Source organism: Phoenix dactylifera, chromosome 2 (assembly GCF_009389715.1).
Source record: "Phoenix dactylifera cultivar Barhee BC4 chromosome 2, palm_55x_up_171113_PBpolish2nd_filt_p, whole genome shotgun sequence".
Taxonomy (NCBI): Eukaryota; Viridiplantae; Streptophyta; class Magnoliopsida; order Arecales; family Arecaceae; genus Phoenix; species Phoenix dactylifera.
Window position 1 is genome coordinate 13306748 of NC_052393.1, and position 70732 is coordinate 13377479.

The following is a 70732-nucleotide window of genomic DNA, read 5'->3' on the forward strand; positions in this document are numbered from 1 at the left end:
TCAACGAGTGCTGCAGGCTAACTCTATCATTATGGAGGATAACTCGGTCACAGTGATAGATTAGATTCAGGGATGCTCGAGTGGCCTGGACGAGACTACCTCTTGCTTCGAAATATTTAGTTGATGGGCAAAAACGGGGTGGCTTTTTAGGCCAAGCACGTTCAGGAAAGCCAACAGTGCCGCGGAATAGATAGCCGCTTATGCGGTCAATTATTTCGGTAGCATCCTATGGATTCGAAAAGTGGGTTTGTATAGGATATTCCGTGATATTTTATTTATTTGATTTTATTTGGTATGTTCATACTCGTATAGTTTGATTCGTCTGTTTTGGCAGCGCAAAAAAAAAAAAAAAATAATCATCCAGTCCTCTCTCTTTCTCCCACGGCAGGTTTGTGGGGTCCAACGTGTCGTTGTCGTGGAGCTGGCCGTCCGCCAGACGTCTTGCTCACCGCATGCTCCGGGAACGAGCAAAGCTTGTGAGATCGGCAAAACGCGCGGCATGGGGTGCGGACTCAAACATGGTTCCATATCCTACACATGCCATCGTGCAACGTGCTGCAGTGTTCTGTTCAGCTAACAAAAACCCAAAATTAATATGCTCATTTTACCAGATTTATTGACAAGTTATTGTCATTTCTACACAAGCATCAAAGGTAAAAGAAACATGGTCAAGAGTCATTGTAGTCTAACTAAAGGCCAAGAAGTAATTTTATGAAGATATGTCTAGTGATATGTGATCCACTTCAGTCAACACCTCAGGTTATATCCATCAATTTTGTTGGCCCCATATTTCAGACTGTTCTTTTTAACTAGCATTTTAAATCTAATTTGGTCATTGGATCCAGTCGAGATATTTATTTTACTATCGTTATGAAATACTGGTAAAATTTTTAAAATTTAAGATATGAACAATCTTGGTGGGCGACTAGGGCTAATAGAATGAGTTTTTGGTTTATTTTGGCCAGGATGAAAAGTGGAGAAATTAGGGTTAAGATTTTTCATGATCTGAGTAGAGCTCTCAGGGCCATGATATCAAAATCTCAGTTGATGATACCATAAATCAAGGTTAGCAAGTAATCCTAGGCATTAATTTCAAAATTATTAATTTATAAAATCTATTAAAGTAAAAAAACAATCGTCAAGATACTGGCTCATATTTCATGTCAATATCTTATTGGTTGTTGTCCTAGAGTATATTTATTTGTATTGGCCGAGATAGTAAGGAATAAAATTTATATAAAAATCTTAATGGTGAGTACCTGATAGCAATGAAAAATGAGATGAAAACCTCTGATAATTGCTTAGTTCCGTAACATTACTAAATTTGTTCGCATGACTATCGAACCACGCAAATAAAGTTTTCCGAGCTTCTAGATTCTTTGTTTTGGGTAAATATAGAGTGCCAGTTACGTATAGATATTTGAGTACTCTATGAGCTCATTTGGTTCGCAGAGAAAAAAAGAGACAAAGTGTAGTCAATGAAAAAGTAAATAAATGCCTCTTATTTGATTGGAGTTTTCAAAGAAGAAAGACGGAAAAGTTGTATTTCCGTGGGAATCATCCCACGTTTCATGGAAAAGTCTTTTCCAGAAGAAATATGGAAAAGTTACTTTTCCGTGATCCGGAAATCGAAATATTTTTTTTATTTTTTTAAAAAGATCCTTCAGCTATTCTTATTTGATCCAGAGCATTAAAGACCTAATTTTTATTCAGGATATAATAAAAATTACACATAACTTTTCCAGAAAAGTAGATGGTCAACCAAAAATAAGCACTCTGGAAATCTGTCACTTTCTCATGGTTAACCAAACATGCCAAAAGTACTTTTTTAGGCATGCTTTTTGAAGAATCTGCTTCCTAGAAATCATATTTATATGAGGAAAAAATGCTTCCTGCGAACTAAATGAACCCTATGAGAAAACTTTGAAGATAGTGTGGTATTTTTCTTGAAATGGTTAACTATGTTGTATTGCCCTAGGAGTGGTTGACAACTTACTTCTGACCATAGTTTAAATACAATCAACTACTCGACAGCTGAGGCTTGGCTTAGTGCCTAACCGTATTGACATTGAGATTAGATTCAAGGAATTTCTGAGCATTTTTTTTCGTGTGTGTGTTGTTTTTTTTTCTTTTCAGAGAGAGAAAACGAAAAAGAAATCCACATTTAAGCCCTGACATCCTCATTAGGCCAAAGATTCAAATACCATTTAAATCTAATTACAATCACTACAATCAGCTCGTAGTCCACCTTCATGAATCCATACTCCAGTGTCCTCTAGTCCACATAGGCTATGTGCTAAGTTTGCTCTGATACCATTTGTTATAATTCAGGATCTTATTCAAAAAGACTAGTCGGAAAGTATTCTTTAGGTTTCTTAGTTCTGTATAAGTATCCAAGATCTCTTCGGTAAATAATTAATGTGGGACTAAACACACGCTCGCATGGATATAAAAGTGAGATAACTCACTCCCAATATTTGTTCTAATATAATGAGATAGGCTAGGAGGAAAATCTTCAAACCAAATCCTTTCGCTTGTTTTGAGCTTGCAATGCTGGCCAGACAGTCTGTTACTTGATTAGCTTCCCAAAGCATTGGATAATTGTCTTCACTGCACTGGATGAAAGGGATGCCTAAGATATAATTGTTGTAAGTCCAGCATTGGATGTTAGCCCAAGACGTGCCCAAAGAACCCCCAGGACCAAGCCTGTTAAGCCCAGTTGCAGTGCTCCAGGCCTACGGGAACGGTTCATGGGAGTGGCACCATGGCAGGTGCAGGCCGGCACCAGAAATTCGAACGGGCAAAAGTCCGCCCTCCCCTCGGATCTCATTCCTCCCTCCTACCCTCCGGCCCTACCTCCATGACCACAGCAAAACCCTCTCAAGAAAAACCAGTAAGTTCCGTTCCTCCCTTCTCCTTCCTCTCCCCTCCCCTCCTCTCCACCCTCTTCGGACTTCCACGATCTCGAACACTAACCCTTTTCCCCAAAATCCAGAAAGAGCCCTGGAGCCTGGCGGACTTCGAGATCGGCCGCCTCCTTGGCGAAGGCAAGTTCGGCAAAGTCTATCTCGCAAGAGAGAAGCAGGTACCCATCTCCCTCTCTCTCTCTCTCTGTGCCTCTCTCGACGAAAAAGAAAAAAAAAATCGCAACCAAAATTTGTTATCTTTCAGAGTGGGTATGTTGTTGCCCTGAAAGTGATATTTAAAGCAAAGATGGAGAAGTATCGTTACCACGCCCACCTCCGGCGAGAGATCGAGATCCAGCACAGCCTCTCCCACCCCAACGTTCTCCGTCTCTATGCCTGGTTCCATGACGAGACTCGAATTTTCTTGGTCCTCGAATACGCCGCCGGCCGCGAGCTCTATAAGTTGCTCAAGGACCTCAAGCACTTCTCCGAGAGGCGTGCCGCCACGGTAGCCCTCCCTTATCTTGCGTTCCTCTCCATGGTTCTTGGGATTATAATGATGGTTTGCTGTCTTAATTAATTATCAATTTAAATTTTCTGAATTGTGTACTGTGTGATCGTGAGTTATTTATGAAGTTATTATGGGGACGACTGTCGCTCTTGCTGCTCTCCTATTCTTCTTGTTGTTTCTGCTTATTGTTTCTTTGTTTTGCTAATTATTTTCATGATTTCTTTCTGATCTTTTGGCAAATTGCCCAAAAAAATTCAAGTCTTTGTTGTCGGAGATGGGTCATTGATGGCCTGTTCTTTTCATCTTGGCATTGTGCAGTATATTGCAAGTCTCGCCAGGGCACTGGCGTACTGCCATGAGAAGCATGTAATTCACAGGGATATCAAGCCTGAGAACTTATTGCTGGACATGGAGGTATGGCCGCATCTTTGTAGATGACTTTATCTGTTCTCTTGACTTTTGGGATAAAATTGTGGTTTTCTGTTTGCCATTCGGATTTAGTATTTAATGTTTACTGATCATATACGGATGTAGCTAAAGTTTAACAATTCAGTTTGCCGCATGGTCATAAATTTAATTTTCTATGGTTGGTGAAATGAATTTGGAAGGTGATAATTTTCAAAAAGTACTACATTCATATGGCTATGACTTTAATAGGATGCCGAAACTTTTGAACATTTAGATAAAATTATGTAACGCCTTCAAGCTTGATGCCTTCCTTCATTTCTTGATATTTTTCTCTAACTTTTATGGCCTATTTTCTCACTTCCTGGTGCATGGTCGTGCTATCACTTTTCTGAAGCATTCATGTGAAAAAAATGAGGAAAAGGGAAAGTAGGCATTCGTGTTATTAGTTATAATAGGATTCAGAAAGTGGACAAGATATATGAAGAAGCTTTTGAATTACACAATTACTAAGAATATAGAGTTACAGGAAAATCCATATGTTGGTGATGGAAATAAAGTAAAGGTGGCTTGTGTGAGTATGAAATAAGTAGGAATTTTGGTGTTGATTGGATGAAGATGATTCTGTTACTCTGGTGGCGAGGTCTTAATAACTAGTAGAACTTCCCTTGAATGAATGTTGTTACTAATTGATATGAATAGAGAAGATGAAGAAAGATCTAGCTGCGTGAGTATCAAAGAATTGGAGGTATTTTTTTTTCATAAAAAAGATCATATCAGTTGTACTACATCTGTAGGCGTAAGTAGTAAGACAAAAAAGGTAAGGTCCATAGTAAAAGTTTTTCAAATTAATGTGGTTTAACGGCAAGATGGCCAAAAGCAACGAGAAAGGAGCCATGCTTGGTTTTATTGGTACTCTGATCGCTTTAGATACATGAACCAGGGAAAATTGGCTAAATTGCATTATTTTCGGTGAGAACAGTATGTTTAGCAATCATTGCTATATTGATTGAGGGATGGAGGTTTGAGAGAATGTGACCAAAATTTTCATGGTAGCTTACATACTTGGTATGCGAAGAGATATTCTTGAAACTTGCACAGGTTGTCTGCAACTTGAATACTTATCTTTGCTTGGCTGATAAATTTTAACTTGCTTCATTTTGAGGGGAACAATGAAGAACGTGGAGATGACTCCTACATTCTACCAACCAGATTAATTTGACAGGGTTTAGCACCATCAGCCTGCTGATTAGCATGCATGACGTCAAACTATTAATCAATAATAGTCCTTCCTCGACTGCATCTTTGGCAATATTTCCATCAATGTTCAGATAGTGTTCCAAAGTTCATGATAGTTGGATCAACATATTTTTTGACAATTGATGTGAAAGAGGTATATGGTATTTCACAATGAAACTGAAGGATCATACTTGTATTCGCTGGATAAGCGTACAAGGTCAGATTCTTTAGGTGTAGCAACCACTAGTTAAGCATAAAGAGGATGGCTATTGGATTTTGCTGAGTTGTTGAGAAGCTAGTTATTTTTAGTGGATGTGACAAACAGACACATATTTATATCAATAACCTCACTATTTAATGTCAGATTGGTGATGATAAACCAGCAAAGTCCCATTATGCTTTAAAACCAGTGCCGGTTTTGAAATTTGTTGAATGTGAACTATATTTTGGCTTTATGTGGCTAATGAAGCTTGCTAGATGCTGAATATAAAAAAAAAGTTGAAGCCTGGTAATGGAAATTTTAGTTATTAAGGAGTCGATCCACTGATTCTCGAGTAGAAAGGCCTCTAGGGCTCGTTTGGTTCGCGGGAAGCATTTTTCCTCCTAGGAATATGATTTCTGGAAAACAAATTTTTAGGAAGAGGATGCCTAGGAAAATACTTTTGGCATGTTTGGTTGACCATGGGAAAGTGACAAATTTCCAAAGTGCTTATGTTTGGTTGGCCATCCACTTTCCTAGGAAAGTTATGTATAATTCCTATTATGCCCTTAATAAAAATTAGGTTTTTAATGACTCTTTAATGCTTCTTTAATGCTGAAGGGACTTTTTGGAAAAAAGTAAAAATGGAGTGATTCCCATCTCATGGGAAAGTAACTTTTCCATGTTTCTCATGGGAAAGACTTTCCCATGAAATGTGGAAATCATATTCCTATGGGAATACAACTTTCCCTTCTCTCTCCTTTGAAAACTCCAACCAAACAAGAGGCATCTCATTACTTTCCCGTTGACCACACTTTCCTCCCTTCTTTTCCCGCGAACCAAACGAGCCCCTAAACTTTAGGTATCTCTACATTATAATATAAAGGGATAGCTGTTGTTGCAATTCTCTAAAGTGGTACAATATGAATGTTGATTGCTTTAAATTTAATGGTGTTGAATAGGGGCTAAATTAGGAGAAGAAAAAAGAACAGTAGCTAAAAGATGAGAAGAAACATATACAACCCAGCAGGGAATGATGTAGATGAATTAGAGTATGATACTGCTTTATTTGTTGTGGTTTGCTAGATTCTAATATATCTCAAGGAGGACTCAATAGAACCTGTCATCTTTCATACTCGTTTTTGGTAAAGAGAAGGGGTGCGTTCTCATATAGCTAACATGAACAGTCATGATCACTGTTTCATAGAAGATGATCGACAAGATGTAGTCTTTTGTCAGGAACCACTTGCACATCTACTGAACTCTATGTGTGGATGGCATTCTGATTATAAACTGGTGCTTAATCTTTTTGAAGGTTGGAGAGTGGGAATACTACTCACTATGGTTGATTATGTTCTTGAAAATATCATTTTTGGTCAGCAGTGACTGGACAATAGAAAGGTATGGTGGAAAATGCAATAATTATTTCTCGAGGTTAAAAAAAGCTGAGGCAAAAAATGAAGGTTGAAGTGGCCTGGGGAAACCAGTGGAGCTAAAATGACTTAAGTGGAGCCACTGGAATAGTATCTGAAATTCTAGCTTAATATTGATGTTGCTCTTTTGTTTGATATTCAATCCTAGCCAAATAGTCGAGCGAGGGTGGGATGGAACCTGTCTCTTGTACGCTGGGAATATAAATCCCTGAATGAATATCTGCATGATTTCTTGAAGACTACCTATTATATTGTATAGTGTAAGCATATATGTAATTTGACAGTCTGAACACCATTTTTGTAGGACATGGAATGTAGGAGTATTTAAATCAAGTTACTAAATGACCATGCAGGGCCGTCTAAAAATTGCAGACTTTGGATGGGCTGTGCAGTCAAATTCCAAGCGACGTACAATGTGTGGCACCATTGATTACCTTGCCCCAGAAATGATTGAGAACAGAGCTCATGATCATGCAGTTGATAACTGGACGCTAGGTGTTTTATGCTATGAGTTCCTTTATGGTGTTCCGCCATTCGAAGAAGATGACCAGAAAGCCACTTTCAGAAGGTAAGGAACCTTGCTTTATGCTGCAGGCAGTTTATGGCCTTGCGGACTGTTGACAACTGATTAAAACCTCGACCCAGGATCATGAAGGTCGACTTGAATTTCCCTTCCATACCTCTTGTGTCTGCTGAAGCAAAGGATCTCATTAGGAAGGTGAGTTTGTGAATATTTATTTTGTTTGATGAGAAGGTAGAAGCTCACACGCTCCCTCATCTGACTTCAACAACGTGCAGCTACTGGTGAAGGATTCATCTAAGAGGCTCTCCCTTCAGAAGATCTTAGAACATCCTTGGATAGTCAAAAATGCAGACCCGCCAGTACAGTAGCAGGCTGCAAGGTTAGAAGATAAAGGCATGTACGTTGAGATTCGTGCATTTAAAATAACGAGAGTGGTAAGGTGAAGGCAGCAGTCAATGGGCTAAGAATTCTTTGCGAACTTTGCAGGAATTGACCGTTCCCTTCCTGCAATTTCTGTACGCTGTATATTTAACATCGTTCAATTTGCTTTCTGTTTAATTGAATTATCTCTGGCCGCATGTTGCTTTGTATGTCAGGGGTGGCCAGCTCTTTGTACTGAGGTACATGCTCGTTCCTACTGTATTTCTCATTTAACTACTAACAGGGTTACCATATTTATATACAGGGTCGGCACTCCTGATGCTGAATTGGCAATTCAGACATTGTCCACCTATTTTTCCTACTAATCTTTCACCTGGTATTTGTTGTAATTAAATTAGTGGCAAGCCATGGTGATTTAATAGAAATTTAAATTCTTTGATTTTTATAGTATTTTGATTAGAATTCTTGTTACTCTACCTAAGCAATCTTTTGTTTAGCAAATTTGCAAGGATTGATGTGGTATGCACAAATCCCACTGAACTTCTTGAGCGTTAGAGACAGAAATGATCTGTATATGAAAATTGGGGTATGTTGAAGCCAAACCCTTAGCCCTTTGCCTTGGCTGTTCGAAAGCCACACTAACAAGTGGAGGAGGGGGTTCAAAAGCAACTGTGACTCATGCAGTAGACAAAGTAATTTCGACTCAAAGATAAAGGAAATCCCATTGAGTAGTTCCATATTGGGGATATCGGAAAAATGAAAGACATCCTTTCCATCTTTTCAGTCAGACAGAATTCTTGGTCAGTGAGATGGCAGGTGGCTAAGGGTGTAGAAGAAAACGGGCGGAACGTATCTCCCTTCCTTCTACTAGACTGAATATGTTGATCAAATTCAGACTCTTGGTTTGGGCTTGGGAACATGGAATATCCTTATTTAAAAGAAATTCTCGACTGGCTCCGAGCCCAGTCCCACGTACAAGGAGGGGAAAAGCGATCCCCTTCTTAGAGCAGCACGTTGCTCGGGGCCAAGCCCAGAATGTATGGGTGACAGATCGGTCATAGGAGTACTCCGGGATATACACCAGGGCAACTAATGTCGAGCATACGACGATGCCGCCCGTTTTCATTTCGTGGAAGTCCCCGGCAAGCATCATGTGGATTTTGGCTTCCATAAGTTGTGTAAAGGCTCGGTTATGTACAGAAAAGGTAGGGAAGAAGAAAAGGATGGACGGTGGGTTGGTTGTGTACTCAGCGAGTACTTGGCTTACAAAGAGAGGCAACAACCGCAATGGTGAAGAGATGGAGGGAGGAAGTGCCACCTGTCCATAGGAAATACTGCATGCCTATCGTTCTCCAGCCTAGTATCCGGTGGAGGGAGATCTGAAGAGACTGTCCTTAATCATCAATGGAGGGACTGGAAGATCCTTAATCTTGGACCGCACGTGGGAGATGCCCATGAGGTCAGCAGGCCTACAGAGAATAGACCAGTGATTAGACATACAAGGAGATCCCTGATGAAATACAAATCGAGGTAGAGCAGGCTTTGTTTAAGAAAATTTTGAAATTGCGAGCAGACTTTGTTTAAGAAAATTTTGAAATTGCGTCCCTTCACCCTTGTATATGGACCAACATATGGTAGCTGATGTTGCTCCCTGCATATCTATCAACACTGGATTTTTAAATACACTGCTTTGAGTGGAGTACGAAAATAATCCAGTGTTAGGTCAATTCTTCGAGTATTCTCATGCTCCAAACGGGTCTCCCTAGAAATTTTATGCGGTGGATGCTAAAAATTTTAAAATATTATCTAATAATGATTTTTTGGGTACAACAACGGGTACAATCATCAACAAAAACAGAAAATAGAAGGTAATATAAAAAGTAAGGTACAATACGTGGTTTTTTCAGATAAAAGCTTCTACAGGTAAAGCCTCCAAAAGTGATGAGGCCCAAAAGCCAGTCGCGAAGAAAGAAGAAGAACCGCATAAACATGAAGATCGGGAGGCGAACAGAGCTGCTGACTGGGTCGCCTCTTACGTAGCTAGGCATTTCGGAGAGTTTCTTTGGACTTCAGCAGCTGATAGTCCCACTTCGTTGTTATCTTTACTTTCTTTTGATATGGCTGGATGTACTCAAGTTAGAGTTATATGAATTGCCGTTTTTACCAAAAAAAAAAAGAAAAAAAAAAAAGAAAAAGAAAGAAGAAGAAGAAGAAGAAGAAAAAAGAAGTACCGCATAAACATGAGGATGTACTTGTCACATTTCTGTCAAGAAACGTGTACCCGTTTAACCACTTTTCTCCGGCTCCGGGGCTCACCGGATCCACGATCCTGCTTCCGTATTAATTGGCCACCGCCTCGTCTGCCCTCCCAGCAGCAGTAGGGGCTCGGCCCTTTTCGTTTCCGTTCTTGACCCACGCCGGAGTTACGGCTCGCGACAAGGAGGCCGCACAGCAGAATCGTCGCTACGAATCCAAAACCCCAACTCCAACTCCACCCTCCGCATGGGAGGTAGCTCCGAGCGCCACCAGTCTCTTCGGTTCTTCCACCCCCCCAAGCCTTCTCTTACGTGCTCCGACCACCTCTCATCCTCCTCCCCGGATCCCGAGGAGGCGAAGAAGACGGGGTACCAGAAGTCCAAGAAAGCGGAGCCCATGGGCCGACCCCTGAAACGATGACTGCAAGAGCAAGAAGAAGAAGAAGCACAAGAAGATAGAATGAGAGGATGGAGATATCACCTGATAAGGTTGGAGGGTATCCTGAACCCCAGAGCTCAGTCCCCACTGGGCTCAGACAGCGGAAGCGACCGCTTCTCTTTAGAGATATTGTCCGCTTTGGCTTCTACAGTTTGAGATACATGCTGGCTTTCGTAGCTTAGTCGGTAGAGCTCGTCTTCGCTTTGGTATTGTCCGCTTTGGAGGAGCACGCACGTGCTTCTAAAGAGAAAGGGATAGCCCTCATCCATTTAAGAAATAAACATTTTTCCTATCTAGTCGATGTAGGACTATGTTCGGATCTTTTATTCCCACAATATCACCGATGGCGAGGGGCAAGGAAAGAATAGAGCAGCAGCGAGAAGAAGAAGAGGAAGGCCTCTGATGAGCATAATAGCGACACCAGCTGTGATGCAGGAGAGCCGGTCGGTCACAAGGCAGTGGCAAATGGATCGGCTTTGAAGAAGCCGAGGCTGGTGTAGAAGAATGACGGGTGGCAAGGTGAGGGAGTACTGGGTGGTGGTGATGGGAATCCTAATGCAGTGTCCAAGTTCAGGATCCCCAAGGCGGGGACCTGCGAGAGATTGTAACTCCACTGTTGTAAGGGAGATGAAGAGTTCCATGGTCGCTTGTATGCAAAAAAGTACAGATTTATTTGATTAGATGAAGGCAGTACGGTTTCGATATGCACGGGGAACATAAACATAGTAGGATTCAATTTTTTTGAATGTTTAATTGGTCATTCTTGCACAGACTAAATAGTTGTGGCTTATGATTTTGATTTGACCTTAAGTTCAAGGTTTTCTATGTATATATGAAATTATAATGAAACTGGTGCATTCTTGTAGTTTGAGTAGGCTGCATGTAGCGCCCAAAGCAGGTTCGGATAGGTCTGGTTTTGGCATGATCCAAGTTTGATTTATACTTGAATTGGGTCAAAAATTAATTCCAAGCCTGTTCCACTTCCATTTGCACTGGATCGGATTAAGTTTAATTTTCATTTTTCTGATACAGCAGTTTTCATTTTGGCTAGATTAGGTCCATGATAACCCAAACACACTTTTATGAACATTTTCTAACTTTAGATTGCTTAATTGTATTCTAAACATATCATGCAAGAAGCCACCAATTATAAAGAGAATTGTAAACAGCCCATTCCACGTGAGACTAATTAAAAATGACATGCAATTTACTTGTGATAACCGCCCCACTCCCAAGAGAAACGGGGGGGGGAGCATTACACTGTCGTGCAGGCGTTCGTAACGCCTGTTGGTGGGCGGTTACAACCGCTCGCTTTCCCCAGCAATCGGAGGCTACAAGAAGCCTCGATCGGTGGAGAATTTCATCATCCTCTTCCCTCTTCTCCACTGTCTTTCTCTCACAAACCTTCACGGTTGGCAGGATCCGGTGTTAGACCCACGCTGCCGGAGCAGAGGGCTGCATCGTCGGAGTAGGAGACGAACGATCCCCTTCAAAGCAGGTAAAGCCCTTCTTCATAATTTATTTTTTAAGATCTAGCTTAGACATTAAAAAAAAAAAAGACGGGCGTCGGTCGGGGTGGCCGAGCAGCGTCGGTCACAGGCCACGGCAGCCGCAGGCCGTTGGCCGCGAGCACCAGTTGCGGCCGCAGGCGCAGCCGGTGTTGCTGACCGGCCGGGGAGCGCCGCCGGCTGTGGCTCAGGCCCTCCCCGAGTCCGATCTCCACTCCACGGGAGAAGAAAGAAGGGGAGGAAGAAAAAGAATAAGAGAGGAAGAGGAAGAATAGAAAAAAAAACATACCGGTGGTTGATCCACAGCCGCAACCGCGGGCGCCAGCCTTAGCCGTGGGCCGCGGGTCGTCGGCCGTGGGACGCGGGTCGCCGGCCGCGGGCCACCGATGCGCCCTCGAGCACGACCACGGGCACGGCCGCGGGTGTGGCCGTGGGCGCCGCAGGCCGGCCGCCGGGCGCCATCGGCCGCTGCCCGTTCCTCCCAAGCCTCCCGAGCTCGCCCTCCTCCCTCCATGGGAGAAGAAATGACAAGAAAGGGGGAAGGAGAAATCGGGAGAAGAGAAGAGGAGGAGAAGAAAAAGAAAGAATAAAGAATGGGAGAAGGTTCGGGAAGAAAAAGGAAGAAAAGAAAAAGAAGAAAAGAAGAAAAAGAAAAGAAAAGGAAAGAAAAAAAAAAAAAGAGAGACTCTTAATGGGTTCGATCTAACGGGTCTGATCCGAGTACGGGTTCGAACCTGTTAGGCCCAAATAAAAGAAAAGAAAAATGGGTTTAGCCAAATTTGACTAAAACCTAGCCCAGTCAGATTGGGTTAAGTCCGGACGAACCCAAACTATAAATTGGATTAAATCCGAACCAAATTAAGCCCAATTGAGTTGGGTCTGAACCTAATTAAGCTGAGTTAGTCTCAGCAGACCCAAATTGAATATGAATCAAGCCCAATTCAAAACCAGTTTAACTAAATTGAGACCGAATTAACTTTGGGCTGACCCTGACTCAAGCCTAGATGAGCCACATTGACCCTGGACCAAAATTAAACCTAATTGGACTTGACATTGAGCCCAATAACATAATTAGAAGACCAAATTGATCCGATAGGGCTAGACCCAATCAGGAACCGAGCCCAATTCTTTAATTAAAAACCCAATTGACCTACGTGAACCCAATCTGGTTCTAAATCGAGGCCAAGGGCTCTAAATTAAATAAATTGGACTTGAGATCCAAGCAAGTAAATTCATGTTATGATAAATTAGAAAATTATGAAATAAATAGAGAATAATGTGACCCCTATGTGATTTATTTAGGTGATCAAGGATTTGTCACCCGGATGTAAGAAATTGGAAAGCATATTGCTGTAAGTAACCTTGGCACTGATCTTAAAGTTTTTAAATTACTGTTTAATTATAATTATGAAAATGTATTGGTTATGATATATTTTTTTCAAAATTAGGATCAAGTATATGATTGCATGTGATTCATGAATTTGATTAAAGAGCATTCTTCATGAATATTTGATGGTGTATGAGTTATGAAATTATGATTATGTTAGACTGCATGAAAAATGATATTTGAGACATGTTTATGCATTTTAAATTATATGATGCCATTTATCATTTTCCAACCTATTTATGATGATTATGATTTATAAAAGAAAAAGAATATGATTTATGAACTCTCAGATAGCTATAACCACATCTAGAAATAGAAGTCAGTCGACATCCTGGAGCTAGCATCCAAAGAATAACAGGCCCTCTACCAACGGGTTAAAGTTGGTAACGAATAACAGAATTAGTCGACTAAGATTAATAGGCCCTGTCACGGGATTATAGTGACCATAGTAGCACATCCGTCTGAGAGTATATTTTATAAAGTATGGATAAATGGCAATATTTTTATATGACTTGCATTATCATGATTATGAACTTTTATGGATAGAACATGCATTGCTTTATGACCTGATTTGTGTATATCATCTATAAAATGTTTTATTTTACTACAACTGTTGGCTTTTTAATCACTGCATTGGCATAATTGTACTTGATCCAATAAGATAGTACCTGGTTACTTACTGAGCTGTGTAGCTCATATCTTTTCATCTATTTTTTTTCTACAGATGAATAAAACTACTAGGAGCAGGGAGCTTGGTGTTATTCAGGGTTGGGGTAACTGAAAATATTATGTAATAATTAAATTTTAGAAGCTCTGTACTGTTCCAACTTCATGAACAATGTTATGACATTAGTAAATGAAACTATTTATTTTCATTATGAAATTTTAAGTGGCTTCGTGTTATTATGTGCATAAGATTGCAATAGCACGGCCGTGTCATGATCCGGATTTGGGGCGTGACATTACCAATTAGCATTAAGACTATAAAGATGATTGACCATAAATAAGTATTATAGGCATGCTATTTTCTTGTCATCTAGGAGGGTCTAGTTGGCTAATGATAGCCAAATCATATTAGTTTTGAATCAATTTGGATCTGAGTTAGGTCTTATCCTGTCCACATCGAGTCCATGTTAAAACTTTCAGTCCACACTCAATCCAAATGATTCCAGTTCAAATAGGATTCAGAAATTGTTGGGTTGGGTTAATGTTGGGATGATTATATTGGCTTGCAGTCCTAGATGGGGTAAGCATGGATGCATTGTAATAATAACAGAATTTCACATATTAGTCAGTTGCATATGTTACTAGTCCTGGTGATAAGTTCTTTTCCTCTTCGGTGCTACCTTGCCCGACTGGGTTAAAAAGGTCTTTTTCCCAACCTACCTTTGCCAGATTCAAGCATTCCTCATGATACACACACGCACACACATATGTATGTCTTTATTATAAGCATATCAACTATAGATGTCACTCTCGTGATATATCTTATCTATTTCTTACTGTCAGATTTCTGCGAGATTTCTGAAACCTAATAAACAAACTGTGGATCTTGTTGCGAATGAGAAATTGAAGGCGAATGCTAGTGTTAGACGCTTTGCTCTTCCCTGTTCTCGTTCTGCAAGACCTCAAGTTATTCCAGATGTTATTCGTTGCTATAGCCGGTTTGTTACTTCTGTATTCATCTTTGACTTTTTTCTTTCTCTGTCCCTCCTCCACCAATACAGTTTCATAATTGTTCCTTATGGAGTCATTCTGATTCTGTGGAGGCCGTACCATTATTTTCATGGAGACAAAGGAATCCATATCCAAACTTGCTGGTATATTGTCTGGAGCGCAGGCTTTGCATCGGGACGTAATGCAGGCACAATGCGAAGCGTCACCGACAATAAAGGGCATAGGATCAAGTTCTGTGCACGTCAAGCACCTGGTTCATCTTAAACAGCATCACATCTTCCTCACCATCAGTGCTATTTTCTGAGAAAACTTTCCGTTCTTAATAGTCAGATATGATTTCATGCAGGTCATTCTTGCTGGATTCAGATCTGGCCGATTCTTGGTTTTGGTGGCCACGAATGTGGCAGCACGGGGCTTGGACATCAATGATATGCACTCGATTATTCAGGTTTTCATCTTTCTATTTAAAAATAGATCTTATGGATTTATAGCCCAGTCTAATCTTCGCAGAAGTTTTTGGTGAGCTCAGAGCTCCATAAACTAGATCTATTACCCTTGACTTTGTTTATGTTGCAGTGCGAACCCCGACGTGATGTTGAAGCCTATATATATATATATATATATATATATATATATATATATATATATATATATATATATATATATATATATATATATATATATATATATATATATATATATATATATATATATATATATATATATATAAGTGGGTGGATCATACCTGACGAGTACGGATGCATCCAATAAAATCAAAAATATAATACCTCGGAGTGCCAGGGACAACTTTCCATCACCAGCCCATAGGGGTACTACCGGAGTGACTGGCTACATAAGCAGCCACCCAATCCGCAGTCCCGTTAGCTTCACGGAACACATGCTTGGTCTGAAAGGTCCCTCTATCCCTCACCATTGCCCAGATATCTCGGAGCAAAGGGTGGACGCAACTGTTGCCCCTCGGGCTCCTCCGGATCCAACTAATGACAATGGCCGAGTCCCCCTCCAGGATGATGGAACTGGCCCATAAGACACACCGGGTGTGACGAAGGCCCATTCAAACGGCCCGCAGCTCCGCATCCAGAACCGATATGTTGAAGAGTTGACTGCCCCTGCAGCTACGACCCTGGCAGACAGGTCCCAAATAACAAAACCTGCACCGCCTCTTGGACCTCCGTCCAAGACAGACTCGTCGAAATTGACCTTGAGAAAACTCGGAGGTGGGGGCTCCCAGGTGAAAAACACCGTGCAGGATATTGCCGAAGCAGAAAGAGAACCTCAGGTGTCCCAAGCTATCAAGGTCCCTTCAACATGTGTGATGAGACCGAGCTCCGCCGTGTCAAGATCCCTTCAACATGTGTGATGAGATTGAGCTCCACCGCCTTCACATGGACACTCTCTACTATAAGTTTCGGCGACATACTGCGCTCGCCAAAGGTTCGAGAGTTCCTAACCAGCCAAATCTGGTAGGATGTGCAAATCGCTCGAGCCGCCTCCTGACAAAGCAGTAGGGACTCTGAGCATTGGTGCATGGCATGTAAGAACAGGTCCCTTCGGCCCCGAACCTCCCTCGGGATCCCTGCCAGTCGCCAAGTCACCCTAGTTCATGTACACTGAAACAAGGCATGGTCCATCGTCTTGTTCACACCACAGTCCTTGCACACCGAGGGAATCCTCAGTCCTTGTCCACTTAGTACTGCTCTCGTTGGAAGACGGTCTCAGACCACCTTCTAGAGAAACAACACTACCCTCGGGTGGAGACCCAAGCGCCAGATCTAGGCGCAGTCTGGCCCAGGCTTGTACTGCCGCCGAAGGATACGGAAAAGGTCGCCCGCCCTGACACTGGTCCTGGTAGAGGTGCTCCAAACCTGCACGTCTAGACCTGCGCACCCTGGTAACGTAAGGGATCGGACCCTCTCTGTCAGATGCCCTCCAAAAAACTGAACCAGCTTAGTCTCATCCCATGTAGCCCCCCCGGGGACAAAGAGATCACATACACGCAGGCCTTCTCCAGCCTCGACACTAACCATAGTCGGCCAGTGCCGCAAGGGGAGGGTATTTACCCATGGGTCTCCAGTCACGTCAATACTGCGTTCATCGCCTATCAGCCATCTGGTATATACCAACGCAGTAGGCAGGTACCTCACAATCTCTCGCCACAGGAAAAACATCTGCGCCCACCTCGGGCCGGTGCCTCATGGCCCACTCTCCCATAGCGGGCTGCTATAGTCCGGCTCTAGAGCCTCTGCGGCTCTAGAGTCGGGCAATGAGCACCTTCTGTCACTCCAGGAGAGATAGAATCCCTAGGCTACCCATGGTCTAGGTAGAACAGGGAGGGATGGTACAGAAACCATGGTCTGGTTTTGTATTGATCACCAGAGGTTGCTATGTTACTAACAGTTGGATTAATTTTCTGGTAACACTGGAGTTGCTATCCTACTATATGAACCCAAGTATTCATATAGCGTATGTCGGATAGAAAGGGAATCTGGTGTCACGTTTGGGCACATATCTGCTCCTCAACCTGCTGATGTTTGCTGAATCTGCTGGTTCTGAAGCATCTGAAGCTATATTCAATTTATCTGACAGGTATGCCCTTGTTTTGTTTGTAGGGGATTAACTTTATAAATTTGAAACTGTTCATTGCTTGTGCTGAAATTCAATCGATTCCAGTATTCCAGTCGCACGCAGAACAACTGCTGAGTTCCTCTGGCTTGTCGGTGGTGGATTTACTTGCAAAAGCACTTGCAAAGGCTGCAGTGAGTCCCTTTTCTTTTAACAAAAAATAGATATTACTATGAAGCTTGTGGAGAGTGTCAGTTAATTTCTTCAAGTGGGTTTGGTGATCTTTTGTTTGTTTTGCAGGGATACACTGATATTAAGAAGAGATCACTACTTTCATCCATGGAGAATTATGCAACTTTACTCCTCCATGCTGGAAAGCCCATCTACTCACCCTCGTAAATCTTGCATGCCTTAAAATTGTGAATGTTTAACATGTATCTTACTTGTATATTGATCAATTTTGTGCTGCACCCATGGTTGTCCCAAAAGCACTTTTCCCAAGTATTTAACCAATGAACTGGCATTTATAGTGATCCAGTATCTCAAAACCTGCATATGAATAGTTGCTCTCAGACCTGATTCTGTTCTGTGGGTTCTAGGTTTGCTTATAGCATCTTGAGGAGATTCTTGCCTGATGAGAAGGTTGAAAGGGTGAAGGGTCTTTCTCTTACAGCTGATGGAAAGGGTGCTGTGTTTGATGTGCCTGCTGATGATGTGGACTCATTCATCGCAGGTGTGCTTATCAGAATTGATCAATTTAGTTACTAATATATGTTAAAGTGATAATGTTTAAAGTTGAAACATGCCATGATATGTATTTTTCAAGTAGTGTGACTTCTGAAAATGAAGACCTAACCTACTTCTGGCGCTGGCTTTACTGTTGGTGAATCTTCAACCATGATATGGTGGTGCCCTTTAAAAGCAGCAGATTTTCCTGGCAATCCAGCATTATGAGCTCGGGGGATGATTGCCTGGTTTTTGTACAAAAGAATGCCAATAGACCTGTCGCATCTTCACTATTCTCGGGAAACTATGGTTGTGTTGGAAAAACTAAAATTAGTCAAAGCATGCAACTTACATTATGCCGTCAATCACAGTCTTTAGTGATCAGAGAAATGATGTACCAGGATTGCCGTTGTGAGTGTGAAATATGATTGTACTCTGCTCTAATTTTAACGCTCTTGCATTTGTTCATCTTTGTGTATAGGCCAAGAAAATGCAAATATGATGAACATCGAGGTTTTGGAAAAATTGCCTCCTTTGCAAGACAAGGATCGGTCGAGAGCTGGAGACAGGTTTGGAGGATGTGGTGGTTTTGCTGACAGAAGAGGCGGTGCTGGATGATTTTCTGGTGGTAGGGGAGACGATGGCCGACCTGGTAGAAGAAAATGTGGATTTTCAGATCAAGGAACGGGAGAAAGTGGAAGGATTTACTGTAATATAGAAACTTTGGGGCCATATATGAACATAGGAAATGTTTACTTACGTATTTATTTGTTTTTTAAAGCGACCTTCAGGTTATCCAATGGGATCCAAATGGGTTCATTTTTGCAAGCTGTATACATAATCCATTTAAGCGCGACAGGTTTTGTTTTGATTACTAGGTTGAGTGGCAGACGTGTTTAATCTTTGTTGTGATCATCAAAATCTTGGGTGCCTCATTTTTATGGGTTCCTGCTCCCTTCTTCTAATCGCGTCCTATTATTTGTATCTTGGATTATCTGTACACAGCCTGTAACCTATCCAAATTTTTGATTAGTATGTTCAAATTTGAGATGGTGTATTGCCAAGGTGTTTAATTTGTAATCTTCACAACGTACACATTTTCCTTTTCAATTATTACTGCAATACCAATATTTTGTGGTGTATTATCTTTAGCTTCACTTTTACAATTACTTGTATTTCATTTTCTAGCCGAGAATTTTGTATTTGTACTATATTTCTTTATTCTTTACTAAATGAATAGGTTACACCCTCTCCTTATATCATCCTTTTTCTAGTTGAAAATTTTTATAAATACTTGTCTACGATCTCCGGCTTTAATTGTATCCATCCAATTAATAGGTAGATAAGTGATACTCATTGCAGAAGGAATTCTAGCTTTTGTGATTTGCAAACATTTCACATCCGAGAGGAAGAACCATGAGAATGTAGGATTATTGTCAACCTGCTTAGTAGATAGGCGGCATATTGCCATCACAGTATGTCACGGTCTAAGTTGTTTCCCTTGCCCATGAGGGCAGCAACTATGGAGAAACTGTTGTCTACAAACCCCATCTTCAACCCTTTTCTTTTTACACGCTACACCCATCTTGCATTATCCTAGAGTCTGAGAGAACTCTATAATTATTGTAAGAGAGACATTGATTCCAAAGAATTGGAGTGTTTAATTGGGATTATTTAGCCGCTGCACTGCTGTGGGCAATGCAAAAAGACCACAACTAAACGATTTTCTGGTATAAGTAATCCACTAGGTGCAGCTTAGAGAGGGGAAGAAGAAATGTATATCACGTTCAATCATATGTTCAAACCACCTATTTCCAATGACTCAATATTCCAGTCCTCAAACTAAGCATGTCCTCCTGTTCTTCGAGTATGGTTGGTTTCCTATTTGTTCTATTTGAGTTTTGCTTAGTTTTGTATAATTGGAGATTAGTTACCTATTTTTATTCCGCTGCTGCGGTGCCTATCTTCAATCTCTCTTCCTTCTTTCTTCTCATTTCATTATCTCAGGGAAACGATTAGTGAACTTTGATCACCATTTTCCTCAAAAATTATTGTTGATAAGTGGTTTCCAGCGGCCTATGACATTTTGTGCTAGAAAATTTTCATTTCTAATACGTTTTAGTATCTTTTTTGTCCATCTAAAACTATAAAATATTTGTAATGGAAAAATTGACATGTATTTTTTTTTCTATTAGGAGGGGCTAATATCCATTTTTATGAACCCTATCTTCATACAGTCACACCATCCAGAGGGATCGACTCTGATTGAAATCTAACACCTGTCCCTGGCTCAAGTGATGAGGAATCATACCATCTGAACAGAGTTGCGAGTTCCATCAACTAATATCTTTTTAATTAGCTTGGCTTCAGAAGGAAGTCATTGGACTTATTAATGCAGAGATCTTAGATCTTAAAAAAAGAAAGCTGCAGACCAACGCACCTCCCGACATGTCAGCGGCAAATTCTGGCAAACAAAATAAACATAGGTCAAAATTCAAACTTTGATTCCACAACTTGGGCTCCAAGCCACAAGCCTACAACTTGAGCTCCAAGCACAAGGAGGAGGAACGCACTACCCGTAATAGTCTCCTACCAAATCTTAATAGTTTCCCGTCACGGGTGACGCTTGTCCAAGCCTGCTTCCTTCACCTCTATATATACTCACATCTAAAGCAACTTCTAACCCACACCTACTATCAAATATTTTCCTCTGTTCCTACTTTCGGGAGAATATACGGAGAGAATGGCAGGAGGTCAGGAGTTGAAGTTGTTGGGGCTGTGGGCGAGCCCATTTGTGTTGAGGTCGAGAATTGCTCTAAACCTCAAGGGGGTGGGCTACGAGTTCTTGGAGGAGGTGCCGGGGACTAAGAGCGAGCTCCTCCTCAGGTCCAACCCTGTCTACAAGAAGATGCCTGTCCTCATCCACAACGGCAAGCCCATCTGCGAGTCCATGATCATCGTTCAATATATCGACGGGGTCTGGGACGCAGCGGGACCTTCCATCCTGCCCTCTGATCCCTATGACCGTGCCATTGCTCGCTTTTGGGCCGTCTACATAGATGACAAGGTATACCAAATTACTTCTCTGCCTTTCTTGCACATCGTTCAGTATTATATCGCTTTTGGGCAATTTTTTAACTTCCAGACATGGATTTCACTTTTATATCTTGGTATGATGTCTAGAGGTGAAGTCACGAATGACATTACTTGGTTGGGTTGTGTATAAGATAAATAGGTTGGGACATTTTTCTATATCTTTGTCATCAGGATGGGTTGGTACTACTTTATCACTAATCCCATAGCAGTGGAACGTGGGTGCTGGTCCGGGACCGACCGTTGCAACTTGCAACCCCATATTCCTAAATTTGGGTGTGCGTCTAATCTAACTCGGGCTTGCATCCCTGTTCTTTTATCCATCCCAATTGCAGCTGACTCTTACTGCGCTTACTCCAAGCAACCTAACCATCTATGAACCCAATGAGGCGAGACAGAGAAATTGAGTTCATTATGTAGGACTAATGAGCCTTGTTTTTTTTCTGTTCTTACCTTCCGTCTCAGTGGTTCCCTTCTCTGATAAAAATCATAAAAGCAAAGGCTGACGACGAAGAGACGGCCGAAGCAAGAGAGCAGGTGATTGCCGGACTCCAGTTGTTGGAAGAGGCTTTCGAGAAATGCTCCAAAGGCAAGGACTTCTTTGGCGGGGAAAGTGTTGGCTACCTGGACATTGCGTTTGGGTGCTACTGGGGGTGGCTCAAGGCAGGGGAAAAAATGGCCGGCATCAAACTACTAGACGAGGAAAAGACACCTCTCTTGATGGGATGGGCAGAACGTTTCTGTTCGGCCGATGCCGTGAAGGAGTTGATGCCGGAGGTCGACCAGCTTGTCGAGTTCGGCAACATGATTCGGGCCAGGCAGAATGCTGCTGCCGCCAACTGAGAGTCTTCGACTTCAGGAAGGCGGTTTTGGTGGCATAAACGCTTCGAGTTCGGATAAATATTGGTGGGGATGACTGATGAGAGTAAAAAGTGGAATAATTTGATGAACCAGAGTGTTGCGTTTAAAATGTCTTTCTTGAAAATGTAGTGTGAAATGTCTTATGGTTTGTTAGAGTCGAGGACTTTGCTGGCAGCCTTTGAAATTGGTGGTTTTATGCATAAGATTTCCTTTCTGTTCTATTTTTCTGCAGTGGATGGAGGAACATGACCCCGCAATGGTGTAGTCTCGATTAGCAACATTGTAGTGGTACTGGTACTTCTTTGAGATTTTGATATGCAATATTTTGAAGTCCAACGGCATTCATGCATGAGAGAACGCATAAATGAACGACTCCTTGACCATAAATTTAAATGATGTCTACCAAGACCCCAGAAGGAAGTTAATTTGCGCTTCCATTGCGTTACATCGTCCCTTTAGAAACTCAGTTATTATGTTCTTTTCTTGTTGGAGCGATTGACAGGGCTAGATTGAAGAATTATGGCTATCATACCATTATTTTTTAATAAATAGTTATGTAATTAGGCAAGCATGGGAGGCGAAGAAACATGTACCGCACATCACCACCGACTAAACGTTGTGGCTGGACGAGCAAACAGGGCTATATTCTAGAGGTTGCACCCTTCCTCCAACAGGGCTATATTTAAATAGAGATGGATACTTTCCTTAATTCCTTGGTGTCCGTTATGCGTGACTTTTCGTATAAAATAATCGACGGTGCTCCCATCATGAAAAGAAAATCTTAAAGGATAAAAACAACAATTTTTCTAGAGTTGCCATGACGGTCATCATGTCAAGCCTAAGATAAAAGGCGGGAAAACTTGAACTGAATTATCCATTTATATCAATTTATCTCAGCCAGAACTATATCTTTTTTGCAGTTTTTTAAGAAAAATCTATTTACAAGTGGAATTAGTGATCTACCTTTATTTGCTAAGCTAAGTTTGGTCTCGAACAACTTACAAGCATCAAAAACTGAGAGAGGCCGGTGATGTAATTATAGGTCGTCTGCAAAGAAATCAATGGAGCATACAGGGCTACCCAATACAGAAAGCAAGCTTCTACCTAAGAAAATTACCATGAAAAGAAAAATGACACCGTGAATATTTTACACCTAATGCTTTCTAAGTGCGAGAACCTAAGCATCATATGGTATATATACTATGGTTGCAACAATTATACCCTTGTCTTCAGCTTAAGAATAAAAAGTCTTTTTGGCATTTACTTGTGTTTTTATGCATAATAGAACCACTAATTGGATGATTTAACCGTTTGTATTGGTATATTATCAAGATGATCACTTTAAAATGTAACTATTTTGCTATTTATGGTAATCGATCCTCAAGCTATGCTACTTTTTGCATGACCTAAAATAGTGACCTTATTTTTTTCAAATTTGAATGGTGATATTTAAAAGAATTTGAACAGTGATATTTATTTTCTTTTTAAATGAAGACGGCTATTATCACAATCTTGCCAGCCATTTTTTCATCATAAGATTCAGATATAATGATTTTTTTCTTTAATAATGGTCATCGTATATGTAGTATTATTATGTTAGGAAGGTGGTTGTGCAATCCCCTTTCATTTTCTTAATAACATGGTTAATGGGTTCATGTTGTTTTATTAAAAGGCTTGTTATGTGAGAAGAATAAAAATTGTTATTTAGCATATTTATTATTTATCTAAGTAAAATATTTTTTAACTGAAATCTCTAAAATTTAGAAAAATTAATTTCTCGAGAATAAATAGTGATAGTTTTTGAGAGAAAAATTAAATAGTGATATAATAAAAATATTAATATCTTTTTTTTTGATAGAAGATATGTCTTTTTTTCCTGCATATCATTTCATGCTATAAACAACTTATAATGGTTGTTAACTTGCTTTGTTTGTTAGAAAAGAAGATTAGGAGGGGCTAATCCTTTTCTCTCGCTATCCTATACCCACCTCACCTATGGAGAGCTAACTCCATACAAAATCATCATTTCTTGCTATAAACAGCTTATAGTAATTGCTAACTTGTTGCGTTTCTATTAAAAGAAGATCAGTGGAAGCTAATTCCTTTCATTTTCTATCGTATATCTGTCCCACCGCTCAAGAGTTGACAACACCTGTAAGTACTGAATCCTGACTCTCTTGTTTACGCGGCAAGGTGCATGCATTGCCACCAAGAAAGTGCCTGGTGGTTGCTTTTGCGTTATTCAATTTTTTTTTAATATCCATTGACTCCTATTCTTGGTGGATATCATGCTGTTGTAGTCAGTGGTGGCTTTTGAAAGGCGGTCTCTTGAGTAAGAAAATTTTCGTCTCAATAGTAAAACCTTTTAGTCTGAATACGAAGGTACAAAAGCAACCTAGAACTAGCAATGGCAAGAATTCGATCCAGGATGTGGCCTTTGGTTTTGTATCTTTCGATTGCAATTGACATGGCTATTCATCGTTGTGTACAAACTGGTTCGGAAATAGACATATTATTTTTTTTAATATATTTTTAAATAGTAAAATGGCTGTAGGGGATGGTAGATGGTTTTGCAACGAGGGAGGGTTCACTTTAGCTAGCTGTCAGTTAAGCTTGAAGAAACGATGGTTAGGGGCGAATTTTTTATCTTTATCCATATGACCCAACATATCACCATTGTTAGGCTTAGCAGAGGCGATTCTTAAAGACCTGTCTGCGGCTTGTTTGCTCCAAGGAGTCCATAGTTCTTGCAGTGTCGTGGGAGGGAGAGGAATGTTCGCCTTTGCATTCAATTGCCACCAAACCAATACGGTGTATGATCACTGAAGGAGCAGATGATCCACTGTTTCCTCTGTGCTACTGCATAGATGACATGCCGACGGTGATTTCCACCCTCTCCTTTTCAAGTTTTCCACTGTTAATTAAGATCCTGTTGTGCCATGCTAGCCAGCTGAAAACCTTAATCTTTTCCGGGACCGGCATTTTCCAAAGCTTCCTCCTACCCAAGGAGGGTACAATCCCTCCATTCTTGAAGAATTTGTCACTGTTTCTGTCCGAGAAGGATTTTGTTGCGCTCCGTTTCCATTCCACCGCGTCTTCCTCCTTTGTTAATGCTAGTACAATAGTAACCTAATTAAATATATTCAGTCCGTCTCTTCCTCGACTGTTTAGGTGCTGGCTAGTTTCTTTGCCACTCAGATGTTCGGTCTCTTCCGCTGATGAAACAGCGCTGGAAGAAAATTACTGAGTGGATCTTCGCTTGCCCAGCAGTCAGACCAGAAAGATATATTCTTCCCATTTCCGATCTTGAAACATATGATGTCAAGAAAGCATCCTCTGACTGATATAATGTTTCCATGCCTGTGAAGGGGATATTCTCCAACTTTCGTATTTTTTTCTTTCTTTTGATTTGGCAGGATGTACTCAAGTTGGAGCTATATGAATTGCCATTTTCATCAAAAAAAAAAAAGAAAGAGAAAAAGAGATGATTTTAGGCTTTTATCTGATGGTTGACTTGGTGTGATCTTTGTAAAATGTAGTCTTGTGATTGTTTCCCTCCATGACCTTTGATTTTGGTTAAAGCATCGCCACCACCACTGTTTCGTTTGTTTGTTTTTTTTTTTCCCTACAACGGATGACTCATACACTTATAGTGTAAATACATCTAACAAAGTCAAAAAAATAACAGGTCATGGAATGCTCTAGGCAACTCTCCTTCGCCAACCCATAGGGCTTCCTAGAGTGGTCAGCCACATACGAGGCTACCCAATCTGCAACTTTATTGACTTCTCTATATACATGTTTGGCTTGCAAAGTGACGTTTCTACCTACCATGGCTCGAATATTTCGAAGTAAGGGGTGGCACCCGACCACGCCGCTAGTGCCCCCTGGATCCAGCCAATCACCATTGCCAAGTCACCCTTGAGTAGGACTACGCTGCCCCGTAGAATACGTCGGGCTTGATACAAACTAGCCCAAGGTGCCCTCAACTCCGCCCCCGGAATAGAGATATCAAAGATCTGGCACCCACCAGCAATAACTATCTTGGAGATTGGGCTTATGATGGCAAAGCCTGCACCACCCCTCCTGCCATCATCTAGCATGCATCCGTCAAAATATCCCTGAGGAAGCTCAGGGGTGGGGCATCCCAGGTGAAAAACACCGTCCATGGTGCTACAAGAGCGGGTATGAAAAACACCGTCACTATTTTATCCGATCAAGTATAAGTATTTTCATGTCAAGGCATTATTTAAAGAAATAACAATTATTGTAGAAGTAAAGCATTTGATAGTACAATGTATTAAATTAAGTCATAAAGCCAGTCATGCATGCATCAATTATTAATATTTCATAAATATGGTTTCAAGTTTATGTTGCAAATAAATTGATAAATTATTTTCTGTCATTTAGCACATCGTAGTTCGAAATATTGCTTACAGATATTCCTATGATGATCACTTTATACTCGTGATAAGGCCATGCTTCATAATCAACAAAGATTCACATTTTGCATGCCAGCTTTATACCTGCTAGTAGGGATGTGAATTGTATGAATGCTAGCTTCGAATGTCGATCTTTCTCAAATTAGGAGGAGGGTCATAAATAGCTATCTGGAAGCTTTTAGAAAACTTATATTTTTTTCTTAAAATAAACACATAAATGGATGAAAACAATACATGGCACGATCAGATTCATATTTCATCACAAAGTTATTTTCTTTAAATCATTCATGGAACTATTTTCATAAATAAGCAAGTTTTTCGTTACACATATGCCGATCCATAATTTTAAGAAAAATATGATATCTTCATAAGCAAGTCTGATGCAAAGAAAATATGATAATTTGAAATAATAAGAAATGTAGGATCTACTTACCTCTTTTGTCTTAAACCGTTAAACTTCATTAGGCGTATCTGCTAAACATATTTAAAAACATTAAAAGTAAAATTAAAAAGTATTTAATGACTTAAATAGAATTAAAATAATAAGAAATAGGGATGATTAGCCGGATGATGACGCTCAATGGTTACGGGTGGGTCAGGCCTAGGTGATTGGAACAATGAATCATGGGGTACGAACTCAATCAAGGTCAAGGTCGTTCAACAGAGTTCATCATCAGTAGGTTCAAGGACATTCAACAGGATCGGGATGATCGATCCGGTAGGCAGCCCGGGCACCAGGGCAGTCAGAGCCTCTTTATGGAAGTCAACTTAGGTCCATAGGATAGAAAGGTAGGACACTTCTCTATGTCCGTAGGTCTTTTAGAGAGAGAAAGTGTGAGATGAGAGAGAACATAAGAGAGAAAAATAGATGGATGGGCTCTCTTGTCCTCTTCTTCTTCGTCTCCTCTTTATTTCTTCTTCTTTCTTGGTAAGCAGAGGAAGAAAGTGGATGGATCAGTGGCTACCATAGTTAAGGCTGCAAATGGGTCGGGTTGACCCATGACCCGACCCAATTCATTTTGGAGGACCCGTGGGGCTGGGTCGGATTTTAAAATTAGACTTGTCCTATTTTTTGGACCGGGTCTAGGTTTACTGTATTCAGCCCAACCCGTCCTATTTGAATTTTGGTGATGCAGCTTTTTCTCATGGAACATGGGAGATCCAATTTTGGGCCCCCGGAGTTCCATTGCTTTTTATCCCTTCGACAAGAGTCATCCCTTTGCTCCAGTTGATGATCTTCTGAACCAAAGGCATGGTACTAGCCCTTTCTAGTGTTAAGGACTCAGATCATATTAACAAGAGAAAGTACCTCTAGTAAAAGCTTAAGTGCCATTCCCACATCCTGATCCACAATAATTCGAGAGATCAACTGAGAAATCTTGCAGAAAGAAATTGCAGAAGGGATGTGTAGCTTCTTTATTGAAGCATGGCCCAACGGGTGCTGGCCCTTAAGGCTATGTGATGGCTGTTTTGTGGTGGTTGGATTCTATATAATTTTGGGTTGGGCTTGCTTGAATAGGAGAGGGGAACCTCTCCTATTCTATATAATTTTGGAACATCTCCATTCCTTCCCTTCTTTTATTTTTTATTTTTTTATTTCTTGTTGTCTCTAGAATTTTGTTTTCTTTGATGTTTCCTCTTATCCCCTCTCTTTTGAACCTAGAAATATGTGGTGGCCTTTTCCCCTGTTCTACTTTGATATAAAAAGACTTTTCACTAGAGTGTTTTTTCAACAATACAAAAACTTTAGGTACAAATCGGATTCGAATTTTGCGGGTTATACATAGACCCTATCCGACCCAAGTGACTCATTGGGTTAGAAATTTTAGTAATAGATCCGACCCGATCCGATCTTCTATTTGATTGGATTTGGTTCCAACATTAGGACCCGAACAAGAAACTGAATTGGATTGGGGTCACTCATGACACGGTTCGACTCAACCCATTTGCACCCGTAGTCGTGGTTGTGGTTCAGCGAGGTGGCAACCGGAGGGCGAAGTCGGAAGTGGTGAGTGGCCGGCGATGGCCGGCGGGAATAGCCGTGCTCGGCCAAAACAAAGAGAAAAGAAGAGAGGAAGCACCCCTAGCTACCTCGATGGCAGCACTCTCAGCCCAGAGAAGAATCAACAGGGGATGGGGAACTCACCGGTGAGGGATGGAAGCGAAGGACTTCGGCCGACGGTGGCGATTTTCCACAGATTCTGGTGAGAAAAGAGGTGATGGCTCTCGGAAGAGGGGAGGCAGGCAATCAGGATATAAATAGAGAAGAAAGGGGGTTTTGGGTGGCGGCGGTCGACCAAGGCGGCACGCCGGCGACCAGAGACATGGAAGAAGAAGATAGCAAGCCCGATGGTGGATTAAGTAGAAGGAAGAAGAGGGATTTATAGAGGGTTTTGGGAGGGATAAGCTCGACTGTCCATGGATCTCGGCGGTCGTTGTGCATGACCGCAATGACTGTTCAATGGCCCCGTGGAGTCCAAGGTAGCCACGATTACTATGGCTTATCGGCTCAACGGAAGCGAGGGGGCGGAAGCAGAGGATCGCGATTGCATCCTCTATTTTGATCCCTTCTTCTTCTTCTTCTCTCTCTCTCTCTCTCTCTCTCTCTCTCTCTCTCTCTCTCTGTTTTTTTTTCGAATTCTTTGGATAGAAGCCGGCTGGGCCTGCAGACTTCGATCCAAAGCAGGCCCAATTTGTGTGGGTTCTCACATTATTTGTTCTGCTGAAACTAAACGATTTTCTGGGATAAGAAATCCACTAGGTGCAGCTCAGGGAGAGGAAGAAGAAATGTATATCACGTTCAATCATATGTTCAAGCCACCTATTTCCAATGACTCAATATTCGAGTCCTCAAACTAAGCATGTCCTCCTGTTCTTCGAGTGTGGTTTGGTTTCCTATTTGTTCTATTTGAGATTTGCTCAGTTTTGTATAATTGGAGATTTGTTACCTATTTTTATTCTGCTGCAGTACTGCCCATCTCCGATCTCTCTTCATTCTTCCTTCTCATTTCATTATCTCAGCGAAATGATTAGTGAACTTTGATCACCATATCCCTCGAAAATTATTGTTGATCAGTAGTTTCCAGCGGCCTATGGCAATTTGTACTAGAAAATTTTCATTTCTAATACGTTTTAGTATCTTTTTTGTCCATCTAAAACTATATAATATTTTTAAGAGAAAAATTGAGATGTACTTGTTTTTACTATTAGGAGGGGCTAACATCCTTTTTTTTATGAACCCTATCTTCATACAATCAAACCATCCAGAGGGACCGACTCTAATTGAAATCTAAACAAGTGATAAGGATTCATACCATCTGAACAAGTTGCGAGTTCCATCAACTAATATCTTTTTAATTAGCTTGGCGTCAAAAGAATGGCATTGGACTTATTAATGCATAGATCTTAGATCTTGAAAAAGAAAGCTCTAGACGACCGCACCTCCCACGAAGTCAGCGACAAAATTTGGCAAACAAAATAAAGATAGGTCAAAATTCAAACTTTGATTCCACAACTTGAGCTCCAAGCTACAAGTGCATGCGTCCGCATAATATTATATATTCGAAATATGTAGAATAGCAGCAACACCATGCTGTGCAATTGCTGACCCTCAAGCTTGATTCGGAGTTAATAAAGACCTTCAAAACAAATGACTTGACGGCAGTAGGTGCGACATCATACAATTCATCCTCGTTGTTTAGAAGCTTGCCTAAATTTCTTCGACTCCTTTGCATTAAAAAAAAAGAAAAATCTTAACACCGAAAAAGCACGAGGAAGAGGAACACACCGCCCGTAATAGTCTCCTACCAAATCTTAGAGTAGTAACCCGTCACCCGTGACGCTTGTCCAAACCTGCTCCCTTCACATCTATTTATAACTTGTCTATTATTTATCTAAGTAAATATTTTTTAACCAAAATTCTAATATTTGGAAAAATTAATTTTTCGAGAATAAATAGTGATAGTTTTGAGAGAAAAATTAAATAGTGATATAATAAAAATACTAATATCCTCTTTTTTTAATCGAAGATATGTTTTTTTTTCTTTTTTTTCTGCATATCATTTCATGCTATATATAAACCCCTTATAATGGTTGTTAACTTGTTTTGCTTGTTATAAAAGAAGATTACGAGAGGCTAATCCTTTTCTCTCTCTATACCTCCCCCCCCTATGGAGAGCTAACTACAAACAAAATCATCATTTTTTGCTATAAATTGGTTATAGTAATTGCTAACTTGTTATGTTTCTATTAAAAGAAGACCAGGAGGAGCTGGTTCCTTTCCTTTTCTACCCTATATCTGCCCCACTGTCAAGAGTTGACAACACCTGTAACCACTGGCTGGACCCGGTCACTGTTGTTTAGGTGGCAAAGAGTGATACCGGCTAATTAAGCCGCCAGAGCCTTGACCTCAGAGCCTTTTCTAACCTATAAGCAGCCACCGTTGACGAAGAAAAAGGAGTCGAAGGAAGCTAGGCAAATTAAAACAGCCAGAGCCTTGACCTCAGCGCTTACGTACAGTCTTAGAAGTCCCGCCATTAGAGGCCAAAAACCTGCTATCAGCTCCCTCCGTGCATTCCCATCAAAAAAAAAAAAATCCCCATGCGGATAACCATCAAGAGAAACATTAATATATCATCTATGAGCCCTTGGAGATCGAAGAAATCGACACTGTGGGCGGCAGCTTGGACCTTTTCGGCAGGACGAGCCCATTAATTAGCGATCAGATACTCGCTTCCTATATATAAAATACTCGACCTGTTGCACTCCATGTCGTCTATATAGTCTAAGATCAGATGAGGTCCGCACTCGCATGATTTTGGAGAGAATGGCAGCAGCCGGAGAGGAGGTGAAGTTGGTGGGCGGATGGGCAAGCCCCTTTGTGCTCAGGGTGCGGATCGCCCTCCACCTCAAGGGGGTGGGCTACGAGCTCTTGCAAGAGGAGTTCGGGAAAAAGAGCGAGCTTCCAACCCTGTCTACAAGAAGATCCCCGTCCTCATCCACAATGGCAAGCCCATTTGCGAGTCCATGAACATCGTCGAGTACGTCGACGAGGTATGGGCCAGTGCAGGGCCTTCCATCCTCCCCGCCGACCCCTATGATCGCGCGATCGCTCGCTTCTGGGCTGCATACATCGACGACAAGGTACAACTGATCAAAGCCAATTTTGTAGTTTTTACGAAAAGCCAAGAAATTTGCCAGCTTCGTTTGACAGCATGCCGTGCTGTTAATTTTGGGCGAAATTGGGTGAATGGATATCTGCTTCCATGGATAGCGAGGAGTCCATATTAGCAATATTACAGGATCTTCAAAGATTTTGTAGTAAAGTTTTTAAATCTGACCAACAAAACGTATTTTTTTACTATAGTGAATACAAATTAATATATTATTTTTCATGTTTCTTGCTTTATCATAGGTTCCATCGGCAGTCCGGATCTTGATAGGAGGGGTAGTTCTAAATACACCCCCCCTATTGCTCAGGACACCCCCCAAAAATTAAAAAAAAATTAAATACTCTCTACACCCCCCCATTTGCTAAGGACACCCCTAAAAAATTAAAAATTCCTAAATTACCCCCACCCTCCCCACCCCCCACCTCCCCACCCCCGCCTCTGCCTCCTCCTCCTCCCCCCTCCTCATCCTCCTCCTCCCCCTCCCCCTCTTCCCGCCCACCTCTGCCTCCCCCTCATCCCTCTCCCCTCCTCCTCCGCCCCGCCTCTGCCTCCTCCTCCTCCCCCCTCCTCATCCTCCTCCTCCCCCTCCCCCTCTTCCCGCCCACCTCTGCCTCCCCCTCATCCCTCTCCCCTCCTCCTCCGCCTATTCACCCTCCTCCTCCTCCTCCCTCCTCCCTCCTCCTACTCCTCCACCCCTCTACCTCCGCCCCCCATCCCCATCCCCTCTTACTCTGCATCCCCCTCCGCCTTCTCCCCCTTCTTTGCCTCCTCCTCCACCCCCTATTCCTCCCTGCTCCCATTCCTCCTCCTCCACCTCCCCTCCTCCTCCTCCTCCTCCACCTCCCCCTCCTCCAACTACCCCTCCTACCCCTCCCCCCTCCGCCGCCTCCTCCCCACCCTCCTACCCCTCCTCCCCTCCCCTCCGCCGAACAGAAGGATTCTGTTCGGTTGAGGGTTGCCGAACAGAAGCCTTCTGTTCGGCACTGGATCGCCGAACAGAAGCCTTCTGTTCGGCACCGTTCAGCCGAACAGAAGCATTTTGTTCGGCGATCCAGTGCCGAACAGAAGCATTTTGTTCGGCGATCCAGTGCCGAACGGAGCACGAAAAGGAGGAGGAGGAAGAGGGGTGTACTGAGAAAATTTCAAGGGCAATATGGTAATTACACTAAAGGTTAGTTTGGGTATTTTTTTTTTTAATTTTTGGGGGGTGTCCTGAGCAATAGGGGGGGTGTATTTAGAACTACCCTGATAGGAGCGGTTGAAGGGAGCAAGGAACAAGCAATAGAACAATTATTCACCACCGTCCAACTGCTGGAAGATGCTTTCACGACATGTTGCAAAGGGAAAAGCTTCTTCGGCGGGGAGGCTATTGGCTACATCGATATCGCCTTTGGTGGCTGCCTGGGGTGGCTGAAGGCAGTTGAGAAGATGGTCGGCATCAAATTTATTGACGGAGAAAAGTTACCCCTTTTGGTTGGATGGGCGGAGCGTTTCTGTTCCAACGATGCCGTAGTCAATTTTATGCCCCAGGTCGATAAGTTGATAGAATTCAGCAAGGTTCTTCGAAAAAAGAATTGATCATGGTTCTAGCAGCCGTATATGCGATCCTGCAGAAAGCACTACTCTGTTTTATTCAGTGGGAAAGCTTGAGTCCTGAGGAAAACAAAGACAGCTGCCAATTACCGCGGGATCTTCTTGGCCCTCTTCTATTGAGTTTATATCTCTGCAACTTCTCGTTCTCCTCTGTTCTTGGTTGCAACCTGTTGCTTTCATTTTGTTCACCTCTGTTTTTGGTGGTTCTGTGGCACCGTAACATGTTATCTCTGTTCCATTGTAATCTCCTCTTTCGATGTAGCTGGGAGTGCTAGCAATATATCACCTAAATAAATAAATAAAATTATAATTACAATTAAAAAAATAATATGTTTACGTGTGTGTATATATGTATTATTCAGAATCAAAAGATTGCTATTTAGTACAAAGAAATCTATTCTATAGAATATATAATAAATTTAAATCATAAATTATAAATGCTACAGATCTACTAATATTAAATTTAAAATAAAGGCAAAAAAAATAGCTTGAATGCAAGTAGGTCGAAGCGCGTAGATATCGTTCCAAACAAGTATTTGTCCCCACATATGGATCTTCTGGCAATCTTTCTCAGAGATACGATGACCCAAAGCTTCTTCTTCAGTACGTCTCGGAAGAAACTAACAGGAACCCGACCGAACTTGCAGATCTAGCAAAAAAAGAAATAAAAAGAAGAAAAGAACTTCAATGAATGAAAGCGCAAAAAATAAAATCAAAAAATGGCCAAGAGGAGGAAGAGTAATACTATTTTTCAGAATTTTTTCAGGATTTTTTTTCTTTTCTTTTCTGACAAAATAGAATGAAACGGAGGATTTATATAGCCTTCTTGGGCCAACATCTCGTTGGCCCAAAAAGGCATCAAGGGCGCCTTCCGCGGATGCGTCCGCGCTTTCGGCAGACACGACCAGCCTGCGGAGGACGCCTGTGGGTGCCAGGATGCGTACGTGACTTCCGCGGACGCGACCAGCCCACGGAGGGCGCCTGCAGGGGGAAGCTCTTCGCTTCCTCCAATTCTTTCAAAAAAAGAAAAGGAAAAAAAAAACAGAGTTTCCACTAGCATACTGAGCTCTGCTAGCTTGACATGATCTGCCAGGCCTCTACATCTATATGTTTGCTTCTACTATTGTTGGTTATTTTTTACTTTCTTTGCTCTGCCAGCTTGCACGGTCTTGAAGAGTGTGGATTAATTAGTCATCAATCCTTCAAAAGGGGGGAGAAAATGATACGGGATGGTAATTGTTAGCTGCTCACCGCCATTTTATAGATAGATAGAAATAAAATTCTTCTTCAACAAATCCAAAAATGCTACCACGTTCTAAACCTGGAGTTAAAAGATCATAAAAATTACCATTGAGGTGGTAGCCCACGGCCATTAAATTGTGGAGACTGGATGCTTCCTACTCGGACACGGGATCTGAAAGGACGTATCGCTCTGCTGTTAACCTCGGTGATACCAGACGTGACGTACTCACACGTGATATTCGTGTCGGAGCCTAGAGAGATAACCGAGCCGGGCCACGGATGGGGAGGATATGAGTAAAACCAGCCGGGATGCCCAATACATGGCCATTTCTGTTCGCATCGAACATTCTTCTGGCGGGGTGGGGGCCCAGTGGGGGCTGCTATGCGGGGATGAGCTTGTCCCTTCCTCCCCTCTTCTCCTTTTTTTAAGCACAAAAAAAAAGATCATAAAAATTCGAGGGTGAGAAATAAAATTCTTATTCAACATATCCAAAAAGAGCACCTGGCAATCCAACCAGAAGGCGAGAATTAGTTTTTATAAGTAACAAATCATAAAAAGCCCACATCAATTTATCAAAATTATACCACGGGTCAGAGAAAGCTAGTTCGCTAGTAAATGCGACGGGTATACAAATATTAAAATGCTTGTCGTTCAGCGTGCGGCATAAACCAAAGTGCATATTGTTTAGCATTTGATATAAAGATGGATAGATAGATTCGGGATGGAGGCTTTACAAGCATCTTTAAAGTATCATCTTCGAATCTAAAGGTGAAATAGGTTGGAGTTACTGTGAAAAGGCCATAGGCAGTGAACTCCACAATACGCTCAGCCCTCTCCTAAATACCCTCAACTCCCAAATTATTTGCTCCAATTATGAAGAACTTTACCAACTATACAAGCTAATACTTCTACTAGAGGTTGAAGTGAAATGGCCATCGAAATCAATGGTAAAAGGAATACACATTGAATGCTGAGATTACGCATTGAATTTCTGGTAATAGATCCATAATAATCTGGCAATCAAGCGAAAAAGCAAAACTTTGGATTCTACATGTAACAAAACGAGAAAGGCCCACATAATTCAACAGAACTATGCCATGGGATATCATGGTGGTTAGTGCAGTAGCATTTGCAGATATTTGTCTTGGGCAAGATAAGTAAGAGCCTGCAATTCAGCATTTCGATAGATTGATACTTTTGTGATGGAGAAAGTTCACAAGCATCTTTCTTAAGAATCACTTTAGGCTTCAAAAATTGGATTGGTCATGAGGTTGCAAGAAGTTGCTAGGTGATAGGCTCAAGAAACGCCTCCAACAAAAAATGAACTTCAATTTCTAGAAAATATTTACATGATTAAGGGATTATTTGTATCAATTTATCTTGAGGATTGGGTGCCATAAGTAGTAGAACAATTGTTTTCTTTAGGCTATGTTTAGTTTGATGATTGCTTGCCAAATACCCTCAAAATCCAAGAAAAATAAAGATAGGGGCGAAAGTGGATCGGATGATATCCGTCCGGATCCATTTTCGTATCCGAAACTATCTGGATTGGATAAAAATTTGAGCATTCAACTAATATCCGTATCCGTATCCATACCCGTTAAAGAAAAATAGATATGGATATGGATAGACAACTATTCGATCCATATCCGAATATCCGATTTCATTTATGACTCTATTTAATTTTGTAAACTCTCATTAACTCTAAAAAAAATAAATGACCATGTTAATATGCTATTAATTTGACTTATGATCCATTTAGTAATATCTTTTATTTTGTAGTCATCAAGTTTACTTATCCAATTTATATTTGTATTTATATTCATACTTTTGATATTCAATTTGTATCCATCTCCGTTCAAAACAAATATGGATATGAATTTTTGTATTCAACCAATATTTGTATCCGTACTTGTATATGTCAAATAAAATAGATATGGATATGAATATATTAGTATCCGATCTGATTTCAGTCCTAAATAAAGATATTGGGTCAACTCCCCAAAAGTGAGGTACTTTAATCTAACTCTCTAGGCTGAATGGAATTATTTTACGAAATTTGGGTAAGAACTATCCTGCTCAATAATGGTTTCATCGTTAACTTTTTATTTACCTCTCCATCCTTTCTCCGTTTTATTCAACCTCCATGGCTGGTTGGGCAATTTTATCTATTATTATATAAGATGATCTTATCTCTCTAACAAAATAATATCAGTTTTGTGCCAAATAGAATTATTTTTATAGAATAGGGCAACAACTATCCTACCCAACAATCATGTTGTCCTCGTCCTTTTAATCTCTTCTCTATCTATTCTCTTTGAACCTGTTCAAATTCAAAACGGTCTGTTTGGTCCGCTCAAGTACAAAAGATTTGGGAGGTATTAGCGGAATTGTAGGCTTGATGAATCAAGTTGAATATGAAATTTGAACCCAATCATTAAATGAATTTGACTTGAATTTACATCGGCGTGGCTTGAGCTTGACTCGAGCCCAAAATTTATATAATATACAATATATATTATATATATAAACCACACATGTCTGATTTGGTGACCCAGCCGATATGAACTAAATTAGGTGGTTCACCTGATTAAAGGAAGATCAGGGTGGCTAGGGTTACAACCTCCTCACCTTAATCCACCATCACCAATCTGTTGAGTGGTGAGAGGGCTAGAGGAGCTCCACCTCTATGCCAGTGAACAAGGTGGCCTGAAGGCCTACTCGATCGCCCCAAACTCCTCCAAATTGATGCACCTGTTGTTGTTGCGATCCACCTCCTCCTTCATGAGAGGATCCATGCCACGCCGAGCTAGCACAGGATGGCCTCAAGCTTCTGCTGTATAATTTTGCTTTTGTCGTCGATGTTGAAGACAACGAAGAGGTCAAAGATGGAGTAGGAGGCCAGGAGAGGAGACAAAATTTGTTGGGTACGATAGTGGAGGGTGGTTTATCTATTGGGCAAGGACCGGAGGAGGCGGAGAGGATGGAGTGGGGGTTGGAGTGGAGGCAGGAGGAGGTGGAGTCGTTGTTATTGGAGGAGTTGACGATGAAGGCATTGCTACGAGAGATCGAACAGCACTTCTTCTTCGAAGACTTTTTGGAGGAGCTGAAGAAGGCTCCGATGGAGAGCTTCTTGGATTTTTAGATCTGAGGAGGGAGGGAGGGAGGGAGAAAGATAGAGAGAGAGAGAGAGAGAGTTGCATAGGGAAAAATGGGGTTGGGATCGGGGAGGATTAAAAAGGGAGAGTGGTGTGTGTGGGTGTTGATTGGGACTAGAGGAGCTACTTCGGCCCTTAAGAACTCTGCCTCAATTCTCACTTGATCAGGTTGGCTAGGGTTGTCCCACTCCCAAGCAATATTGATGGACGACTTTTGAAGTTCATTGGCATATGCAGCTCACTTAGTCTAGAAAGCCCAAGATTCGCTTGAAAGCTGATGTACGACTAAGTATCAGACTCGGGTGTGAAAAATAGGCCTGAAGGTTGGATCGGATTGGATTTAGATTTAGCTAATTTTGATTATATCTAGTGCTAAGCTTGGCCCGAATCTGGCCCAACTTGATTGTTGAGTAGGCATCTTTCTCCTTTTTTTTTATTCAGTCTCCACCGATAGAAAGGCAATTTTGTCAGTATCCATAATAGGTGAGCTCTCTTTACAACAAACAAAAATCAGCTTGGTTCTCCGTGGGACACCTTGTGAGCAAACAAATGCGCAAAATCCTAACCCATGGAGTACATCTACACTTATCCGAATAAAAATAATTTTTTTGAATAAAAGGTATTTGTCCCTTCATGATCATTCCACGATCAGGCATTAGCATAATGGATTAATCTTGCGAATAGTATACGATGCAAAGTGTTCGACTATCCGAACACTATGCCAGATAGAACGCTTTTTATAATTACGATGGAAGTACTTGATGCGACCTATTATAACAAATGATGTTTGACGAAGCGTCACTTTTATATTGGTCGACAAGTACATCAAGAATCTTCTGGGCAAAGCGTACCTCGCTCAGCCCATGGTTTGCAAGTGGGGACTCGATATTTCATCGTTAATGACAAGGAGAGAATCAATAATAAAAAGGGTCGACCATCTAAACCATCGCATACATTCTTGGATTCCACGACTTTGATGGTTGGGGGGATACCACCAGAAGAGAGAGTTGCACTTCCTGAGATATGTGTATTTAATAGATATCGGGGTACAATCTATGGTAATATGAAGCCAAATATTTCATTTAGCTTCTAAATTCATATTAGATAAAATATAATAACTAAGAGCCCAAATTTATCATCTATTAAATAATAAAGTCAACATCAGTTCAAAACATCCACACAAATACCCAACCTATAATTCTTAATATTTAGACAGTTATTAAGCTACAAATCTATGACCAACTAAAGAATAAAGCTCAGCTATAAGTCACCAAGCTTGTTAGCACGAACTTCCAATTCTGGACCATCCTTTGTCCCCACTGACCTTATTTGTTTGGAGAGAGAAAAAAATAAAATTAGAGATATGTGAGCGACATATCTCAGCAAGTAAAATTTACACTATGTTACTGGATCAAGTATAAGTTTTTTTATTAAAAAAATAATAGTTATTGCAAAAGTAAAGCATTTCATAGTACAATATATTAAATCAAGTCATAAAGCTAATCATGCATGCATAAATCATTAATATTTCATAAATATAGTTCTAACTTCATATTGCAAATAAATCATAAATCATTCTTTTGCCATTTAGTACATCATAGTTCAAAATATTGCACACAGATATTTGTGCTACGGTCACTTTATATCCATGATAGGGCCATGGTTTGTAATCAACAAAGATTCATATTTTGTATGCCAGCTTTATACCCACTGGCAGGGCCGTGTTTCGTATGGATGCTAGCTTTGGGTGTCGATCTTTTCTAATTTACGGGAAGAGTTATACATAACTATCTAAGAGCTTTTAGAAAATTTATATCTTTTTTTTTACAAAAATAAACACAAAAATAGATAAAAACACTAAATGGAATTATAGATTCATATTTCATAACAAAAATATTTTCTTTAAATCATTCATGGAGTTATTTTCGTAAATAAGTAAGTTTTTCATTACACATATGTTGATCCATAATTTTAAGAAAAATATGATATATTCATAAGCAAGTCTGATGTAAGAAAATATGATAATTTGAAATAATAAGGAATGTAAGATCTACTTATCTCTTTCGCCTTAAATAGTCAAACTTCGTTAGGTGAATCTGCTAAATCTATTTAAAAATATTAAAAGTGAAATTAATTTTTATTCAATTACTTGAATGGAATTAAAATAATAAGGAATAGGTACGATGAGCCGGATGATGCCACTCGACGGTTACAAGTGGGTAAGGCCTGGATGACCGAAACAATGAATTATGGGGCACGAGTCAATTAGGGTCAAGATCGTTCAATAGGTTTCATCATCATTGAGTTTAGGGACATCCAACAGGGCCAAAATAATCGGTCCGGTAGGCAACCTGGGCTCCAGGATAGTTTAAGGCTTCTTTATGGAAGTCAACCTCGGTCCATAGGATAGGAAGGTGGGACTCTTCCCTAGGGTTTGGAGGACTTTTAGAGAGAGAAAGTGGGAGATGAGAGAGAAATAAGGGAGATACTGAGAGGGATGGGCTTTCTCTCCTCTTCTTCTTGCTTCTCTTCTTTCTTTCTTCTTCTTCCTTGGTAAGCAAGGGAAGGAAGTGGGTGGATTGGTGGTTGCCGTAGTCGTGGTTCGGAGAGGTGGTAGCCAGAGGCAAAGGTGGAAAGTTGTGAGTGGCCGGCGATGGCTGGCAGGAACGGCTGTGCTCTGCCAAAATAGAGAAAGGAAAGAAGAGGGGAAGTGCCCCTAGCTGCCTCGGTGGCCGCCCTCTCGGCCCAAGGAAGCATCAACGGGGGATGGGAAACTCATTGGTGACGGATGGAAGCGAAGAACTTCGGCTAGTGGTGGTGATTTCCAATGGATTCCGGTGAGAAAAGAGGTGATGGCTCTTTGAACGGGGGAGGCATGCAACTTAGATCTAAAGAAAGAAGAAAGGGGGTTTTAGGTGGCGGCAGTTGACCAAGGCGGCACGCCGGGAATCAGAGAAGTGGAAGAGGAAGAGAAGAAGCCCGATAGGGGATCAAGCAGAGGGAAGAGGGAGGATTTATAGAGGGTTTTGGGAGGGATAAGCTCGACTGTCGCTGCATCTGTCCACAGAACTTGACGGTCATTGTGCATGACTGCAACAACTGTTCAACGGCCCCGTGGAGTCCGCAACATCCATGATTACTGTGGCTTATCGGCTCAACGAAAGAGAGGGGGCAGAAGCAGAGGATCACGATTGTATCCTCTCTTTAGATCCCTTCTTCTCTCTCTCTCTCTCTCTTTGTTGAGTTTTTTTGGATAGAATTGAGCTGCGCCTGCAGACTTTGATCCAAAGCAGGCCCAATTTGGACCGGTTCTCACATTATTTGCCATGCTGAAACTAAATGATTTTCTTGGATAAGCAATCCACTAGATGCAGCTCAGAGAGCGGAAGAGGAAACGTATGTCATGTTCAGTCATATGTTCAAGCCACCTACTTCCTATAACTCAATAGCCGCGTCCTCAAACTAAGCATGTCCTCCTGTTCTTCCAGTGCGGTTTGGTTTCCTATTTGTTCTATTTGAGTTTTGCTCAGTTTTGTATAATTGGAGATTAGTTACCTATTTTTATTCTGTTGCGGTCCCTATCTTCGATCTCTCTTCATTCTTCCTTCTCATTTCATTATCTCAGCGAAGTGATTAGTGAACTTTGATCACTATTTCCCTCGAAAATTATAGTTGACATTTTATGTCACGCCCCGAGCCCGGAGCGCGGCAGACGCCGCACACCCGCACGACGGACCGCACAAGCGGGCAGGCTGCAGATCATATCAAAGCAATCACAGATGTTTAAAGATGACATAATTATTTAGGTTGGTCAAAAGCAGTCTTACAAAATTTTAAAATAGCATATGCCAACATAATTCAAATGTTCAAGCTAATCTAACTAAAATGCCAATAACTGAAGGAATCATCGAAAAATCTAACCCACTCCCCCAATGTCATACGATCAAGTCTCTGGATCTGAAAAACAAAGAAAACAAAATAATGAGCTACACTAGCCCAGTAAGCAACAAAATACCTTAGAGTGGGGTCAAAGCATATCAGATCAAAATACAAAATAATGACTGAGAATAAATCACAAATAACATCATTTTTCTCTTTCCAAAACTTATTATCATTTTTACAAAAACTCTGAATCATAATCTCAACATAATAGGCTATAGCCACGTAACCCAGTGGCATGGGTTGCACAAGGAGCCAAACACCACTGTTATTAAGCATCGGTGGTACGGTGTCCAAATACCACTATTTCAATCACCGGTGGTACGATGTCGAAACCGGTTCCTCACAGATTACAAGGCAACAAGTGCAATGTATAATCCCCATTGGCAGGGCCAGAACAGAACAAAACAGATCATAGCCATGCTGATAATGCATATATATATAAACATATTTCATAAATTGCCTAGTCATAGTTTACGGATTTCAGAGCATATAACATAATTTTCAAATGAAATTTAACATGCCAGACCCATTTTACTAAATACAAAAGATATTTCAAAATTTAATCCACTAATAATTATTTTACCAAATAATTTAAAAAATATACTTTGAAGCATTAAGTTACTTACCTCTTCTTGCTTAAATCCCACTTCAAACAAATGGATCAAGCGCACCTGTTTAAATATCATTATATATAATTAATTTTTTTGTTAATTTCGGAGCTAAGCAAAACCAAACATACTATTGGGCATGACCGAATAGGGCCTAGAGTCAGCCCATAATGAGCACGGCCCAATAGGGCCCAAATGACAGAAGCGGGCCCATAACGGGTACGGCCCCAATAGGGCCTAACACGGTTGAACTGGGCCTAAGTTAGGCCAACAAAGGGTACAGCCTAAATAGAGCCCAACTAGGCTGAACTGGGCCCAAGTTGGGCCCACGGTGAACATGGCCCAAGCTTGGCCCATGATGGGCCTCCTCCTTCCCCAAACCCCCACGGACAGGGGAAGAAGGGAAAACGGGAGAGGAAGGGTGCCGACGAGGTGGTCGGCCTGGGTGGCCGGTGGCCATCCCCCGGTCGACGGCTAGCCGGCCGCAGTGGCGGCCGACGACCGTTGCGGTGGCCGGGGTCGAGAAACAACCGAAAAGGTCTCGGTTTATGGGGCCGAAACAGGAGAAATATAGCATGATTAAGCTTAAAATTGTAGAGCGAAGGGAGCTTACCGGCGGTGGCAGAGGCTGTGGGAGAGAGATCTTGGCCGCGGCTGCTCGATCAGGCGGTCAAGCGGCGGCGGCGACAACGTTTGGTGGGTGCTTCCGATGGCGAAACAAATCTTAGAATAGGGCTCGAAAGAAACAGAGAGGGAGAAGGGAAAGAGAGCTTGTCGAATCTCAAGGCGGTGGCCGAAGGTGAGGAAGCAGGAGGATGAAAGGAAGGAGAAGAAGAAGAAGGCTCGGTTGGTGATCTCAGGAGGAGGAAATGGGGGTTTTTATCACCCCATTTCAACAGCTCTCCGCCGCGGGAATCACGGTGGTGGCGAAATCAGCGGCCGCTTGTGCGGCTGCGGGGTGGACGCGGAACGACCGCGGTGCAGCCGTGGGATGCCCGTGGCGTCTCTGCGCTCGAAGAAGCCGGAGGGGATCGTGATTGCGATCCCCTGCTCTGGCCCTTTCCAAAAAGGGGCGTTGGGCTGAAGTCGGCTAGGGCTGCCGGCTTCAGCCCAGTATCTCACATTCTCTCCCTCTTAAGAAAATTTCGTCCTCAAAATTTGAGAGATCTAGGCCTTTCAAATTTAGAAATGCTCAGCCCATTGAGTAATATAAATTCCAAGATCTCATTTTTCTCAATCAACATCAGTGTGATAGATAAGTTTGGATCAATTGTTAAAGGTTTGATATAAACTAGCAAGATTAGTAATAGATAAGTGACTAACTTAAATCTAAGATTGAAATCATTATTTTGATGCAAGTTCACTCCAGATCGGATTAGGATCATTTCACAACAGGATCGATAAAATGAATTGTATTTGGGGTAGAACTTGAAATGAAATAGATCTCATACACTTACCATGGTAGTGTGCTGATTCCACAAAGGATAATGACCAACCATAGAGTCAAATTATTATACAGTTTGGAATGTGATTCACAAAATGAACATGTAATGATAGTTATCAGGCAACAATGGTCTATATGGAAAATGATTGGCATCAAATCATAAGAGCAAGTTCGAGAAAGCAGAGTATTGATATCGTGATTCAATATGCCACAAAGCTTTTAACTTAAACTTATAAATCATAAGATGGGAGCAAATAATACATGCTTTATTCAGATACTTAACAAATTAGACCATATTTAATCAATGATCAACCAATCCTGGTCATGATATACTCAAATTTTTCTTAGCATACCCAAAAATAGCAAAGTCTATCCAAGAGATAACATAATCATATCATGATTGACCTGAGCATCAATAGTATTCACCTTCCCTTATTAACAAAATCTTTCATTATTGAACAACATAGTCTTTCATCATAACACAGTCAATATTTTTGACCAGTTTAAATTGACTCAGTCCATCATACTTTTCGCTGCGCAACTCTGGTGTATTGATATTCTTTTTGTTTTTGCTAGATTGAGGGATATTTTTGTCCCTATATTTCATCCCAAGGTCACTACCTTAGGATGATCATAGAATCTCGAAAGGATGGGTTTAAGATTCCTGGAAGGATGGGTTAAAGATTGCCGGATTGGAGGGTGATTTTAGAAGTGAGGGTAATTTGGAATCGTAGTTGCCACATAGGATCACTGGGGTGCAACTAAATATGGTGTTCCTGTCATCTCTACCTATATCATTTGTGATCTTGGGATCATCACCCCATACCAAATACCCTCACAGGGATTAGTTCAATCAATATATATAGCTAAAAGAGGTGACTATGTTTATTTCTCTAATCGTAAAAATATCATTATAGGTAATTGCCTTATTTCATGAAGGTGTAAAGTAATCCAACCCTCTAAATCAAAAATCAAGGATTAGTATGATTCAGCTGGTGGAATAAATCAAAACAATGGATGAAGGGAAGATATAATTCTTTATACATAGGAGTATAGCCCAATTTAGATAATTTATTTTGATCTTTGAACAAGCTTTCATTTTACATACAAAATATATTTTTTTAATGAGAACTTCGTTGCCATCAGACATCACCCTTAGACAATAACATCGCAGTACCCTTTTCTTTTGTCACGCCCCGAGCTTGGAGCATGGCAGACGCCGCACGCCCGCACGGCGGGCCGCACAGGCGTGCAAGGCATCAGAACATATCGGAGCAAATACAGATGTTCAAAAATTATTTAACGGTTAATCACAGATGCTTAAAATTGACATAAATAATTAAAGTCATTCAAAAGCAGTCTTACAAAATTCTAAAATAACATTTGCTAACATAATTCAAATGTCCAAACTAATTTAACTAAAATGCCAATAACTGAAGAAATCATAGGAAAATCTAACGCACTCCCCAATCCCGTGCAATCAAACCTCTGGATCTGAAAAACAGAGAAAATAAAATAATGAGCTACACTAGCCCAGTAAGCAACAAAATATTCCAAAGTGGGGTCAGAGCATATCAGATCAAAATATAGGATAATGTCTAAAATAAATCATAAATAACATCCTTTTAGTATTTTCAAAATATATTATCATTTTTCCAAAAACTCTGATACCAGAATCCAACATAATAGGCTACGGCCACGTAATCCAGTGGCATGGGTTGCACAGAGTGCCAGAAACCACTATTGTTAGTTACCGGTGGCAACGGTGTCCAGAAATTACTATTCTAAACACCGGTGGTGCGGTGTGGAAACCGGTTCCTCACAGATTACAAGTCGACAGGTCCAATGTATAATCCCCATTGGCGGGGCCAGAACAGATCATAGCCATGCTAAGAATGCACATATATATATAACATATTTTATAAATTATCCAGTCATAGTTTACGGATTTCAGAGCATATAACAAAATTTTCAGATGAAATTTAAACATGCCAGACCAATTTTACTAAATACAAATCATATTTCGAAATTTAATCCACTAATAGTTATTTTACTAAATAATTTGAAAAATACACTTTGAAGCATTAAGTTACTTACCTCTTCTCACTTAACCCCTACTTCAGATAGGCGGATCAGGTTCACCTATTTAAATTTAATTAATTTCTTGTTAATTTCAGAGCTAAGCAAAATTCAGAAATAATATTACTGGGCACGGCCCAACAGGGCCTAAAGTTAGTCCATAATGAACATGGCCCGATAGGGCCCACATCGGACACGACCCAATGGGCCCGCATAGACCCGACCTAATAGGGCCCCCAAGGTTGGCCTCTAATTGGTTCATTTATGAAATAAAAATTCATTTCAGGGACGAATATCTAATTACATAGCACCATTCCGTAATAAAAATCGAGAAAAAGGACCAAATAAATATAGTTGGAGACCTTTATGTAATAAATCTTTCTTATAGGGATCAAATACAAATTACAGAAGATTCTTTTGTGAAATAACATAATGCCAAGGGCTTTTCCGCAAAATTTTCTTTTACTGGCCAAATGGGCTCGGGTTCGAGTTCGGGTTCGGGTTCGGGTTTCGGGTTCGAGTTCGGAGTTGAACTGGGTTTCGGGTTCGGATTTCGGGTCTGAACTGGGTTTCGGATTCGGGTTTCAAATAGGCCCAAATTGGGTCCATATAGGGTATGGCCCAACTGGGCCTAACCGGGCTGGACTGGGCCCAAGTTGGGCCCGAAATGGACAGGGCCGACTGGGCCCAGTTTGGCCCGTGATGGGCCTCCTCCTTCCGCAAACCCCCCATGGACAGGGGAAGAAGGAGAGACTGAAGGTAAAGAGGCCGGCGGGGTGGCCGGAGGCCACCCCTCGGTCGACGGCCAGCCGGCCGCCATGGCGGCCGGCGGCCGTTGCGGTGGCTGACGGGGAGGAGAAGCAACCGAGATGATCTCAGTTTGTGGGGCCGAAACAGAGAAGAAAAAAATCAATCCTTTTGGCAATAGATCAAAGACAAGGAGGAGGGAAACTCACCGGCGGTCAATGGAGGTGGTGGATCTCGGCTAAGGGAGGCTCGATCCGGTGTCAAGCGGCGACGACACTTTCTGAAGGGGAAGTAGATCTAGAAATAGGGGAAGGCCGCGAGGGGATTCGGACGGTGTTCGACCGGGAGAGCACACCGGTCATTCGGGAGGCAAGAATAGAGGAAGGAGAGGGAGAGGAGAGGGAGGAGAGGAAGGAGAGGGGCTGGGTGGTGATCTGGGAAGGAAAAGAGGGGTTTTTATCATCCCCTCGTAACGGCTCTCCGCCGCGAAAATTGCGGCGGTTGAGCATGATCCGCGGCCGTGATTGGCCGCGGTTTGACCGGAGGGGGGGTGCCGTGGGATGCTCGCGGCGCCTTGCCCCAATTGTTCCCGGAGGAGCTGGAGAGGATCGCCATCGCGATCCTCTGTCCGGTTCCTCCCATATTAGGATCGGGGCTGAAGTCGGCTGGGGCTGCCAACTTTAGCCCCGTATCTCACATTCTCTCCCAAAAAAAAAAAAATTTCGTTCTCGAAATTTAACATACCTTAGCTTGCAAAAAGGTCCGGATATTTTTCTTTCATCTCGTCCTCCAGTTCCCACGTAGCCTCACGTTCTGAGTGATTGCTCCACTGGACTTAACATAAGGAATCGTGCGCCTCCTCAACACTTATTCCTTTCTATCAACCACACGTACAGGCTACTCAGGATATGTCAAATCTTCTCTAAGTTGTAGGGGAGCCACTTCTATTGGGGGTCATAGAGTTTGGTGTGGTACCAGGAATTAAATCAATTGCAGATTCAATTTCTCTATCTAGTGGCAAGCCAGGGAGGTCTTCCGAAAAGATATCAAGGTATTCATTCACTACTCGGATATCTTCCAATCTTTGATCTGATTGTCTGGTATCAACTATAGTGGCAATATATGTCATACTCCCCTTCCTGAGTAGTCGCTTAATTTGCATAGCAGAGACAACTCTAGGGAAAGTATAAGCACCACTACCTATGAAGCTGAATTCAGTGTCTCTAGGGATCTGAAAGTTTATTTGTTTTTTCATGGCAGTTAATGGTAGCAAAGTGTGACGCCAACCAGTCCATACTAAGAATTATATCGAAGTTATGCATATCTATAACTATCAAATCAGCAGTCAAGTCTCTATTTACTATCTAAATCGGATAAGTATTGCAGATCTGTTTAGCAATCATCCCACTTCCGACAGGGGTACTAATTTGCAAATCATACTCTAACGGCACACAAGGCAGGTCATATTTTCGCGCAAATGTAGATGACACAAAGAAATGTGTATCACCAGAATCAATTAATATATGAGCATAAACAGAAGCAACTGGCAAGGTACCTGATGCCACAGTGTTGGATGCTTGAGCATCCTGCTGAGTTAGTGCGTAAATACGACCCTGTGTGTGCGGTCTCCCTCCTGTCTGCTGCTTGGGAGAAGAAGGCTGAGCCGACTGAACCGGAGCAAGAGAAGCTTGCACTTGCTGGTCCTTGTAGCTTGAGTCCTCTGAACTGATCGAAGGTCCTGTTGAGGACACTCAGCTACCTTATGACCCTGCTGGCCGCATCTGAAGCAGACGCCGGATAATCGTCTACAATGTTCAATCTTATGCATACCACCACATGCATCACACTTAGGCTTGTCTTGCTGATGCTGAGTAGTCTTCTCATAGAATCCCTGCTCCCCTGATTGCCAGGGTTGGTTATGAGATTTTGCAGTCCTGCTGAAATTCTGTCCACTATGAGTATCATCATCACTGCTCCTCTTCTTTTGTATTCTATCTTTTGTAACTTGTGTTTCCTTCCAGATAATTTTCAGATTCTTGGCCCTGTCTACCAGATCATCATAGTTTGTTGAGTGTACCACGACCAAACCCCGACGTAAGTGAGGCTTCAATCCTTCTTCAAATCTCCTCATTCTGGACTCTGCATCCATAACGAGGGTGGGAGCAAAACGAGATAGCCTGTCAAACTCTGCCTCATATTCATCCACGGTCATAGTTTCTTGAGACAGATTTAGAAATTTCCTCTCTAGCTCCCTAAGGCGACTTGAAGGAAAATACTTGGAGTAGAAGGCTGTGCAAAACCTCTACCAGGTAACTGGCTCATGCTCATGTGCCAATGTGCGCTCCACAGACATCCACCAATGATGAACTTCGTCCTGAAGCATATAGATAGCAAATCTGACCTTCTCTTCATCAATGCATTCCATTGCCCTGAAGGCTTTCTCCATTTCATCTATCCAAGCTTCAGCCTCTTGAGGACTAGTGGTGCCCTTAAAAGCCGAAGGAGCCATTCTTTTGAATTCTGCTATACTCCTTCTTTGCTCAAGAGGAGCAACATCCTGCTGGACTGGTTGCTGAGGTTGTTGCTTTTGTTGGCGTACTAACCCGATGACCTCCTCGATCAGTTCGAGCACCCAAGTTTGATTTCCGGCAACAGTTTCTGGAGTTGATTGACCCGGGGCCCCAGAGCTATGCGATGCCTCGTCCGTTTGGTTAGTAGGGGCTCTTCCCCGAGAGCCCCCAGCCATCTGATTCAAGCTACGGACACGGCGAGGCAGCATTCTCTTTTGGTGAAAATATATAAATGTTATAAATTTTTCTAAACACAATAATAATACATAATAGTTAACAAAAACAAATGAACATTATCCTCTTATCTAGTTCCTACCCATCTCTCAATCTTTCCAACGAATTTTAAGAATCCTAAAATTTAGGCTCAAATATGACTATTTTACTTATGGTCCCCAGTGATCTTAACCTGAGCTCTGATACCACCAAATCTGTTATACCCCGAGCCTGGAGCGCGGCAGACGCCGCACGCCCGCACGGCGGGCCGCACAAGCATGCAAGGCATCGGAACATATCGGAGCAAATATAGATGTTCAAAACTTATTTTAGGGTTAATCACAGATGCTTAAAATTGACATAAATAATTAAAGTCATTCAAAAGCAGTCTTACAAAATTTCAAAATAACATTTGCTAACATAATTCAAATGTTCAAACTAATCTAACTAAAATGCCAATAACTGAAGAAATCATCGAAAAATCTAACGCACTCCCCAATCCCGTGCAATCAAGCCTCCGGATCTGAAAAACAGAGAAAATAAAATAATGAGCTGCACTAGCCTAGTAAGCAACAAAATACCCCAAAGTGGGGTCAGAGCATATCAGATCAAAATACAGGATAATATCTGGAATAAATCATAAATAACATCGTTTTACTGTTTTCAAAACTTATTATCATTTTTCCAAAAATTCTGATACCAGAATCTCAACATAATAGGCTACGACTACGTAACCCAGTGGCATGGGTTGCACAGAATGCCAGAAACCACTATTGTTAGTCACCGGTGGCAACGGTGTCCAGAAACCACTATTCTAATCACCGGTGGCGCGGTGTCGAAACCAGTTCCTCACAGATTACAAGTCGACAGGTCCAAAGTATAATCCCCATTGGCGGGGCCAGAACAGAACAGATCATAGCCATGCTGAGAATGCATATATATATATATATATATATATATATATATATATATATATATATATATAACAGATTTCATAAATTACCCAGTCATAGTTTACGGATTTCAGAGCATATAACAAAATTTTCATATGAAATTTAAACATACCATACCCATTTTACTAAATACAAATCATATTTCGAAATTTAATCCACTAATAGTTATTTTACTAAATAATTTGAAAAATGCACTTTGAAGCATTAAGTACTTACCTCTTCTCGCTTAACCCCTACTTCAGATAGGCGGATCAGGTTCACCTGTTTAAATTTAATTAATTTCTATTAATTTTAGAGCTAAGCAAAATTCAAAAATATTACTACTGGGCATGGCCCAACAGGGCCCAGAGTTAGTCCATAATGAACATGGCCCAATAGGGCCCACATCGGACATGGCCCAATGGGCCCGCATAGACCCGGCCCAATAGGGCCCCCAAAGTTGGCCTCTAATTGGTTCATTTATGAAATAAAAATTCATTTCAGGGACCAATATCTAATTACATAGCACCATTCCGTAATAAAAATCAAGAAAAAGGACCAAATAAATATAGTTGGGAACCTTTATGTAATAAATCTTTCTTATAGGGACCAAATATAAATTACAGAAGATCCTTTTGTGAAATAACATACTGCCAAGGGCTTTTCTGCAAAATTTTTCTTTACTGGCCAAATGGGCTCAGGCTCGGGCTCGGGTTCGGGCTCGGGTTCGGGTTCGGGTTTCGGGTTCGAGTTCGGAGTTAAACTGAGTTTCGGTTTCGGATTTCGGGTCTGAACTGGGTTTTGGGTTTCGGATTCGGGTTTCAAATAGACCCAATTGGGCCCATATAAGGTATGGCCTAACTGGGCCTAACCGGGCTAGACTAGGCCCAAGTTGGGCCTGAAATGAACAGGGCCCAACGGGCCCAGTTTGGCCCGTGATGGGCCTCCTCCTTCTCCAAACCTCCCACGGACAGGGGAAGAAGGAGAGACGGAAGGGAAAAAGGGCCGGCGGGGTGGCCGGCCTGGGTGGCCGGAGGCCACCCCTCGGTTGCGGTGGCTGACGGGGAGGAGAAGCAACCGAGATGATCTCGGTTTGTGGGGCCGAAACAGAGGAGAAAAAAATCAATTCTTTTGGCAATAGATCGAAGACAAGGAGGAGGGAAACTCACCGGCGGTCGACGGAGGTGGTGGATCTCGGCCAAGGGAGGCTCGATCCGGTGTCAAGCGGCAGTGGCGACGACACTTTCCGAAGGGGAAGTAGATCCAAAAATAGGGGAAGGCCGTGAGGGGATTCGCACGGTGCTCAGCCGGAAGAGCACGCCGGTCACTCGGGAGGCAAGAACAGAGAAAGGAGAGGGAGAGGAGAGGGAGGAGAGGAAGGAGAGGGGCTCGGTGGTGATCTGGGAAGGAAAAGAGGGGTTTTTATCATCCTCTCGTAATGACTCTCTGCCGCGAAAATTGGGGCGGTCGAGCGTGATCCATGACCGTGATTGGCCGCGATTTGACCGAGGAGGGGGGGTGCCGCAGGATGCCGGCGGTGCCTTGCCCCAATTGTTCCCGGAGGAGCCGAAGAGGATCGCCATTGCGATTCTCTGTCCGGTTCCTCCATATTAAGCCCTGTATTTCACACTTTTGTTCTTCCATTTTTTTCTGCTTTTGTGCATGGTACCCCGAACTCGGTCCACGGTCGTTGGAAGAACAAATTGGCCTTGGACGCCACCAGTAACGCAGAACAAGGACCTGAAGGAAGCTAGGAAAATTAAGCAGCCAGAGCCTTGATCTCAGCGCTTACGTAGTCTAAGAAGTCCTGCCAATAGAGGCCAAAAACCTGTCATCAGCTCCCCAAGTGCATTCCCATCAAAAACCGAGGGCAGCAGCTTTGACCTTTTTGGCAGCACGAGCCCATTAGCCATCAGATACTCGAAACTTTCGCCGCCAATTTAGAAAATACTCGGCCTGTTGCACTCCATCTCGTCCATATAGTCTAGATCAGATGAGGCCTGCAATCGCATGGGTAGTTCTATATACACCCCCCTATTGCTCAGGACACCCTCCAAAAACCAAAAAAAAAATACCCAAACTAACCTTTAGTGTAATTACCATATTGCCCTTGAAATTTTCTCAGTACACCCCCCCTTCCTCCACCTCCCCGTCCTCCTCCTCCGCCTCCCCCCTCCTCCTCCGCCACCTCCTCTCACTCCTCTTCCCCCACCTCCCCGTCCTCCTTCCTCCTCCTCCCCATCCCCCACCTCCCCCTCCGCCTCCCCCCGCCTCCCCGTCCTCCTCCTCCGCCTCCCCCCTCCTCCGGCGAGGTGCTCGTTGCTCGGGAGATGGCCGGGGAGGTGCTTGAGGCGAGGTTTTTTGGGCGGAAGGGAGAAGCCGGCGAGTGTTTTGGAGGGGAAGAGCGGGGTGGGGGGGGGGTTTGGGGGGTGTAGAGAGCAATTTAGGTGAGGGGGTGGGAAGGGTGGGGGGTAATTTAGGAATTTTCAATTTTTTAGGGGTGTCCTTAGCAAATGGGGGGGTGTAGAGAGTATTTAATTTTTTTTTAATTTTTGGGGGGTGTCCTGAGCAATAGGGGGGGTGTATATAGAACCACCCCAATCGCATGATTTTGGAGAGAATGGCAGCAGCTGGAGAGGAGGTGAAGTTGGTGGGTAGTTGGCGAAGCCCCTTTGTGGTCAGGGTGGGGATCGCCCTCCACCTCAAGGGGGTGGGCTACGAGCTCTTGCAAGAGGAGTTCGGGAAAAAGAGCGAGATCCTCCTCAAGTCCAATCCCGTCTACAAGAAGATGCCCGTCCTCATCCATAATGGCAAGCCCATTTGCGAGTCCATGATCATCGTCGAGTACGTCGACGAGGTATGGGCCAGTGCAGGGCCTTCCATCCTCCCCGCCGACCCCTATGAGCGCGCCATCGCTCGCTTCTGGGCTGCATACATCGATGACAAGGTACAACTGATCAAAGCTAATTTTGTAGTTTTTACGAAAAGCCAAGAAATTTGCCTGCTTCATTTGACAGCATGCCGTGCAAGTTCGTAGTCACATGTAGATTTTCCTTTGCTGTTAATTTTGGGCGAAATTGGGTGAATGGATATATGCTCTCATAGATGGCAAGGAGTCCGGATTAGCAATTTTACAGGATATTCAAAGATTTTGTAGTAAAGTTTTTAAATCTGACCAACAAAACGTAATTTATTAGTATAGTGGATGCAAATAAATATATTATTTTTCATGTTTCTTGCTTTGTCATAGCTTCCATCGGCAGTCCGGATCGTGAGAGGAAGGCTTGAAGGGAGCAAGGAACAAGCAATAGAACAAATATTCACCACCGTCCAACTGCTGGAAGATGTTTTCACGAAATGTTGCAGAGGGAAAAGCTTCTTCGGCGGGGAGACTATTGGCTACATTGATATCGCCTTTGGTAGCTGGTTGGGGTGGCTGAAGGCAGTTGAGAAGATGGTCGGCATCAAATTTTTTGACGGAGAAAAGTTACCTCTTTTGGTTGGATGGGCGGAGCGTTTCTGTTCCAACGATGCCGTGGTCAATATTATGCCCCAGGTCGATATGTTGATAGAATTCAGCAAGGTTCTTCAAAAAAAGAATTGATCATGGTTCTAGCAGCCGTATATGCGATCCTGCAGAAAGCACTGCTCTGTTTTATTTAGTGGGAAAGTTTGTGCCCTGACAAAAACAAAGACAGCTACCAATTACATGTTATCTCTGTTCTTTTGATGTAGCTGGGAGAAGCTCTTCGCTTCCTCCAATAATTTTTTTTTAAAAAAAACAAAGTTTCCATTAGCATAATGAGCTCTGCTAGTTTGACATGATCTGCTAGACCTCTACATCTATATGTATGCTTCTGTCTATATTTTATTTTATCATGTTTTTGTCTACAGGTAGCAAAACGAGAAAGGCCCGCATAATTCAACAGAACTATGCCACATAATTCAGCATTTCGATAGATTGATAGTTTTGTGATGGAGAAGTTCACAAGAATCTTTCTTAAGAATCACTTCGTGCTTCAAAAATTGGATCGGTCATGAGCTTGCAAGAAGTTGCTAGGTGATAGGCCCAGGAAACGCCTCCAACAAAAAAATGAGCTCCAATTTCTCTAAAATATTTACATGATTAAGAGATTTTTTGTATTAATTGAGCTTGAAGATTGGGTGCCATAAGTTGCAGAACAATTTTTTTCTTTAGGCTATGTTTAGTTTGATCCATATGGATATGAATATATTAGTATCCAATTCGATTTCAGTCCTAAATTAAGATATATGGTCAACACCCAAAAGGCGAGGTACTTTAATCTAACTCTCTAAGCCGAATAGAATTACTTTACGAAGTTGGGTAAGAACTATCTTGCTCAATAACTGTTTCGTCCTTTTTTTTTTATTTCGCTCTCCATTCTATCTCATTTTCATTCAACCTCCCTAGCTAGAAGGGCAATTTTATCCATTATTATATAAGATGAACTTATCCCTCTAACCAAATAATATTAGTTTTGTGCCAAATAGAATTATTCTTATAGAATAGGGCAAACTATCCCACCCAACAATCATGTTGTCCTCATCCTTTTAATCTCCTCTCTAACTATTCTCTTTGGACCTATTCAAATGCAAAACAGTTTGCCCAAGCACAAAAAATTTCGAAGGTATCTCAAGAATTGTAAGCTCGATGAATCAAGTCGGATTTGAAATTTGAATATGTTCATTAAATAGATTGGACTCAGATTTATATCAGCTTAGCTCGAGTCTAAATCGAGCCTAAAATTTTATATAATATAAAATATATAATAACTATCCATTTTGCCGAAGTGAGGATTCAACCGGTTGGTGTTGATGTTTATTGGGCCAAAACTGGACGGCCTTTTAGTTGTGGGCTGGATGATCCATTTTGCCCCCCATCAATAACTATCTAAGAACCTTTAGAAAATTTATATCTTTTTTTTTTAAAAAAAATACATAAATAGATAAAAAGACTAAATGGAATGATCAGAATCATATTTCATAACAAAAATATTTTCTTTAAATCATTCATGGAGTTATTTTCATAAATAAGTAAGTTTTTCATTACACATATATTGATCCATAATTTTAAGCAAAATATGACATCTTCATAAGCAAGTCTGATGCAAGAAAACATGATAAATTGATAAGGAGTGTAAGATCTACTCATCTCTTTCGTCTTAAATCGGCAACTTCGTTAGGTAAATCTTGCTAAATCTATTTAAAAATATTATAAGTGAAATTAATTTTTATTTAATTACTTGAATGGAATTAAAATAATAAGGAATAGGTACGAAGAGCCAGATGATGCCATTCGACGGTTACAAGTGGGCAAGGCCTGGGTGATCGGAACAATGAATCATGGGGCACGACTCAATTAGGATCAAGGTCGTTCAATAGGTTTCATCATCAATGGGTTTAGGGACATTTAACAGGCCAGAATGATCGGTCTGGTAGGCAACCTGGGCTCGAGGATAGTTTAAGGGTGGGACCCTTTCCTGGGGTTTGTAGGACTTTTAGAGAGAGAAAATGGGAGATGAGAGAGAAATAAGTGAGATAATGAGAGGGATGGGCTTTCTCTCCACTTCTTCTTCCTCCTTCGTAAGCAAGGGAAGGAAGTGGTTGGATTGGTGGCTGCTGTGGTCGTGGTTCGGAGAGGTCGTAGCCGGAGGCAAAGGTGGAAAGTTGTGAGTGGCCGGCGATGGTCGGCAGGAACGGCTGTGCTTTGCCAAAATCGAGAAAGGAAAGAAGAGGGGCAGTGCCCCTAGCTGCCTCGGTGGCTGCCCTCTCGGCCCAAGGAAGCATCAACGGGGGACGAGAAACTCACCGGTGACGAATGGAAGCGAAGGACTTCGGCCAGCGGTGGCGATTTCCAATGGATTCTGGTGAGAAAAGAGGTGATGGCTCTTTGAACAGGGGAGGCATGCAACTTAGATCTAAAGAAAGAAGCAAGGGGGTTTTAGGTGGCGGCAGTTGACCGAGGCGGCATGCCGGACACGGGAGAAGTGGAAGAGGAAGAGAAGAAGCCCGATGGTGGATCAAGCAGAGGGAAGAGGGAGGATTTATAGAGGATTTTGGGAGGGATAAGCTCGACTGTCGCTGCATCTGTCCACAGAACTTGGCGGTCGTTGTGCATGACTGCAACGGCCGTTCAACGGCCCCGCGGAGTCCACAACATCCACGATTACTGTGGCTTATTGGCTCAACGAAAGAGAGGGGGCGGAAGCAGAGCATCACGATTGTATCCTCTCTTTCGATCTTCTTCTTCTTCTTCTTCTTCTCTCTCTCTCTCTCTTTGTTGAATTTTTTGGATAGAATTGAGTTGCGCCTGCGGACTTTGATCCAAAGCCGGCCCAATTTGGACCGGTTCTCACATGATTTGCTATGCTGAAACTAAATGATTTTTTTGGATAAGCAATCCACTAGATGCAGCTTAGAGAGCGGAAGAGGAAACATATATCATGTTCAGTCATATGTTCAAGCCACCTACTTCCTATAACTCAATAGCCGTGTCCTCAAACAAAGCATGTCCGCCTGTTCTTCCAGTGCGGTTTGGTTTCCTATTTGTCCTATTTGAGTTTTTGCTCAGTTTTGTATAATTGGAGATTAGTTACCTATTTTTATTCCCTTGCGGTCCCCATCTTCGATCTCTTTTCATTCTTCCTTCTCATTTCATTATCTCAGCGAAATGATCAGTGAACTTTGATCACTATTTCCCTCGACAATTATTGTTGACATTTTGTACTGGAAAATTTTAATATGTAATACCTTTTAGTATCTTTTTTGTCCATCTAAAACTATATAATATCTTTAAGAGAAAAACTGAGATGTTTTTTTTTATTAGGAGGGGCTAATATCCAATTTTATGAACCTTATCTTTATACAGTCACACCATCAAGAGGGACCCACCCTAATTGAAATCTAACATCAGTTCCTGGCTCAAGTGATAAGGATTCATACCATCTGAACAAGTTGCGAGTTCCGTCAACTAATAACTTTTTAATTAGCTTGGCATCAAAAGAATGGCTATGAACTTATTAATGCAGAGATCGTAGAGCTTGAAAAAGAAAGCTCTAGACCATGGCGCCTCCCACGAAGTCAGCGGCAAATTCTGGCAAACAAAATAAAGATAGCTCAAAATTCAAACTTTGATTCCACAACTTGAGCTCCAAGCTACAAGCCTACAACTTGAGCTCCAAGCACAAGGAGGAGGAACACACTGCCCGTAATAGTCTCCTTCCAAATCTTAGAGTAGTATCCCGTCACGGGTGACGCTTGTCCAAACCTGCTCCCTTCACCTCTATATATACTCACATCTAAAGCAGCTTCTAACCCACACCTACTATCAAATATTTTCCTTCGTTCCTACTTTCGAGAGAACATACGGAGAGAATGGCAGGAGGTCAGGAATTGAAGTTGTTGGGGTTGTGGGCGAGCCCATTTGTGTTGAGGGCAGGAATTGCTCTAAACCTCAAGGGGGTGGGCTACGAGTTCTTGGAGGAGGTGCCGGGGACTAAGAGCGAGCTCCTCCTTAGGTCCAACCCTGTCTACAAGAAGATGCCTGTCCTCATCCACAACGGCAAGCCCATCTGCGAGTCCATGATCATCGTTCAGTATATCGACGAGGTCTGGGCCGCAGCGGGACCTTCCATCCTGCCCTCTGATCCCTATGACCGTGCCATTGCTCGCTTTTGGGCCGTCTACATAGATGACAAGGTATACCGAATTACTTCTCTGCCTTTCTTACAGATCGTTCAGGAGTATTTCGCTTTTGGGTAGTTTTTAACTTCCAGACATAGATTTCACCTTTATCTTGGTTGGGTTGTGTCTAAACTCTAAACATAAATCGGTTGGGACATTTTTCTCTCTCTCTGTCAAGCACGTCAGGATGGTTGGGTATTACTTTATCACTCATCCCATATTTCCTAACTTTAGGTGTGCGTCTGATCTAACTCGGGCTTGTATCCCGGTTCTTTTACCCATCCCAATTGCAGTTGACTCTTACTGGGCTTACTCCAAGCAACCTAACCATCTATGAACCCAATGAAGCGAAATAGAGAACTTGAGTTCATTATGTAAGACTAACGAGCCATGTTTTTTTCTGTTGTTACCTTCCGTCTCAGTGGTTCCCTGCTCTGATGAAAATCATAGCAGCAAAGGCTGATGACGAAGAGACGGCCGAAGCAAGAGAGCAAGTGATTGCGGGACTCCAGTTGTTGGAAGAGGCTTTCGAGAAATGCTCCAAAGGCAAGGACTTCTTTGGCGGGGAAAGTGTTGGCTACATTGATATTGCGTTTGGGTGCTACTGTGGGTGGCTCAAGGCAGCGGAAAAGATGGCCGGCATCAAACTACTAGACAAGGAAAAGACACCTCTCTTGATGGGATGGGCAGCACGTTTCTGTTCGGCCGATGCCGTGAAGGAGTTGATGCCGGAGGTCGACAAGCTGGTCGAGGTCGGCAACATGCTTCGGGCCAGGCAGAATGCTGCTGCCACCAACTGAAAGCCTTCGACTTCAGGAAGGCGGTTTTGGTGGCATAAACGCTTCTAATTCGGATAAATATTTGTGGGGATGATAGGGAAAAAGAGGAATAATAAGACGAACCAGAGTGTTGCGTCTGAAATGTCTTTCTTGAGAATGTAGTGTAAAATGTCTTATGGTTTGTTAGAGTCGAGGGCTTTGCTAGCTTTGTTGGCAGCATTTGAAATTGGTGGTTTTATACATGAGATTTCCTTTCTGTTCTATTTTTCTGCTGTGGATGAAGGAACATAACCCCACAATGGCGTGGTCTCGATTAGCAGCTTTATAGTGGTACTGGTGCTTCTTTGAGATTTTGATATGCAAGCATTCATGCATGAGAGAACGCATAAATGAACAACTCCTTGACCAAAAATTAAAATCATGTCTGCCAAGACCCAGAAGACAGTTAATTTGCGCTTCTATTGCGTTACATCGTCCATTTAGAAACTCATTTATTATGTTCTTTTCTTGGTCAAGTGATTGACGGGGCTAGATTGAAGAATTATGGCCATCATACCATGATTTTATAAACGTTGTGGCCGGTCGAGCAAACAGGGCTATATTCTAGAGGTTGCACCCTTCCTCTAACAGAAGCTAGGTTCTCCATTTAAATAGAGATGGATACTTTTCTTGGTGTCTGTTATGTGTTATTGTTCATATAAAATAATCGACGGTGCTCTCATCATGAAAAGAAAATCTTAAAGGATAAAAACAACAATTTTGCTAAAGTTGCGATGTCGGTCATCTTGTCAATACCAAGATGAAGTAAGATCGCCGTTTGTCTAGCCTAAGATAAAAGACAGGAAAACTTAAACTGAGTTATCCATTTATATCAATTTATGTCAGTCAATACTATATCTATTTTGCAATTTTTTGAGAAAAATCTATTTACAATTTGATTTAGTGATCCTACCTTTGGTTGCTAAGCTAAGTTTGATCTCGAATAGCTTACAAGCAACAAAAACCGGCAGAGGCTGGTGATATCGTTATAGGTGTTCTGCAAAGGAATGAATGGAGCCTTTAAGGCTACCAATTACAACAAAGCAAGCTTCTACAGTTCTACCTAAGAAAACTACCATAAAAAGAAAAATGACACCGTGAACATTTTACACCTAATGCACCCTAAGTGCGAGAACCTAAGCATCATATGGTATATTAAGGTTGAAACGATTATACCATTGTCCTCAGCCTAAGAATTAAAGGTCTTTTTTGCATTTAATTGTGTTTTTATGCATAATAGAACCACTAAATTGGATGATTTAACAGTTTGTATTGGTATATTATCAGGATGATCACTTTAAAATGCAACTATTTTGCTAATTATAGGACTCGATCCTTAAGCGCTATGCTACTTTGCATGACCTAAAATAGTGAGTTCTCATTTAAAAATTTGAATGGTGATATTTTTTTCTTTTTAAATGAATACAACTATTATCGCAATCTCGCCGGTCATTTTTTCAACATAAGATTCAGACATAATGTTCTTTTTTCTCCAATAATAGTCATCGTATATGTAGTATTATTATGTTAGGAAGGTGGTTGTGCAATCCCCTTTCATTTCTTAATAACATGGTTGATGGATTCATGTTGTTTTATTAAAATGGGCTGTTATGTAACAAGAATAAAAATTGTTATTTCGCATATTTATTATTTATCTAAGTAAAATATTTTTTAATCAAAATCTCTAATATTTGGAAAAATTAATTTCCTGAGAATAAATGGTGATAGTTTTTGAGAGAAAATTAAATAGTGACATAATAAGAATACTAATATCTTTTTTTTTATAGAAGATGTCTTTTTTCTGCATATCATTTCTTGCTATAAACAATTTATAATGGTTGTTAACTTGTTTTGTTTCTATAAAAGAAGATTAGGAGGGGCTAATCCTTTTCTCTCTCTATCCTATACCTTCCTCACCTATGGAGAGCTAACTACATACAACATCATCATTTTTTGCTATAAATTGCTTATAGTAATTGCTAACTTGTTATTTTTCTATTAAAAGAAAACCAGGAGGAGCTAATTCCTTTCCTTTTCAACCCTATATCTGCCCCACTCTCGAGTTGACAACACCTGTAAGTACTGACTGAACCCTGCCTCTCTTGTTTAGGTGGCAAAGAGTGATACCAACTAAGCATATGCTCATGGTTGCTTTTGTATTATTCAAACTTTTGTAGTATCCATTGCTCTAATTCTTAGTGGTTATTGTTGTAGTTGATGATGGTTTTTGAAGAACGACCTTTTGAATTAGAAAAGTTTCATCTAAATGGTACAACTTTTTAGTCCGAATATGAGGGTACAAAAGCAAGCTAGAACTAGCTAGGACTAGAATTCGATTTTTCGATTGCTAACGAGATGGTTATTCATGTTAGTGTGCAAACTGGTTCGGAAATTGACTTGTTATATTTTTTACACATTTTCAAATGGTAAAACGGCTGTAGGGGATGGCAGCTTGTTTCTGTAACAAGGGAGGGTTCATCTCAGCTAGCTATCAGCTATGCTTGAAGAAACCATGGATGGGGGCACTTTTTTTTTTCCTTTTACATAAAAAAAAGAATCTTTAAAGTTATTTTCTTTTTGTTTTTTTGAATGAAAAGGAGGCTGGAAATGCCATCTAAATTTATTAAAAAGGAAGAAACAGAAACTATTTACATGATATTCGGTTGCCTAAGCAATCAACAGGCAATTACAAGCAAAAGTTCAGCAAATCAAGAATAGCAAGGCCCAGGAAGATAAATACTTGAACCACCTCTACAGGCCAGCTTCAACTTAAATTCCGACAAGTTTTGCTATACATTGCAGAATGAGAATCCTGAGTTCTGTTTGTTTGGACCAAAGATTTTAGATCATTCTAGATTTGACGGTGACCTTCAGTAATCTTTTGCGAGCCCAATTGGTCCCAAACCCGGAATGAATCTAGAGTTTTTTGTAAGACGGAAAAGAGAGAGCACTTTTTCTTGAGGAAAATTCTTCTATTTCTTTCTTGCCACGCATTCCAACACGATGCTATCACCAGCCGATCCCAAGCTTAATGAAGTGTTTTGTTTACTTTCCTTTTTCTCCATGAGGTTCCCAGGTTCTAAAAGCAAGTAGGCCAATCTCTTCAAGGTGGTCCAGATACTTCTCACAAACGAACACAAGAGGAAGAGATGCGAAACTCTAAATTTTTCCACAAAGAGACCAGCCTGAGCTCACCGGTCATCCTTTTTTTGGCCGGTGAAGTCTACATGCTCGGCGTGTGCTCCTAACTAGTTCAGTCATCTTGGAGGGTGACTTGGCTACAGTCATCAGTTGGATCCAAGGGGTTCGAGGGTTGCTGCCGGTGATCATCCATTGCTTCGAGACATCTGGATGATGATGAGGGATTGAGGAGTTATCTAGGCTAAGCATGTATTTAGAGAGGCCAACGGAGCTGCGGACTGGGTGGCCGCCTATGTGGCGAACCACACCGGCAGCATTGTATGGGCAGGAGATGGGGAGTTGCCTCGGGAGCTCCATGATATTCTGATTTCTAATTTTATTAGATATATTCGTACACGTGTTGTATGAATTATTCGTCTTAGGAAAAAAAAAATCTACTCTTTATAGTGAGCCAAAGGAGCTGGCCCTTGTGATGTCACCAATGATGCGAACATGAAAGGATGCAAATTAATAAGCTAGAGCCCCATGTGTGTTTTTGTAAGAAGTCATGCCATTAAAGTCAAGAAATTTATCAACTCCCTGCCCATGTGCAAGACTATCCCAACTCGGATCTTATTCCAAAAACTTAAATGAAAGTTATATTTTTGTTTATTGATACTATATAAATACTAAAATTTATCTAGCGAATAATCAATATGAGACTAAATATACGTCATACGAATTCTCTCATACTCCTTTCATTTAAGTTTTGATATTTTCATCAGACTAAGAGTACAAATTCATTCAAATCTAATCACAAATACTACGATCGTAATCAGTCTCAAAGAGCTCGTACTACAGTGTCATCTAGTCTGTATGAGCTATAAACCGGATCCGCTCTCATACTATTGGTTACAATTCGGAACCTAAACCAGAAAGGCTAGCTAGAAGCTATTTTTTTTTAATTTCATGATATTATATAAGTACCAAAAATTAGCTATTCACTTTATCCGCCGGAATGACCTATGAATCCTCCTTCGGATTTAAAGTATTATCTACGAGGCCTTGGTGGAAATTACTAAACCGCATTGAGATCGAAGAAAGCGACACCAAGGGCAGCAGCTTTGACCTTTTTGGCAGCACGAGCCCATTAAGTAGCCATCAGATGCCTGGAAAGCTCGCCTCCAATTTAGGAAATAGTCAACCTGTTGCACTCCTCCTCTATATAGTCTAGATCAGATGAGGTCGCAATCGCATGATTTTGGAGAGAATGGCAGCAGCTGGAGAGGAGGTGAAGTTGGTGGGTAGTTGGGGAAGCTCCTTTGTGGTCAGGGTGGGGATCGCCCTCCACCTCAAGGGGGTGGGCTACGAGCTCTCGCAAGAGGAGTACGGGAAAAAGAGCGAGCTCCTCCTCAAGTCCAATCCCGTCTACAAGAAGATGCCCGTCCTCATCCATAATGGCAAGCCCATTTGCGAGTCCATGATCATCGTCGAGTACGTCGACGAGGTATGGGCCAGTGCAGGGCCTTCCATCCTCCCCGCCGACCCCTATGAGCACGCCATCGCTCGCTTCTGGGCTGCATACGTCGACGACAAGGTACAACTGATCAAAGCTAATTTTGTAGTTTTTACGAAAAGCCAAGAAATTTGCCTGCTTCATTTGACAGCATGCCGTGCAAGTTCGTAGTCACATGTAGATTTTCCTTTGCTGTTAATTTTGGCCGAAATTGGGTGACTGGATATATGCTCTCAGAGATAGCGAGCAGTCCGGATTAGCAATTTTACAGGATATTCAAAGATTTTGTAGTAAAGTTTTTAAATCTGACCAACAAAACGTAATTTATTACTATAGTGGATGCAAATAAATATATTATTTTTCATGTTTCTTGCTTTGTCATAGCTTCCATCGGCAGTCCGGATCTTGATGGGAGCGCTTGAAGGGAGCAAGGAACAAGCAATAGAACAAATATTCACCACCGTCCAACTGCTGGAAGATGCTTTCACGAAATGTTGCAAAGGGAAAAAATTCTTCGGCGGGGAGACTATTGGCTACATCGATATCGCCTTTGGTAGCTGCTTGGGGTGGCTGAAGGCAGTTGAGAAGATGTTCGGCGTCAAATTTTTTGACGGAGAAAAGTCACCTCTTTTGGTTGGATGGGCGGAGCGTTTCTGTTCCAACGATGCCGTGGTCAATATTATGCCACAGGTCGAAATGTTGATAGGATACAGCAAGGCTTTTGAAAAAAAGAATTGAGCATGGTTCTAGCAGCCGTATATGCGACCCTGCAGAAAGCACTACTCTGTTTTATTCAGTGGGAAAGCTTGTGCCCTGACAAAAACAAAGACAGCTACCAATCACTGCGGGATCTTCTTGGCCCTGTTCTATTGAGTTTATATCTCTGCAACTTCTTGTTCTCCTCTGTTCTTGGTTGTAACCTGTTGCTTTCATTTTGTCCACCTCTGTTTTTGGTTGCTCTGAGGCACCGTAACATGTTATCTCTGTTCCATTGCAATCTCTGTTCTTTTGACGTAGCTGGGGGAAGCTCTTCTCTTCCTCCAATTCTTTCAAAAAAAGAAGAAGAAAAGAACAGAGTTTTCATTAGCATAATGAGCTTGCTAGCTTGACATGATCTGCTAGGCCTCTACATCTATATGCATGCTTCTGGTATCATTATTGTACTAGTTTTGTTAATGGTTGTGAATTGAGATCATCATTGTCCAAGAATTGTAAGCTCGATGAATCAAGTCGGATCTGAAATTTGAATCCGTTCATTAAATAGATTGGACTCAAATTTATATCAGCTTAGCTCGAGTCTAAATCGAGCCTAAAATTTATATAATACAAAATATATAATATATATATATATATATATATATATATATATATATATATATATATATATATATATATATATATATATATATATATATATATATATATATATATATATATATATATATATATATATATATAAACCACCTATGCCTGGTTTGGTGATCCAACCGATTTGAACTAAATTAGGTGGTTCACCTGATTAAAGGAAGATTGAGGCGCCTAGGGTTATAGCCTCCTCACCTCCTCGCCTTGATCCACCATCACCAATCTGCAAAGTGGGGAGAGGACTAGAGGAGCTCCGCCTCTATGCCAATGAACAAGGTGGCCTGAAGGCCCACTCGATCGCCCCAAACTCCTCCAAACTGATGTACCTGTTACCGTTGCAATCCACCACCTCCTTCATGGGAGGATCCACGACACGCCGAGCTACCATAGGATGGCCTCGAGCTCTTGCTGCATAATCTTTCTATCGCTGCTGCGGTTGAAGACAGGGAAGAGGTCGGAGATGGAGTAGTAGGTCGGGAGAGAAGACAATACGATAGTGGAGGGTGGTTTATCTACTAGGCAGAGACCGAAGGAGGCGGGGAGGATGGAGTGGGGGCTGGAGTGGAGGCAGGAGGAGGCAGAGTCATGGTTATCGGAGGAGTTGACGATGGAGACATTGCTACGAGAGATCGAGCAGCACTTCTTCTTCGAAGACTTTTTGAAAGAGCTGAAGAAGGCTCCTATGCAGAGCTACTTGGATTTTTAGATCCGAAGAGGGAGGGAGGGAGAAAGATGGGGGGGGGGGAGAGAGAGAGTTGCAGAAGAAAAATGGGGTTGGGATCGGGGAGGATTAAAAATAATAAAGTCAACATCAGTTCAAAACATCCACACAAATACCCAACATATAATTCTTAATATTTAGACAGTTATTAAGCTACAAATCTATGACCAACTAAAGAAATAAAGCTCAGCTACAAGTCGCCAAGTTTGCTAGCACAAACTCCCAATCCTGGACTATCCTTTGTCCCCACTGACCTTATTTGTTGGGAGAGAGAAAAAATAAAAATAGAGATACATGAGCGACATATCTCAGCAAGTAAAATTTACACTATCTTACTGGATCAAGCGTAAGTTTATTTATTTAAAAAAATAATAGTTATTGCAAAAATAAAGTATTTCATAGTATAATATATTAAATCAAGTCATAAAGCTAATCATGTATGCATAAATCATTAATATTTCATAAATATGGTTCTAACTTCATATTGCAAATAAATCATAAATCATTCTTCTTCCATTTAGCATATCATAGTTCAAAATATTGCGCACAGATATTTGTACTACGGTCACTTTATATCCATGATAGAGCCATGCTTTGTAATCAATAAAGATTCATATTTTGTATGCCAGCTTTATATCCACTGGCAGGGCCGTGTTTTGTATGGATGCTAGCTTCGGATGTCGATCTTTTCTAATTTACAAGAAGAGTTATACATAACAATTGTGGTTCAAATTTGGCCCGAGGGTGACCATGTCGGTGGAGTCGAGGGCGCCGCCGGTTGTTGGAAGGAGAAGACAGGAGCTACCTCCTGTGCGACAGCCGTGGACATGCACAAAGCCTCACCGCTGTTTCCGGTGAGGGCCCTCCGACGATCAAGTTAGAGTGGGATAAATTTGGTCCAGCCAAAAGTTTCTTAGAAGTTACCTGACCAAGTTATTTATAGTCCTGGTGGAGAGGCCCAGGTGGCAGAGGCATTGTCAGCCCTTATCATGAGGGGGCATGGCTCTGAGTCGGATGGCGCGCAACTTAGGCTGGTTGGTGGCGTGTAGTACTACTCGTTCTTGAGAACGGTAGGATGTTGACAGTCATAGCAGGGTATGGCCAGAGTAGTCAAGGTGTCGTCTGACTATTGAAGGCCGGCTATGGAGACGTGGCACGGTAGTGTTGTAATGACGACCACGTAGGTGGGCGTAGGTGCGCACATGGGTGCGGTCATTGGCGAGGCGGAGCCCGTTGAAAGGTCGCATCATGTGTTCGACGAGGTCGGCTTGACGGGTGCTGAGGGTAGCTCGGCTTCTCGAATTCCGAGGTGTGCTCGGTGGAGCCCTCCGAGCTCGAGGATCGGGGCGTACTACTGAGGTAGGCGCCCCGAGCTTGGTCGGGGCGGGTCGGCGAATACTAGAGGCACCCCAAACTTGGTCGGGAGAGTTGGCGAATATGTGAAGTTGGTGGAGCTTTTAGCGGAGTCCCGAAGTCGAGCTGACTCTGGGCCGAAGTAAGGATTCAACCGGTTGGCGTTGACGTTTATTGGGCCGAAACTGGGCGGCTTTTTAGTTGTGGGCTGGACGATCCATTTTGCCCCCCATCAATAACTATTTAAGAACCTTTAGAAAATTTATATTTTTTTTTAAAAAAACACATCAATAGATAAAAACACTAAATAGAATGATCAGATTCATATTTCATAACAAAAATATTTTCTTTAAATCATTCATGGAGTTATTTTCATAAATAAGTAAGTTTTTCATTACACATATGTTGATCCATAATTTTAAGCAAAATATGACATCTTCATAAGCAAGTTTGATGCAAGAAAACATGATAAATTGAAATAATAAGGAGTGTAAGATCTACTTATCTCTTTCGCCTTAAATCGGCAAACTTCGTTAGGTAAATCTGCTAAATCTATTTAAAAATATTACAAGTGAAATTAATTTTTATTCAATTACTTGAATGGAATGAAAATAATAAGGAATAGGTACGATGAGCCGAATGATGCCATTCGACGGTTACAAGTGGGCAAGGCCTGGGTGATCGGAACAATGAATCGTGGGGCATGACTTAATTAGGGTCAAGGTCGTTCAATAGGTTTCATCATCAATGGGTTTAGGGACATTTAATAGGCCAGAATGATCGGTTTGGTAGGCAACCTGGGCTCGAGGACAGTTTAAGGCTTCTTTATGGAAGTCTACCTCGGTACATAGGATAGGAAGGTGGGACCCTTTCCTGGGGTTTGTAGGATTTTTAGAGAGAGAAAGTGGGAGATGAGAGAGAAATAAGTGAGATAATGAGAGGGATGGGCTTTCTCTCCTCTTCTTCTTTCTTCTTCTTCCTTCGTAAGCAAGGGAAGGAAGTGGGTGGATTGGTGGCTGCCGTGGTCGTGGTTCGGAGAGGTCGTAGCCGGAGGCAAAGGTGGAAAGTTGTGAGTGGCCGGCGATGGTCGGCAGGAGCGGCTGTGCTTTGCCAAAATAGAGAAAGGAAAGAAGAGGGGCAGTGCCCCTAGCTGCCTCGGTGGCTGCCCTCTCGGCCCAAGGAAGCATCAACGGGGGATGAGAAACTCACCGGTGACGAATGGAAGCGAAGGACTTCGGCCAACGGTGGCGATTTCCAATGGATTCTGGTGAGAAAAGAGGTGATGGCTCTTTGAACAGGGGAGGCATGCAACTTAGATCTAAAGAAAGAAGCAAGGGGGTTTTAGGTGGCGGCAGTTGACCGAGGCGGCATGCCGGACACGGGAGAAGTGGAAGAGGAAGAGAAGAAGCCCGATGGTGGATCAAGCAGAGGGAAGAGGGAGGATTTATAGAGGATTTTGGGAGGGATAAGCTCGACTGTCGCTGCATCTGTCCACAGAACTTGGTGGTCGTTGTGCATGACTGCAACGGCCGTTCAACGGCCCCGCGGAGTCCACAACATCCACGATTACTGTGGCTTATTGGCTCAACGAAAGAGAGGGGGCGGAAGCAGAGCATCACGATTGTATCCTCTCTTTCGATGATCTTCTTCTTCTTCTTCTTCTCTCTCTCTCTCTCTTTGTTGATTTTTTTGGATAGAATTGAGTTGCGCCTGCGGACTTTGATCCAAAGCCGGCCCAATTTGGGCCGGTTGTCACATCATTTGCTATGCTGAAACTAAATGATTTTTTTGGATAAGCAATCCACTAGATGCAGCTTAGAGAGCGGAAGAGGAAACATATATCATGTTCAGTCATATGTTCAAGCCACCTACTTCCTAGATAGATTCATGGTCAGTCTCAAAGAGCCCGTACTACAGTGTCATCTAGTCTATATGAGCTATAGACCAGATCTGCTTTGATACTATGGGTCATAATTCAGGACCTAATCTAAAAATGCTGACTGAAAACTATTTTTTTGAATTTTGTGATCTTATATAAATATCCAAAATCGATTATTCACTTTAAATGGAATCAAAAAATTTAAATAATAATTTTAAGCTAGTTTTTTTTTTGCTTGAAGGCTCAGCCGCCAGAATGACCCATGAATCCTTCTTCGAATTTAAAGTATTATCTACCAGGCCTTGGTAGAAATTACTAAACCGTATGGAGTTAGAACAAAGCGACACCAAGGGCAGCAGCTTTGACATTTTTGGCAGCACGAGCCCATTAAGTAGCCATCAGATACTCGAAATCTCGCCTCCAATTTAGGAAATAGTGAACCCGTTGCCCTCCCTCTCGTCTATATAGTCTAGATCAGATGAACCACAACAGTACCTATATTATATTAATATTTGTTTTGATTAGAAAACTAAGGTAAATTGAAGTAATATATTAAATAATTTCATAATATAAATATATAGTGCAATAATATTTCTCTAACAAAAGTATAATTGAATAATAATATGATTAAAAATTTGCTATAATATAGTATATAATATAATATAATATAACATATAATATACTGATATACTATATTAATGGTGTATTGATATTCTAAATTTTTTTGCTAGATTGAGGGATATTTTTGTCCCTATATTTCATCACAAGGTCACTACCTTAGGATGATCATTGAATCCCGGAAGGTTGGGTTTAAGATTCCCATAAGGATGGGTTTAAGATTGCCGGATTGGAGGGCGATTTTAGAAATGAGGGTAATTTGGAATCGTAGTTGCCACGTAGGATCACTAGGGTGCAACTAAATGTGGTGTTCCTGTCATCTCTACCTATATCATATGTGATCTTGAGATCATCACCCCATACCAAACACCCTCACAGGGATTAGTTCACTACAAGAAACTTGGACATTAGCGACGCTTTTTTTGGCTATTAGCGATGCTTTTAAGCGTCGGTAGAAACCATTCCTACGTTTTCCAAAGCGTCGGTAAAGTGTCGCCTATGCTACAGTGGAAAAAATATTTTCCGACGCTTTTAAAAGCGTCGCTAATTCCCGACGCTTTAAAGCGTCGCTCTTTACCGATGCTTTAAAGCGTCGCGAATTATCATTTGCTGTCTGCATCTTCTCTTCTATTCAGAAATACAAACAACCTTCCTGATCGGTACCTTCATTTTATCCGTGCGGAGTGGTTGGGTTTGGCTATATAAACAGTTATTTTTTCTTTTCAGATCCGCCGATGTGGGACTAAAATGAGGTGGTTTTTTGGATTCTGACTACACTTTTAATGACGCTTTTAAGCGTCGTTATTTAACGACGCTAAAAAGCGTCGTTAAAAGTGTCGTCAATTGCATATTAACTTCGACTACGCTTTTAAGCGTCGTCATTAGCCGACGCTTTTAAAAAGCATCGGCAAATGTTGACGGGGAAAAATTTTTGCCGACGCTTGGAATAAGCATCGGCAAATAAGAGTCGGAAGTTTTCTTTTTTTGTATAGTGGTTCAATCAATATATATATAGCTAAAAGAGGTGACTATGTTTATTTCTCTAATCGTAAAAATATCATTATAGGTAATTGCCTTATTTCATGAAGGTGTATGTAATCCAACCCTCTAAATCAAAAATCAAGGATTAGTATGATTCATCTGGTGGAATAAATCAAAACAATGGATGAAGGGAAGATATAATTCTTTATACATAGGGAAGATATAATTCTTTATACATAGGAGTATAGCCCACTTTAGATAATTTATTTTGATCTTTGAACAAGCTTTCACTTTACATACAAAATATATTTTTTTAATGAGAACTTCGTTGCCATCAGACATCACCCCCAGACAATAACATCGCAGTACCCTTTTCTTTTGCTCTTCCA

At 41.7% G+C, this 70732-nt stretch overlaps 6 protein-coding genes and 1 pseudogene across 6 annotated transcripts; all 7 read left to right on the forward strand.

Annotated features, from left to right (window-relative positions):
* The first annotated feature begins 2726 nt into the window (after positions 1 to 2726).
* On the forward strand, positions 2727 to 8034 carry LOC103699837 (serine/threonine-protein kinase Aurora-3). Its single transcript, XM_008781841.2, has 7 exons — positions 2727 to 2893; positions 2996 to 3085; positions 3172 to 3414; positions 3736 to 3831; positions 7047 to 7261; positions 7339 to 7411; positions 7492 to 8034. The coding sequence occupies exons 1-7, from the start codon at positions 2765 to 2767 to the stop codon at positions 7582 to 7584; spliced, it is 939 nt and encodes a 312-aa protein (XP_008780063.2). The 5' UTR covers positions 2727 to 2764; the 3' UTR covers positions 7585 to 8034.
* Positions 8035 to 10795: 2761 nt separating this feature from the next.
* Positions 10796 to 19122, forward strand: LOC103700164 (DEAD-box ATP-dependent RNA helicase 7). The gene is given in 13 exon segments (XM_039116177.1): positions 10796 to 10940; positions 14511 to 14554; positions 14696 to 14854; positions 14937 to 15062; positions 15210 to 15311; positions 15440 to 15471; positions 17194 to 17219; positions 17295 to 17416; positions 17418 to 17467; positions 17541 to 17640; positions 17747 to 17841; positions 18046 to 18179; positions 18654 to 19122. Coding segments are annotated over 13 exon segments (1272 nt in total). The 3' UTR covers positions 18791 to 19122.
* Positions 19123 to 20868: 1746 nt separating this feature from the next.
* Positions 20869 to 22458, forward strand: LOC103699852 (glutathione S-transferase U17-like). The gene is made up of 2 exons (XM_008781853.4): positions 20869 to 21239; positions 21731 to 22458. The coding sequence occupies exons 1-2, from the start codon at positions 20916 to 20918 to the stop codon at positions 22106 to 22108; spliced, it is 702 nt and encodes a 233-aa protein (XP_008780075.2). The 5' UTR covers positions 20869 to 20915; the 3' UTR covers positions 22109 to 22458.
* Positions 22459 to 31218: 8760 nt separating this feature from the next.
* LOC108510859 lies at positions 31219 to 33657 on the forward strand (annotated as a pseudogene).
* A 19215-nt stretch (positions 33658 to 52872) lies between these two features.
* On the forward strand, positions 52873 to 54036 carry LOC120108794 (glutathione S-transferase U18-like). Its single transcript, XM_039122509.1, has 2 exons — positions 52873 to 53215; positions 53519 to 54036. The coding sequence occupies exons 1-2, from the start codon at positions 52874 to 52876 to the stop codon at positions 53870 to 53872; spliced, it is 696 nt and encodes a 231-aa protein (XP_038978437.1). The 5' UTR covers position 52873; the 3' UTR covers positions 53873 to 54036.
* Positions 54037 to 57481: 3445 nt separating this feature from the next.
* Positions 57482 to 59014, forward strand: LOC103697457 (glutathione S-transferase U18-like). Its single transcript, XM_026801245.2, has 2 exons — positions 57482 to 57987; positions 58395 to 59014. The coding sequence occupies exons 1-2, from the start codon at positions 57664 to 57666 to the stop codon at positions 58770 to 58772; spliced, it is 702 nt and encodes a 233-aa protein (XP_026657046.2). The 5' UTR covers positions 57482 to 57663; the 3' UTR covers positions 58773 to 59014.
* A 4136-nt stretch (positions 59015 to 63150) lies between these two features.
* LOC103697455 (glutathione S-transferase U18-like) lies at positions 63151 to 64635 on the forward strand. Its single transcript, XM_008779309.4, has 2 exons — positions 63151 to 63507; positions 63811 to 64635. The coding sequence occupies exons 1-2, from the start codon at positions 63166 to 63168 to the stop codon at positions 64162 to 64164; spliced, it is 696 nt and encodes a 231-aa protein (XP_008777531.3). The 5' UTR covers positions 63151 to 63165; the 3' UTR covers positions 64165 to 64635.
* The last annotated feature ends 6097 nt before the right edge of the window (positions 64636 to 70732 follow it).

Excerpts from the sequence above, each read along its gene's own strand:
- LOC103697457 (XM_026801245.2), top strand. The coding sequence starts at position 57,664 with ATGGCAGGAGGTCAGGAATTGAAGTTGTTGGGGTTGTGGGCGAGCCCA. Across the intron at positions 57,988-58,394 it reads CCGTCTACATAGATGACAAG|TGGTTCCCTGCTCTGATGAA; the intron begins GTATACCGAATT and ends CTTCCGTCTCAG.
- LOC120108794 (XM_039122509.1), top strand. The coding sequence starts at position 52,874 with ATGATTTTGGAGAGAATGGCAGCAGCTGGAGAGGAGGTGAAGTTGGTG. Across the intron at positions 53,216-53,518 it reads CTGCATACATCGATGACAAG|CTTCCATCGGCAGTCCGGAT; the intron begins GTACAACTGATC and ends GCTTTGTCATAG.
- LOC103697455 (XM_008779309.4), top strand. The coding sequence starts at position 63,166 with ATGATTTTGGAGAGAATGGCAGCAGCTGGAGAGGAGGTGAAGTTGGTG. Across the intron at positions 63,508-63,810 it reads CTGCATACGTCGACGACAAG|CTTCCATCGGCAGTCCGGAT; the intron begins GTACAACTGATC and ends GCTTTGTCATAG.
- LOC103699852 (XM_008781853.4), top strand. The coding sequence starts at position 20,916 with ATGGCAGGAGGTCAGGAGTTGAAGTTGTTGGGGCTGTGGGCGAGCCCA. Across the intron at positions 21,240-21,730 it reads CCGTCTACATAGATGACAAG|TGGTTCCCTTCTCTGATAAA; the intron begins GTATACCAAATT and ends CTTCCGTCTCAG.
- LOC103699837 (XM_008781841.2), top strand. The coding sequence starts at position 2,765 with ATGGCAGGTGCAGGCCGGCACCAGAAATTCGAACGGGCAAAAGTCCGC. Across the intron at positions 2,894-2,995 it reads AACCCTCTCAAGAAAAACCA|AAAGAGCCCTGGAGCCTGGC; the intron begins GTAAGTTCCGTT and ends CCCAAAATCCAG. Across the intron at positions 3,832-7,046 it reads ACTTATTGCTGGACATGGAG|GGCCGTCTAAAAATTGCAGA; the intron begins GTATGGCCGCAT and ends ATGACCATGCAG.